The 72,089-nt window shown below is 45.3% G+C and overlaps 4 protein-coding genes across 4 annotated transcripts; 2 read left to right on the forward strand and 2 right to left on the reverse strand.

The window, feature by feature from the left end:
* Window positions 1-17,312: 17,312 nt before the first annotated feature.
* LOC136463038 (allene oxide synthase 3-like) lies at window positions 17,313-19,161 on the forward strand. Its single transcript, XM_066462082.1, has one exon. It carries the CDS (start codon window positions 17,402-17,404, stop codon window positions 18,935-18,937), a length of 1,536 nt encoding a protein of 511 aa, XP_066318179.1. The 5' UTR covers window positions 17,313-17,401; the 3' UTR covers window positions 18,938-19,161.
* Window positions 19,162-24,716: 5,555 nt separating this feature from the next.
* Window positions 24,717-25,600, reverse strand: LOC136465347 (uncharacterized). Its single transcript, XM_066464115.1, has 3 exons — window positions 25,596-25,600; window positions 25,097-25,476; window positions 24,717-24,769 (listed from the first exon to the last, which is right to left on the reverse strand). Exons 1-3 carry the CDS (start codon window positions 25,598-25,600, stop codon window positions 24,717-24,719), a joined length of 438 nt encoding a protein of 145 aa, XP_066320212.1.
* A 10,527-nt stretch (window positions 25,601-36,127) lies between these two features.
* Window positions 36,128-38,314, forward strand: LOC136463039 (allene oxide synthase 3-like). The gene has a single exon (XM_066462083.1). It carries the CDS (start codon window positions 36,209-36,211, stop codon window positions 37,742-37,744), a length of 1,536 nt encoding a protein of 511 aa, XP_066318180.1. The 5' UTR covers window positions 36,128-36,208; the 3' UTR covers window positions 37,745-38,314.
* A 17,365-nt stretch (window positions 38,315-55,679) lies between these two features.
* Window positions 55,680-57,838, reverse strand: LOC136463040 (uncharacterized). Its single transcript, XM_066462084.1, has one exon. It carries the CDS (start codon window positions 57,101-57,103, stop codon window positions 55,775-55,777), a length of 1,329 nt encoding a protein of 442 aa, XP_066318181.1. The 5' UTR covers window positions 57,104-57,838; the 3' UTR covers window positions 55,680-55,774.
* Between the last annotated feature and the right edge of the window lie 14,251 nt (window positions 57,839-72,089).

The raw sequence follows: 72,089 nt of genomic DNA on the forward strand, positions 1-72,089 counted from the left end.
CTCTCCCCCTTATCTTTGTTTTTCTCCTCCTTTGTCATCAATGACCACAAAGGTTCTAAATATAGATAATATTACTTGTAGGGTCGAGATTATCAATGTCAATCAATAGGGTGATGATCATTTTCCTAAATTTAGTCTAGTCTAGATCATTTACTAAAGATATTTAACTTGGTTTGATCCAAGGACAAGCTTCTTCACACCTCCAAATAAGGATTATCTTATACCATGTTGAGTTAAACACTTATAGCTCATTTTTTAGATTAAACACTAGGTTTACAAGCCCATAACAAGTCATATGCTATCACTAGATCAAATCAAGCATAGAAGCAATAGTGATATCATATAAACATCAAAATCATTTGATTTTCATGAATGAGCCTAATAAAATAGAACCATTTGAAAGGTCCTAATAAGATTGAAAATATGACTAGATGCACTAAACATGTCCTTAGCAAGGATGTATGCCATGCCAATCAACTTTTACCTTGGATTGCTCGAAGGAGAGGCATGTCATGTAAATGGGGGTGCATCAACACATATTTGAGAAATCCAATATGTTCAACTCATTCCTTAGCTTGCAAAACCTTTTCTTATCCAATGGCTTAGTGAATATATCAGCAAGTTGATCTTTGGTGCCTATACTCTCAATGCAAATGTCCCCTTTTTGTTGATGATCTCTTATGAAATTGTGGCGGACATCAATGTGCTTTGTTCTTGCACGTTGAACCGGATTGTTGGTTAGCTTGATTGCACTCTCATTGTCACATAGCAATGGCACTTTCTTGAACTTGATTCCAAAGTCACTCAAAGTGGCCTTCATCCAAAGTACTTGTGCACAACAACTACCGGCGGATATGTATTCGGCTTCGGCAGTTGATAATACAACACTATTTTGCTTCTTTGATGACCATGAAACAAGTGATCTTCCCAACAATTGACATGTGCCCGAGGTGCTCTTCCTTTCAACCTTGCATCCCGCATAATCCGAGTCGGAGTAACCAACTAGCTCAAACTTTGCTCCTTTGGGATACCACAAACCAACATTTGGTGTATGCTTCAAGTACCTCAATATCCTTTTTGTAGCCTTCAAATGACTTTCTCTTGGTGAGGCTTGAAATCTTGCACACATGCATACACTAAACATGACATCCGGCCTTGATGCGGTCACATAGAGTAGGCTTCCAATCATAGACCGATACAACTTTTGATCCACCATGTTTCCACTTGCATCACTATCCAAGTTGCCATTGGTTCCCATTGGTGTGCTAATGACTTTGCTATCAATCATTCTAAACTTTTTGATCATGTCCTTGATGTACTTGCCTTGACTCACAAATGTATCATTCTTCAATTGCTTGATTTGAAGACCAAGGAAGTAACTCAACTCTCCAATCATGGACATCTCAAATTCATTAGCCATCATCTTTCCAAATTCATCACAAAAATCTTGATTTATTGATCCAAATATGATGTCATCTACATAGATTTGCAATACAAATAGATCTTTTCCAATCTTCTTGATGAAAAGAGTGGTGTCAACCTTGCCCATTGTGAACCCTTTAGAGAGGAGGAAGTCCCTTAATCTCTCATACCATGCTCTAGGTGCTTGCTTCAAGCCATACAATGCCTTCTTCAACTTGTACACATGGTTGGGCTTCTTATCATCTTCAAAACCGGAAGGTTGCTCAACATATACTTCTTCATTGATATAACCATTGAGAAATGCACTCTTAACATCCATTTAATAGAGCTTAATGTTGTGGGCACAAGCATAGGCTAGCAAGATTCTAATTGCTTCTAATCTAGCAACCGAGGCATATGTTTCTCCAAAGTCAAGACCTTCAACTTGTGTATAGCCTTGTGCTACCAATCTTGCTTTGTTCCTTACTAATATCCCATCTTGATCTTGCTTGTTTCTAAAGACCCATATGGTTCCAATCACATTGTGTCCCTTTGGTCTCTCTACTAATTCCCATACTTGATTTCTTGTGAAGTTATTCAATTCTTCATGCATAGCATTCACCCAATCAACATCCATCAAAGCTTCATCTATCTTCTTTGGTTCAATGGATGACACAAATGAGAAGTGTTCACAAAATGATGCCAATCTTGATCTTGTTTGTACACCTCTACAAATATCACCAATGATAGTGTCCAATGGATGATCTCTTGCAATGCTTGTTGGTTGGAGCAATGGAACTTGATTGCTTGCACTAACTTGATCATTGGGTTGAGATGATGTACTAGCCACTTGATCTTGTTCATTGTCATGAGAGTCACTTGTACTAGCTTGATTTGTATCATCTTGCACATTTGAGTTGGAGAGCACTTGCACTTGATCATCTTCATCATCAATCACTTGCCTAGGCCTCAATTCACCAATATCCATGTTCTTCATGGCATTTGAAAGTTGAATGCCTCTAACATCTTTCAAGTTCTCATTCTCTACTTGTGAACCCTTGGTTTCATCAAATTTAACATCATGAACTTCCTCAAGAGTACCACTATCCAAATTCCAAACTCTATATGCTTTGCTTGTAGTGGAGTAACCAAGTAGGAATCCTTCATCACATTTCTTGTCAAACTTGCCCAATCTTGTGCCTTTCTTCAAGATATAGCATTTGCAACCAAAGACCCGAAAATATGCAATGTTGGGCTTTCTACCATTCAAGAGCTCATATGGTGTCTTCTCTTTCAATCGGTGACAATAGAGGCGGTTGCTACAATAGCAAGCCGTGTTGATAGCTTTGGCCCAAAAGGATTGACTCACATTGTACTCACTAAGCATAGACCTTGCCATATTAATAAGTGTTCTATTATTCCTCTCAACAAGGCCATTTGATTGGGGTGTGTACTTGACCAAGAATTGATGCCTAATTCCAAATTCAACACATAACTCATCAATTCTAGTATTCTTGAACTCACTACCATTGTCACTTCTAACTCTCTTGATGGTTGTTTCAAACTCATTATGAATGCCTTTGACAAATGATTTTAATGTTGCAAATACATCACTTTTGTCCACTAGAAAGAATACCTATGTGTATCTAGTGTAGTCATCCACTATCACAAATCCATATTTGTTTCCACCGATACTAGTGTATTGTGTTGGCCCAAACAAATCCATGTGCAATAACTCAAATGCTTTACTAGTGCTCATCATGCTTTTCTTAGGATGAGTGTTTCCAACTTGTTTGCCGGCTTGACAAGAGCTACAAAGCTTATCCTTTTCAAACACAACATCTTTCAGGCCTTTAACTAAGTCATGCTTAATCAATCTATTCAATTGTTTCATTCCAACATGACCAAGCCTTCTATGCCATAACCAACCCATGCTAGACTTTGTGAACAAGCATGTAGACAATCTAGCTTCACTAGCATTGAAATCAACCAAGTATAGATTCTCATATCTAAAGCCTTTGAAGATCAAATTAGAGCCATCTACACTTATGATTTCTACATCATCTACTCCAAATATGCATTTGAATCTAAGATCACACAATTGAGCCACGGATAGTAAAATTAAGTTTAAGCTCTCTACTAGCAACACATTGGATATGCTCAAGTCATTGGATATTGCAATCTTACCAAGCCCTTTGACCTTGCCTTTGCCATTGTCACCAAATGTGATACTATCATAGCCATCATTGTCATTGGTGTTGATTGAGTTGAACATTCTTGCATCACCGGTCATGTGTTGAGTGCACCCACTATCAAGAACCTAATGCCTTTCTTCGGCTTTGTAGTTGACCTACAAAAGAAGATCAATTCTTTTTAGGTACCCAAACTTGCTTGGGTCCTTGAAGGTTAGTCACTAGGCTCTTTGGTACCCAAATGACTTTCTTCTTTGAGCCCATCCATGGTTTACCAATAAACTTAGCCTTTACATCATTTGTACCCTTAGTAAGCATATAGCATGAATCAAGCTTAATGAAGGATACATTAGCATTTTTACTCTTGTTTTTGCATTCTTGCTCTTTGTGACCAACTTGCTTGTAACTAGTGCAAATCCGACCATTGTTCTTCACAAAACTAGTCTTATGAGGAGCAAAGGCCATCTTGCCTTTCTTGGGGGTATAGCCCAATCCCTCTTTGTAGAGAGAAGCTCTTTGGCTACCCAAGCACATAAGCAAGCGGTCCTCACCACCATAAGCCTTAGCTAAGGTGTGAGTGAGCTTAGTGACCTCCTTCTTGAGGTTCTCATTCTCAACCACTAGTGAGGTGTCACAAGTGAGACCATCACTACTAGATGAGGTAGAAGTGGAAGTGCTACAAGAAGGGTTAGTAGGAGCAACAATGATAGGCATAGATAGTGATTCATCTATTATATCACAAGTTAAACCTACATTGCAAGTTTCAACATGCTTCTTTTTATTTTGTTCATTAAGCAAAGTGGAATGAACTTTTTCAAGCTTTTTGTGAGCCTTGCCAAGCTTCTCATGGGCTTCCTCTAGCTTCTCATGACTTGCTTTGAGCTCATCAAGGGCTTGCTTAAGGGCTTTTACCTCCTTATTCAAGCTCTTGCATTCCCTTCTCTTAATGTCAAAGTGTTCTTTAGCATCTTCTAGCATGTCAAATAATTCGTCCTTAGTAGGTTCATCATCATCACTATCACTATCATTTTCATTTTCATGTTCATTATCATCAACATGTTCTTCATCACTTTCATCATCACAAGATTGTACCTTAGTGGCCTTAGCCATGAAGCATGATGAAGATTCGAAGAGAGAAGGCTTCTCATTGATGGCAATACTTGCAAGAACCTTCTTCTTGGTGGTCTTGTGATCATCACTATCATCATCATCACTTGAGGAAGCATCACTATCCCAAGTGACTACATATGAACCACCCTTCTTCTTCTTGAAGGCCATCTTATCCTTTTTCTCTTTCTTTTCCTTCTTGTCCTTCTTCTTGTTCTTCTTGTTGTCATCATCATTGTCACTATTGTATGGGCATTGAGCAACAAGATGATCTTTGCTTCCACATTTGAAGCACCTTCTTGACTCTTCTTTGTTCTTGGATGAAGACTTCTTTCTTCTAGCATGGTAGCCCTTCTTCACCATGAACTTGCCAAATCTCTTGACAAATAGAGCCATCTTCTCATCATCATCATCATCCCATGATTCATCTTCTTCACTTGATGTTTCTTGCTTTGCTTTGCCCTTGGATGATGTGGCTTTGAATGCCACGTTCTTCTTCTTCTCATCCTTCTTGTCATCTTTCTTCTCCCTCTTTTCTTCCTTCTCATCATTATCTCTATAAGCATCATCGGTCATGATATCTCCCAAGATTTGGTTTGGTGTCATTGTGTTCAAACCGCTCCTCACTAGTAAGGTGACCAACATGCCAAATCTTGCGGGTAAACATCTCAAGAACTTATTAGAAAAGTCCTTGTCCTCTATCTTCTCACCAAGTGCCTTGAGATCATTGACAATCACTTCCATCCGATGGAACATGTCCGACACACTCTCATCTTCCTTCATCTTGAAGCTTGCAAACTTCTCTTTGAGAATATATGCCTTTGCACCCTTCACGGCTTGAGTGCCCTCAAAAGATTCTTCCAATTTCTTCTAAGCTTCATGAGCCATCTCAATATTCTTGATTTGCTCAAATGTTCTCACATCAATTGCATCATGAATGGCACTTAGAGCAATGTCATTATTTTGGAGAAGCACTTCTTCGACGACGGTGGGATTCTCTGGATCACCAATCTCAATTTTGGTTTCTACCACCTTCCACACCTTTCTATTGATTGACTTGATATGTGTGGTCATTTTTGACTTCCAATAAGAATAATTTGAGCCATCAAATTGGGGTGGCTTCTTGGTGTTGTTGATTTGAGCTATTTTAACACCGAAGGTTGTTAAGCCTCAAATAACGGTGACCTCGGCTCTGATACCACTTGAAAGGTCCAAATGGCTAGGGGGTGAATAGCCTAATAAAAATTTCTACAACAACACTTAACAAAAGGTTAGACAATTATGAGGCGAAGCAAGTGTTGCGCTAGCCTACTCAAAATGTAAGCCACCTACCACAATTCAAGTTTAGATAGTGTCAATTCACGCAAGAGGTATGACACTACCCTATGTTAGTGTGCTCTCAAAGGCTAACTAAAGAGCCACACCAAGCAAGCAAGCAAGCTCTCACAACTAGTCACACTAAAGAGCTTGTCAACTAGTTTACGATAATGTAAAGAGAGTGATCAAGATAGTTATACTGCCGTGTAGAGGAGTGAACCAATCAATCACAAGGATGAATAACAATGAAGACCAATCACCTCGGAATCAAAGGATGAACACAATGATTTTTATCGAGGTTCACTTGCTTACCGGCAAGCTACTCCTCGTTGTGGCGATTCACTCACTTGGAGGTTCACGCGCTAATTGGCTTCACACGCCAAACCCTCAATAGGGTGCCACACAACCAACACAAGATGAGGATCACACAAGCCACGAGCAATTCACTAGAGTACCTTTTGGCGCTCCGCCGGGGAAAGGTCAAGAACCCCTCACAATCACCACGATCGGAGTCGGAGACAATCACCACCCTCCGCACAACGATCCTCGCTGCTCCAAGCCATCTAGGTGGCGGCAACCACCAAGAGTAACAAGCGAAATCCGTAGCGAAACACGAACACCAAGTGCCTCTAGATGCAATCACTTAAGCAATGCACTTGGATCACTCCCAATCTCACTATGATGATGAATCAATGATGGAGATGAGTGGGAGGACTTTGGCTAGGCTCACAAGGTTGCTATGTCAATGAAAATGGCCAAAGATATGAGCCATAGCCGGCCATGGGGCTTAAATAGAAGCCCCCATGAAATAGAGTCGTTATGCCCCTTCACTGGGCATAACATGGGACGACCGGACGCTCCGGTCGAACTGACCGGACGCCAGCCCTCAGCGTCCGGTCGCCCGATGGACGACACGCGTCACTGGCTTCAAACATTGTTCGTCAGATGTCAATGGCTACGAGGCTGACTAGACGCACCGGCACAACTGACCGGACGCTGAAGCCCCAGCGTCCGGTCGTTTCCAGTAAGCTCCCCGAGGCGTATTTCTTCGATCGGACGTGTCCGGTCCACCTTGACTGGACATAGATCAGCGTCCGGTGCAATACCCTAGGTACTGTACTGACCGACCAGTTCGATCGGACGCAAGCTGCCAGCATCTGGTGCTTTCAAACCCAGCGTCCGATCAGTTGACCGATGCCAGCGTCTTCGCGACCAACTCGTTTTCACTTCTAACTTCTTCACCCTTGCTCCAATGTGCCAACCACCAAGTGTATCACCTTGTGCACATGTGTTAGCATATTTCCACAAACATTTTCAAGGGTGTTAGCACTCCACTAGATCCTAAATGCATATGCAATGAGTTAGAGCATCTAGTGGCACTTTGATAACAGTATTCTAATACGAGTTTCACCCCTCTTAATAGTACGGCTATCAAACCTAAATGTGATCACACTCTCTAAGTGTCTTGATCACCAAAACAAAATAGCTCCTACAAATTATACATTTGTCTTGAGCTTTTTATTTTTCTTTTTCTCCTTTTTAAGCTTGAGCCCTTGATCATCGCCATGCCATCACTATTTTCATGTTATGATCTTCATTAGCTTCTCCACTTGAAGTGTGCTATCTATCTCATGATCACTTGATAAACTAGGTTAGCACTTAGGGTTTCATCAATTCACCAAAACCAAACTAGAGCTTTCACCTGGCAGCTGGCACTCGGCAAAGAGCATGTTTGCCGAGTGTCAAAAGATGACACTCGGCAAACGAATTTTTTTTATTTTGACCTCCAAAGTTTTTCTGTAGTCCTCTTATAGTACTTGGTACTCCATGTCGAAATTTGGTACATTTCCTGAACTGTTTGCTATATTTAGTTAATTTATTTTATTTCATTGATTTTTTTCGGAAAATGTAAATTTGAACTGCACGTGCATTTATCACATGTGGAGATGTCCTGGTTTATAAGGATCGTACATGATAACGTGCACCAAACCTTCTCAAATTTTTATCACATCCTCCACATACGATATCATGACATCTCGACAAGTTTTATGATTTTTGGACTTCGTTTGCATTTTATAGAATTTAAAAACAATTCGTTCGCAAGTTCGTGGTCATGTTTCGTGAACAAGATGTTCAAATTTCGGGTCCGTTCCTGGATACGGCCTCACACTACACTCAATACCATGAATATCATTTTTTAAATCATTAAATTCCATTATTCGATGCACGTGCAGTTCAAATTTGCATTTTCCGAAAAATTTTAATTAAATGAAATAAATTAACTAAATATAGCAAACAGTTCGGGAAATGTACCAAATTTTAACATGGAGTCTCATGTACTGTAGGAGGACTCGAGAACAATTTTGGAGTTCAAAAGTGGGGAAAAAATAGTTTGTCGTTATTCTTTGCCGAGTGTCAGGGTCTGGCACTCGGCAAAGAAGTGGTTTGCCGAGTGCCTACCCGCTGGCACTCGGTAAACCTGGACGACAGGCGGCGGCCGTTACCTGACGTCACTTTTTGCCGAACGCCAGGGTTTGCCGAGGGCCTGACACTCGGCAAAAAGAGCCTTTGCCGAGTGTCTGGCTTTGCCGATTGCCTGACACTCGGCAAAGCCTTCTTTGCCGAGTGTATATCGTTGCCGAGTGCAGCACTCGGCAAAATAGCTCTTTGCCGAGTGTCCGACTTTTAGCCCTCGGCAAAGAAAGTTGCACTCGGCAAAGGCCCTGTTTCCCGTAGTGCATATGCATGCGAGTCCGCGACGGTGGACCAAAAACCATAATAATGTCTAGCAATATTATTTCCGAGCAACACATTATGAATTACGATGCCAATCACTGATTAATGTGAAAGTTTTCTTATACGCATGCATGGATCATGCAACTCCGAACTTTTAACTTAAAAAAAATGGGACCGGTCTTAATCTACCCTACTAATGCACCAAGTTTTCTTCGCTTGGTCCACCCAGAAAAACATCCCCCGCTGAGATGGCCATCCTAAATGCACCCCAAAAATTGTACACACAAAACCAGCCACATCCGAATCAACCGCCCAGATCTGTCCTCAATATTCTCTCATTACTCACGCACGATCCAACGATCAGCATATTTTGTATGGTATTCCTCCTCCCCTCCATGCGTCGCGGAAAAAGGAATATCGACGCGAGAAAAATTGACGCACGAGAAATCCGCGGCTCTTTCCACGCGGAGTCCACCTCCGCTCGATCTCCTGCCTCCGCACCTTCCTCGTCTCGCCGCAGCACGTACGTTGCCTCTGCAGCGGCGATCGTCAGGATCTCATCACCCCATCGAGGACGCGGCGTCGGCCAGATCTGAGGACGCCCTAGCCTAGATGATGACGGCAGACGAGGTCGTGGCACCGACCTAGGCGTCGGCCAAGATGAGTTTCGTCCACTGAGTCCGAGTGGGAGGAGCTGCGGCAGGAGGCGCGCAAGCTAGAGGGCGACGTCGATGTGAAGCTCTCCTCCTACGCGCGCATCACCCGCGATGAGCTGGACGCCCTGGTAAGCGGGATAGGCTTCGGGGTAGCCCGCCGGCTCACGCCCCATGGCCTCCACATCGTTCTATCCTCCCGCGACGCCGCCAAGGGCCAGGACGCGGCAGGGAGGATCCTGGCGGAGGCTCCTGATGACGTGGCCGTCATCGTGGAGTCCCGGCAGCGCCGACGTGATGACGGCGCATCGGTGGAGGCCTTCGCGGCCTGGGCGGTGGAAAACAATGGATGACGTGCCGTCCTCGCCGCTTCCACCATGGTATGTGTCTGAACCCGCCCGCTCAAGAATCTCCAATCCATTCGCCAGTTTTTTCTCGAACCTAGATTTCCTCTTCCAGCAGCCACCGCACGGACCATGGTGGTGACCATGCGGCCGATGCAGCATGCTGGACGCCACCATGAAGCAACGTGATGCAGTTCAGAGCTGCCAGCAGGAGTGAATTTAAGTTGTAGGGCTGTCGCAAGCACACAAGGATCGGACTTTGCCATGGTAGTCACTGGTAAGCAAAGCGGGCTGCTTGACCAGCCAATAGCGCACACCACTTGCTCGACAAAAGTCCTCAACGCCAGCAGTTGGGTGGGAAATTGTCTCTGAGTTTCAATGGTTCTTTTCTTTATTTCACTTTGTTAGTTTCGAATACTTTGACTTTGTGTTGATCTGTTATATATTTTTTCCTTAACGATTATATTTGAACTACTTACTTATTTAGCTTCTTGGTGAAGATGGAATCTTGGAAGAGCAGATTTTAAATGTTCTGGGGGTCCAGTAAGACTTGCTTGTCCTCCTTCCCCAACAGAAACACACATACACCAGTCAGTTCCATCTGATGCTACTCTTACCAGTTCTTTTCGATCTTCAAATGAACTCAGGTAGTGTGATTATATTGATAGATTATATTGACTGTATCTTAGCTAAGTTCTCATATGAGCTATATCACTGCACATATATCATAGGGAAGAGGAAATAGTGGCAGATCACCACCGATAGAGCATTGTCGCATCCATTGCAATGGAACAACGGAACTCTTTCGCATTTACAGACCAGGTATTTGTTTTACCGGCTGTCATTATTTTAAATCCATAAATAGAATTGGTTACTCTGTTGCTGAACCCATCATCATATGTTTCAAATTGTGAGTTTAATAAGTGCAGTTGTGTACTTGTGGTTGGTGTCCCTTATGCTCTGAAATGACTTACACGAGAAAACCAAATGGTGGTCGTCCCCCATTGATGACTTCCACGAAAAAACAAAGCTGTCCTAATTGTTCAATTGCAACCTTGTAATTTTTCTTTCACATGAAAAAAATTGGTGCTTTACTCAGCTTCCTACCACTTTGGTTGTTTCTTGGAAAAAAATATAGTTATTTGGTTGTTGTCGTGTGCATCGCTGTCGTTGCATTAGCACGGGTATTATACTAGTCGAGTTAGGAAATCGACCAGTCACTCATTTTAGGGAGATGGTCGTCATCTCTTTCTATATTCCAGCTGGTAGGTGAGCAGATATAGTGTATTTCATGTAGTCAAAGAACTCAGTATTTGGGAATTAGCTCATTTTAGATGAAAAAAAGTCAACTTACCCCCCTCAACTATATATTGGCGGTAGTCTACTACACTCCTTCACCTATAAAACTAGTTATTCTACCTCTTAAACTATTAAATCATCTAAATAACCCCATAAAATGGTTTTAAAGGTGGTTTCGCTGCCATGACATATTAAAAAATCTATATAACCTCCTGACATATCAGTTTCACTGCATAGCCCTTTAATTATAAAATGTGATATTATAGCCCTTAAAGTATCTAATAATGTTCAAATAACCTCTTGGATGGTCTGTTTCGACACCATATCCCCTACATTAGCCTAAGTACCTATGTTTGCATGCACGCCAATTTGTTGCCTCTGCTTCCCGACATAGGTTGTTTTAGGCTAATCCATCACCCTACGATTGACAAGCGACATCTTGTCTCTTGCTCAACCTCCCAACACTCGTCGATGGCATTGAGCTCAAACACCATGCCTGCACCCGCGTCATCCGGCTGTCCTTCCCGAATTTTTTATTTTTTAGTCATTTTTTTGAAAAAAAATCATAAATATGCTCCTGGAGGTAATATTTTAAAATCTGTACTCTTAGCTCGGCGCAATCGTTGCTGACACCGAGCTCTTGAGTTTGACGTAGACGTGGCGGTAACATGGCAGGCAACTCAGCGCCATAGATCTTAGCGCCGAGCTCGACGCCGTTCTTACCGGCGCCAAGCCTGTCCTACTGGCGCCAAGACTCGACGTCCGATGCCGATGCGGCAATGCTCGGAACTTCCTGCACTTGTACGTGTAGATGTACGTATTGCCCGTTCGCCTCAAAACCGCAGCAAAAAAGACACGAAGAATCTGTCGAGTCGGGCTCGAGATGGATGAGAGAGCATCCAAGAACACTGGACACTGGACTCCGCCTCGCCGCGCGGAGCGCAGGGGTTGCAGTTGCAGGATGGATCATAGATTCATTCATAAAGTCGTCCTCCAACAACACTGGACACCCAACTGGCAATCAACGTTTAAAATGTTACGCTCCGCTGGAGGAGACCGGAGTAGTACGCTACTGCATTTTGTGTCCTGGGTTCTGATTCTGACACCCCGGGGTTAGTTTAAGCAGACAGAAGAGGTTCACGAGCCCATTTGCCCATCTCTGCTCCGCACACTACCCTAGTACAGCACCCTGCTGCAGTTCGGTGCGCTGCAGTAGCCAGGGTGAGCTGGCAATCAGGGCGCTGCAGTAGCCAGGGCAGCTGGTTTGCCGTCGTCGGGGCCTTACCCATATTCAACTTGTTTTCAGTGTTTTTCTTTCACAACAATTCAGTCAGAACAGTATTTTTCGACCAATTTCAGCTAAGATTCAGTGAGCCGAACGAGACCCTTGCCTCCGGCAGCGTTGCCCCTGTGGTGTCGGCCCGTGCGCGAGCAGCGACGCGCTGGCGCTAGATTCTGCCTGCGCGCACCCAACAGCCGGAACCATTCTTCTGAATGTTTCAGTCGGGACGTGGTGGATTAGGGATAGTTTAATCATCATATGAAGAGACAAATGAGGGTGTTTGCGATAATCTAATGGGGGGTCTCGTCTGACCGCAAGCCTGGCACGGGCTCGGGAGATGCATGTCTGGTCACCGATCGGGTGCAGCGCACTGAGCTGCAGCAGGGTGCTGTACTAGGGTAGTGTGCGGCTGATTGATTTATTCCGTTTGGAGCGAGAGATGGGCAAATGGGCTCGTGAACCTCTTCTGTCTGCTTAAACTAACCCCGGGGTGTCAGAATCAGAACCCAGGACACAAAATGCAGTAGCGTACTACTCCGGTCTCCTCCAGCGGAGCGTAACATTTTAAACGTTGATTGCCAGTTGGGTGTCCAGTGTTGTTGGAGGACGATTTTACTATGAATGAATCTATGATCCATCCTGCAACTGCAACCCCTGCGCTCCGCGCGGCGAGGCGGAGTCCAGTGTCCAGTGTTCTTGGATGCTCTCTCATCCATCTCGAGCCCGACTCGACGGATTCTTCGTGTCTTTTTTGCTGTGGTTTTGAGGTGAACGGGCAATACGTACAACTACATACACGTACAAGTGCAGGAAGTTGGAGCATTGCCGCATCGGCATCGGACGTCGAGCCTTGGCGCCAGTAAGAACGGCATCGAGCTCGACGTCAAGATCTGCGGCGTTAAGCTTGGCGCCAAGATCTATGGCGTCGAGCTCGGCGTCAAGATCCACGACATCGAGCTGTCTGTCATGTCACCGCTACGTCTGTGTCGAGTTCAAGAGCTCGGCGCCAACAACGATGGCGCCGAGACCGAGCTAAGGATAGGCGTAGTACATAATTATGCCTTCTAGGAGTGTTGTGAGGTGGAGTAGGAGACAGTGTGGTGTTCATCGGGCGGTGGCACAAACCTAGAAAGAGTAGAGAGAGGGAGGCAGCTAATGGGCTTGCGTGCAAGCATGGGTGCTTAGGCAAGTGTGGTAAGAACGGTGTCCACATGACCCTACAAATATCATCGATCCAGGGGGTCATTTGAATATTATTATATGGTTTAAGAGTGTTACAATATCAGATTCTATAGTTGAGGGTGTTATATAGTCAATTTTGATATGTTAGGAGGTTATATAGACTTAATATGTCACATGAGTGAAACCACTTTCAAAAACGCATTAGGGGATCACTTAGACGGTTTTAAATAGTTTAAGGGGTAGAATATAAGGTTTTATAGGTGAGGGGTGAAGTCGTAGACAATCAGCAATAGTTTGGAGGGTTAAATAGACTTTTTTTCCTTTTAAATGGGATGATGTATCATGAATGAACTCCTCAAATTTAGTGGAATAATCTCATTCCTCGTACTAGTACTAATTATTAGTTTACGAGGAATGAGAGTAAAATGACGGCCGATGATTTCTGCGGCTGATAAGCCGTATTAAGCTGATTTGTTACGAGAAAAACATGGTTCCATAGCTGATCTCACGTGTATGTCATGTTATACCTCTATATTCTTTTCTTAGAGCAACTCCAACAGAGTAAGAGTTGGTAAAAATAGATGGCTAAACTCATGATTTAGCCGACCTCTAAAATAGAAAACCCAGCAAAAAAAAAAATTAACTCCAACAGCCTTTCCATTAGAGTGAGGCGAATGACTAGTGGCATATGCAAGCTATATCTAGCATACCAAAATTCCTTGATAGATGACTTGTTATTTTAGAAAGCGAGATATAAGAAATATCATATGCGACGTCTAGAACCAAGAAAAGCAGGAACCAAATTAATTTTGGGAATTTGGGGGTGGTGCACGCTGCCGATGAACCTGCGCGGGCTCTTCCACGCTGCCGGCATGGGGCCTTCCATGCGGACGGCATCCTGTTCCACAACGTCAACATGGCCTGGCGTTGCGCGCGCCCATATGGCTCCTAGCTCCTGCACCAACCCTTGTCGGTCACTTGGCGCCTCACTGGTGCCAGATCTGCACGACACCACCAATAATCGTCGCAGAGATCACGAGGTGTGCTGGAACCAAGCCGAGGCATGAGGGGTGATAGGACGCGCTTGAATCGACTGCTGACGACGAGTGGCCCGACTCGAGGCGGTAGCAACGAGCGCGACATCAAGGGAAGTGCCCCTCTCCCCGCTTCATTCCCTCCCTCCGCAACAGAGTTAGCTAAAAATAGATGGCTAAACTTATGATTTAGCCAACCTCTAAACTAGAAAACTCAGTAAAAAAACTACAACAGTCTTTCCATTAAGGTAAGGCGAATGGCTAGTGGCATATGCAAGCTATATGTAGCATGCAAGAATTCCTTGATAGATGACTTGCTATTTTAGAAAGCGAGATACAATAGCTATTGGACTCTTCTTTTTTTCCTAAAATATTCAAATATAGATTACACAATATGTATAGCTCTTTTGTTGGAGTTGCTCTTAAGCGCAATAGATAGAATGTCATACTGAAGTGTCTTTCCATGACTTGCTTTCATGCATCAGGGTCAGGGTCTCAGGGATCGCTCAATTTCCCTCTGCATGCATGCACCACGATTGCTTACGCTGATTAAACACGCGCCGTCCACTTTAGGTAAATTTATGCATTGTAATATCTATGATATATAATTTCTATAGATTATTACTTTAAATAAATTTATCTATTGTAACTGAAGCATTTTACATATTTATATCGATAGTATAATTATAAGAACTTTTTTTAATAAAGCAAACTACTGTAGATATATCTTTGATAAGACAACATCTTGAGAAGTGGGGAGGCTACTGCAAACCAAAGATGACTATGACATTTCTAGTCTTTGAGATTCATTTATAGTAAATAGTAATTGTAAATTAAGGTTAATATCATCTTGACGGTAGCACCGCTATCTCATGCTAGCTAGATCTCACTTCAAACTCGTAATCGATCTTGAACAACAGTTTGTAGGTTTACTAGCAGAGTAGTCAGCACGGAAAAATAAACCACCGAAGGGTAAATCCCGAACTAGATGCACAGCTTGTTTCGTAAGAGAGATCACCTTCCCATCAATTACAGTACCACAAGATTTGTAATGAACGATATGTGCAACCCATTTCACAAATTTATCAGGCACAAATAAAGCACTTGTCAAACAATAGAAGAGAACCAAATTCATAATGCTTAGTCACGTCTTTATGATCTTCGGCGAGAGAGCTAATCACATTTGAAAAAATGGAGACATAGAACCTGGTAAAGGCAACTTTAGCTCTACTAAAGAAAATAAAAAAAGTAGAGTCACATTCGGACATTAATAACCTTTTCTTCAACTTCTTCATTTTTGAGTACTGAAAAACATAAATGAACAACTAAAAAATCCAACAAACATTGAAAACCACAAGATTAAATTAAATTCAGAAAAGCATACATCTCTCAGATTCTGACAGAATGGTTGCCATCAGGCAAAGAATCCTGAAAATAGAATAAACAGAATGTAGACACTCCACATCCGAGTGACCCATCACCCCACATGCAAAGCAGTAGAAAACGGAAGTTTTTCATACTGTGCTTAAAACCACCTCGGCTCTTCCATCCTACTCATACGGAGAAGCACCCCCGATGCAAGGGTTTATCAATCTCAATGGCCACTCGAGCGCGCAGAAATGCCCCGCTAGCCTTCCCTTTCGAATCCACATCCATCTTTATAACTTGGTCGGTCAGACTCATGGCACGACTTCCCCTCTGTTGATTCATCCATCCGAGGGGCAAGTCCAGAATCCACACCCAAATCCCCATCCGATCGAAGACATTCTCCGACGCACTAAGCTTCTCATCATATTTGTTTTAGGATAATCGCATATCTCCCCACTATCCATAGAGTTCCAGCCGAAGCCCTCTCCATATCCACACTACTCCCAAATTCTGCAATGAACAAGTTGTCTCCCTTCTCTCCGATGGCCTGAAACTTGAGACCAACAGGGTTACCCCAAGCTGGCTTCATAGCTGTGCGGACCGTACTTAGATGGACCGCCATCATGGATAGAACCTTCCCTACAGTCGCCCATTCCACCAACGGTGGTTCCGCTTCTCCTTCGTCATCACTGAAGTCTACCACTGACTTCTTCCTCCTCAGTTAGGTTAAGCCTCAGCAAAAGATCAGCCACATTAGGGTTAGGGCTATCATCCCCACGCCCCTTCCGTTTGGAGTCGTCATATACGATCTGGTATGGAGGGGAAAACAAGATAGTGATCTGCAATGGAGATTGGAGCATACACAAAACGCAATCCTGACACTAAACCTAAGCGCCGCTTAGACCCTAGTGGGGAAATAGGGTTTTGGAAAATATGTAGTCGCGGTGCCAGGATCGGCTAACCGGCGATTTACGGTGGACGCCATGACCGGGATGGTCAATGGCAGAGCAAATCTAGTGTCACCGGCGAGGTGAACTATATCGAGGTCGGGAACGAGATCGCCTTGGCGTCGCCGGGGAAGGGGCTCCATAAATTACGGCCCATCATTTCAAATTTGAAAAGAGTTAACACAAGAATGATCACCTCTGACCAGATTTTTGTCAACTGCCGAGAACTGGATCGGCCAACGATCGAGCAGCTAGCATTGCTACTAGTTGAGGAAACTCGGGATGACATTGGACATTGATCAGCACAAAACCTAACTAATCCGTCGCTGTCATGAACGGTGAACATGCATGTGGATAATTGTATTCTTGTGTGTAGAGCTACTAGAGAGTACATTGTTGTGCTCTATAGACTATATAGCAGTACTAGCACAAGCTCAAGTGGCGGCTTGGTTTATTGAGCACGCGCCGTACGTGGATCGGAGGACTATTCGACACACTAAACGCTAGCTGTCCTGTCCTACTGCTCTCTCTTCCCAGCCATGGCATCTAAACGAGCCAACGCCGGCGACGAGCAGCAGAAGCTGTCGCCCTCTGGCCTCCGGGTCCGCGAGATCCCGGGAAGCTACGGCGTGCCCTTCTTCTCGCCGCTGCGCGACCGCCTGGACTACTTCTACTTCCAGGGCGCGGAGGAGTACTTCCGCTCTCGCATCGCCAAGCACGGCGGCGCCACCGTGCTGCGCGTCAACATGCCGCCGGGCCCGTTCCTCTCCGGAGACTCCCGCGTCATCGCCGTCCTCGACGCGCGCAGCTTCCGCGTCCTGCTCGACGACTCCCGCGTCGACAAAGACGGCACGCTCGACGGCACCTACATGCCCTCGCTCGCGCTCTTCGGCGGCCACCGGCCGCTTGCGTTCCTCGACGGCGCCGACCCGCGCCACGCCGCGCTCAAGCGCGTCGTGATCCGCCTAGCGGCCGCGCGGATGCACCACGTCGCGCCGGCGTTCGGCGCTGCCTTCACCGCCACGTTCGACGCCGTCGAAGCCGAACTCGCGGCGGGCGCCGCCGCGGGCGTGGAGTTCAACAAGCACAACATGCGCCACATGCTGGACTTCACCTGCGCCGCGCTGTTCGGCGGCAAGCTGCCGAGCAAGGCCATCGGCGACGGCGCGGCGGCGAAGGCGTACAAGTGGCTCGCCTTCCAGCTCCACCCGCTCGCCAGCAGGGCCATCAGGCCGTGGCTGCTGGAGGACCTGCTCCTCCACACATTCCGCCTCCCGCCCTTCCTGGTGCGCCGCGAGTACGCCGACCTGACGGCCTACTTCGCCGACGTCGCGGCGGGCATCCTCGACGACGCCGAGAAGGAGGCCGACCCGGGCGGCGCTGCCATCCCGCGCGACGAGCTCCTCCACAACCTCATCTTCCTCGCCATCTTCAACGCCTACGGCGGGTACAAGATCTTCCTGCCGCACGTCGTCAAGTGGCTCGCGCGCTGCGGGCCGGAGCTGCACGCCAGGCTCGCCGCCGAGGTCCGCGCCGTCGTCCCCACGCCGGGCGGCGAGATCACCCTGTCGGACGTGGAGAAGATGCCGCTGGTGAAGTCGTTCGTGTGGGAGACGCTGCGCATGAACCCGCCGGTGGAGTTCCAGTACGGGCGCGCGCGGCGGGACACGGTGGTGGAGAGCCACGACGCGGCGTACGAGGTGAAGAAGGGCGAGATGGTGTTCGGGTACCAGCCGCTAGCGACGCGCGACGAGCGAGTGTTCCGGCGCGGCCGCGAGTTCGTCCCCGACCGGTTCGCTGTATGTTCTGACGACGGCGAGCGGCGGCGGCTGCTGGAGCACGTGGTGTGGTCGAACGGGCCGGAGACTGGCGCGGCCGCGGAGCGGAACAAGCAGTGCCCCGGGAAAGACGTGGTGGTGGCGGTGGGGCGGCTGATGGTGGCGGAGCTGTTCCGTCGGTACGACACGTTCGTCGCCAGCGTCGAGGAGAGCCCCGTGGAGCCCGTGGTCACGTTCACTTCGCTGACGAGGGCGGCTTCCTCCGCCGCGGGCCATGGCAGCGTCGTCAAGCCCTGATCGATCATGCACAGTGCGCGCTGTGTGATACGTACTGCACGTAGTGCCGTCACGTGCTTTGCTTGCCTGTGAGGATGTCGACTTTGCTTTGCTTATGGTTTTCGATGGCATTAGATCAATGCTGGACCACGACAAAATGTGTGTAACTGTGTATCATGCTTTTTGTGAGCTATATAATGGCAGATGGAGGAATGATAATAGACTTTGTTTCATTTGATTTTCATTCTTCAAGTTGCAGTTCCATCTTTTGATCGGTTGTTTAGCTGAATTAACTTTGTCCAAGAAAAACAAACAAGGTTGCATGGAGAGGCTGGAGATAATTCCCTTTTTTTCTTTTTTGAGCTACATTCCACAAGTCACAAGTGTTCACATGAGTAGTGAGCATGTGAGTAGTTGTTCCCAAATCCCAACTTCCCAAGTCCCAACCACACTTGCCCTAAGCTAGACTAGAATTCGGACACCACATTCCATATATTGAAGCACACCAATTGAAGAAACCGAAATGCTATACAACAACCAGGTGTTTTATCACCCGGTGGCACACGAATTTTTTTGGCCGCGGAACCGCACGTCCGCCGCGCCCGCGTCGCTGCAGCGCCTGCGCCGCCGCCGCCACCAAATTTGTCTCTGTCCTTTCATAGGAAAAAAATTGTTACTTGTGATTTGTGATTTGTTACTCGTGATTTGTGATTTGTGCCAAGGAGGAAGAGAAGAGAGGAGGAGGATGAACAGTATCTATGGGGAAAAAATTCTGGTGTTACCGGGTGCTAAAACACCCGGGTGTTAGATAGACAAGCTCTCGAAGAAAAGTTGTTTTATTACCTTGTTGGGCCATTACATCATCAGGATCGCCAATTCACCGTTAATCATGTGTGCGCAAGTGTGTGAATGTGTATGTTCAAACTGTGAACTAAGGCCTCGTTTGGTTGGCTCCGCAGGGTTCCAGCTCCGCATGCGCATGTCCTGTGCATCACTGTGCAATCCTGTAGCAGCCATTGTAGCAGCTCCGGCTCTGGCAGTTTTTAACTAGGAATGGGAAGGAGCTGGAGGAGCCACATTCCATATATTGAAGCACACCAATTAAAGGAAAGTTGTTTTATTACCTTGTTGGGCCATTACATCATCGGGATCGCCGATTCACCGTTAATCATTTGTGCGCAAGTGTGTGAATGTGTATGTTTAAACTGTGAACTAAGTCAGAAACTAGTACCTGTGAAACAAAGGAACCCCAACAAAGTTAACACAGAACACAATTCTTAGGAGAAAATCTTGTAATAAATTATTACTAGTACATGCACTAGTACAGAAATACTTTTTTCAGACGTCTTCTATATTTTTCAAGCGCAATTTACTTAGCGAACCGTTTATAACTAGTTCCGGGAGCATTGTACCTTACAAATCACCTCTAAAAATACGTTTTCATGGACGGTTCTGTTAAGTAAACCATCGTTGTCTATTTCCAGGGCCAAGGGTAACCGCTTCTGAAAATATAATTTTCAGAGATGATTGCTTATGTCAACCGTCTTTAAAAACGAGTGAAGTCAACCGTTCCTACAAAACGATTTTCAAAGGCAGTTGACTCAGCCAAGCGCCCTTAAAAATATCTGCAATACAAATAAAATCATAACATTTTCAAATGAAGTCGGGTGAAGACAAAATTTATGTCATTTTTCATAATAGAATTTGCTTTACTTAATTTTCAATCTTCAATTTGCAGTTCCACGGTTTGATCGGTTGTTTAGCTTAATTAACTCTGTCATAAAAACCCAAACAAGGTTGCATGTAGAGGCTGGAGATAGCTCCTTTTTCCAAAGAAATATTTTGTGTGAGCTATCTTACAAAACAGAATATTGCTCAAATGCTCACTACTAAGCGTGGTTGTTCCTCAATTGAAACTAGCACAATACAAGACAGCCACCCCAAGCAAAGCCTGGGCTTACCACTGGCGAGCAAGACACGGAACAAGTATCACCCAAAAAAAAACATAGTACCTACCAGGCCATGTTCGGATCCCTCCAGTTTTCGCAAGTTTTTAAGAATCTGGCTTTTGAAAACCGGGTGGGATCCAAACAGGCCAATTATTGCTATCAGTTTTTGCCACATTCTTAAAAGGCAATATATCAGGTGTAAACCAGGGAACCTACGCAAACTTGGAAACTACGAAACCAGGAAGCTGTTGATACTAGCTTTTGCCAGTTTTTTTTTTATCCATAGAGAAATAAATGAAGGCAGATTTTTAAAAATTAGAGGATCCAAACACTCCCACTAATTTTTGCTCAAATTCCAGATTTTAAAAATTAAAGGCAAAAACTGGTTTTTAACCATCCGAAATTCATCGTCGAAGAAAACAACAACATCACCGGTCACAGACGTACACAGCTCTGCAACTAGAAGCTCTACTCGAAAGCAAACTGATCAAAGCAACAAGGTCTCAGCGACTGCAGCTTCCTGAATCCTGCAGTGCGGCCGTGCACCAGAGTGGTTAGCGGTTAGCCTCAGAGGCGATAGAGTCCATCAACTGTGCCAATAAGGACGTGCCACCAATAATGAAGGTTCTGTTATTTCGCTCTTTCCAAATTGTCCATCAAATCAACAGGACCACACTTGACACTTCGCAGGAATTGACGAGACATCAGCTTTGGGGTCTGCAAGTCTGCAACCACCGTTCGACAAGAACTGGAGCTGAGTGCGTTTAGTTCGTGAATGAAAATTTTTGATGTCATGTATGTTTCACGGACGTTGAAAGAGGTTTTTGATACTCATAAAAAAACTAATTACATAGCTCGTCTGGAAACTACAAGATAAATTTATTAAGCCTAATTAATTCGTTATTAGCGCATGTTAGTCACTGTAGCACTTATGAATAATCATGGACTAATTAGTCTTAAAACATTGGTCTCGCGATTTTCAACCAAACTGTGCAATTAGTTTTTTTCGTCTATATTTAATACTCCATGCATGTGCCGTAAAATTCGATGTGATAATTTAGGGTGAAAATTTTTGGAACTAAACCAGACCTAAATAACCAAGGTTCAAATGCCCCTGCACCATCAACCACACTTGGCCGAAGACTCAACCAATCACTCGATCAGGATGTGGTCCATCATTTCCGATATTTGATCACAGAGTGCACACACTGATCATCCGCACTGTTCACATCTGTCAGCCAAAAGAAAAGCACATCCCAATCGAAGAAAGGTTGTATTAGCTTGTTAGGGAATTTACATGCATCAAGATCACCCATTCACCGTTAATCATTTGTGCGCAAGTGTGTGAATGTGTATGTTCAAACTGTGAACTAAGTCAGAAACTCGTACCTGTGAAAGAAAGGAACCCCAACAAAGTTAACACAGAACACAATTCTTAGGAGAAAATCTTGTAATAAATTATTACTAGTACATGCACTAGTACAAAAATACTTTTTTCTTTCCCTATAATTTTCAAGGGCAATTTATGTAGCGAACCGTGTATAACTAGTTTCCCGAGCATTGTAACTTATAAATCACCTCTAAAAATACATTTTTTAGGGATGGTTCTGTTAAGTAAACCATCACCGTCTATTTTCAGAGCCAAGGGTAACCGCTTCCGAAAATATAATTTTCAGAGATGGTTGCTTATGTCAACCGTCTTTAAAATGAGTGAAGTCAACCGTCCCTACAAAGCGATTTTCAAAGGCAGTTGACTCAGTCAAGCGTCCTTAAAAACATCTGCAATACAAATAAATTCATAACATTTTCAAATGAAGTCGGGTGAAGAAAAAAATTATGTCATTTTTCAAAATAGAATTTGCTTTACTTAAGTTTCATTCTTCAATTTGCAGTTCCACGGTTTGATCGGTTGTTTAGGGCAGTCCCAATGAAAGAAACTAGTAGTTTCTATAACATAGGATATCGCACCAAAAAATATTGTTTTCCAACCCATGGTTTCTATGAGTAATAATTATTTTCTCTTTCTCTCTCCCAACTCTATCTTTTTCCTCCAATGGGAGTGCGACACGAGCTCCCTAGAAACTGATGGTTTCTCCTTAATGGCGATTTCATGGTTTCTTGGTGCATTGGGTCAAGAGTAGACCTGATTTCTTCATGAAGAAATCATTTCTATGATTTTTGCTCTCTTTCTTCATTAATTACGTTGCCATGTCAGCGTTTTACCTACGTGGCAAGTCATTTAATGAGGATAGAAACCATCATCAATGCACCATTGGGACTGCCCTTAGCTTAATTAACTCTGTCATAAAAACCCAAACAAGGTTGCATGTAGAGGCTGGACATAGCTCCTTTTCCAAAGAAATATTTTGTGTGATCTATCTTACAAAACAGAATATTGCTCAAATGCTCACTACTAAGCGTGGTTGTTCCTCAATTGAAACTAGCACAATACAAGACAGCCACCCCAAGCAAAGCCTGGGCTTACCACTGGCGGGCAAGACACAGAACAAGTATCACCAAAAAAAAACATAGTACCTACAAGGCCATGTTTGGATCCTTCCAGTTTTCACCAGTTTTTAAGAATCTGGCTTTTAAAAACCGGGTGGAATCCAAACAGGCCAATTATCGTTATCAGTTTTTGCCACATTCTTAAAAGGCAATATATCAGGTGTAAACCAGGGAACCTACGCAAACTTGGAAACTACGAATCAGATCCACAAGATGCCAAACCAATGGATGGGGTGAGAGGTGGGACTATTTTGCGCTTAAACCCTCCCACCTGCCAACCAGTTTTCCAAAAAAAAACCAGGCGCTGTTCCGCGAGCGAGCGCCGCCAGGTGGTTTGTTTCCGTGATCAGACCGTTCCGTGAGCGAGCGCCGCCAGGTCCCCGGCGCCCCTGCCCTCGTCGGCCTGGTTCCTGTCACCCCCGCCCGCTTTCTGGCCCCTACCCTCGGCGGCCTCCTGGTTAGATGAAATTTGCCAAGAAAAGAGGTGAATCTTGATACAATATGCTCGGTGTGTAGTCACTTAGATGAAGATTGTGGCCAGTTTTTTCTTTCCTTTACTGATTGATGCTGGCCGGTTACAATATTGCTGCTGCTCCTACATAAAACTTGTTTTTTTATAATATCGATCTAGTACAAAAACTTGTCGATGGAGTAGTTTTAGTTCACAAAGCCTCTGTTCTCTACTTCCGTTGTTACTCGGAGTAGTGTTAATAATGTAGAATCTCTACTTACAATTCTGAAATTTAATTAGCCTGTGGCATCAGTTGAGGATGAATGTCCTATAATGAGTCATAACTTACTCTATGTTCCACCATGCAGGCTTGCTAAACTCGTTGTGAAAGAAGCAGACAACAAGGATATGGTGAGCCATGATGAAGGGAAGAATAACAGCGTCCCTGGTCAGAATTGTTACCAGAACTGCTCTCCATGATATGCCATGGACTCCGCCCAATCGACGTCCCTCGCTTTCGAGCAGTTTGCAAGCACTGGAATTCTTATGGATTCACCGTCTACCCTTTTTTCAATGTTAGGTGTGTAGTCACTTGTCCATGCAGAAGTTCAGTAGCAATATGGTTGAGAAATGCCTGAAAGTGTTCAAGGAGGCTGACAAGGCGAAGATCATAATCCACTTGTCCATGCAGAAGTTCAGTAGCAATGTGGTTGAGAAATGCCTGAAAGTGTTCAAGGAGGCTGACAAGTGCTAAAGAAGTGATGAACTGATGATAGTTTGTCAGCATGTAACAAGAGCAATTTGTTGTCTTGTGTTATTTTTGGATTTCAAAAGGCATAAAGAAGATCACAAAATAGATGTGTATAAATTAGTATTCTTTGGTCATGTACTTCTACCTGTACCGGTACTTCACACATTGCTTCTGCCTGGTGTTGCGTAAGCCATCTGTGATGGAATAAGTTCAATTGAACAAGCTTTTGCCACAAACTATCTTATCTCTGATGTTTTGTTCTCCACACATGGGAAGATGTTGTTGTTGGTTCAGTTCATTATTTGTTTTAACTCCATTGAAAGCATTTGGAAAAGATTCTTTGCATCCAATCTTTTCTACAACTAACGCATCTACTGGAAAAGGTTTTTATGCAAATGCACTGATCAATAAGTGTTTACAAGCAGCACTCCAAAAGGTATTAAAAGGTTACACGAACTTGAAATATCAGCCAACAATATTGTTTGGGCAAGTGCGTGCATCATGATCCCCTACTTGCTTACATTTTCCACACGGCCGTTTACTTTTACCCTTGCTTGCAGTCTTCATCTCCTTGCTCTTCTTAATTCTTTTGCATCTCCCTTTCGACTTGATATCATTTGGTGCATGTATATCGACTTGATTTGGAATTTTACTACCAAGGAAAGATTCATACTCATCCTGTTTATTAACTCTCGTAGTAGGTGTGATCTTTTGAAGAGGTTCTACTAGGTTGGATAAACTAGAAAATAAAAAGTCTATCCCTTGTTCAGAGTTCTTGGCCATCTGGATAAGATCTTCAAACTGGTTCCGTGAATCTGAAATCTTTTTCCGTATTGTCACCTCCATAGGATCTTCAGGATTTTCATCTAGCAGGTTACCTTCTTCATCAAAGAATAGTTCCCTGTAAAATTGAATATCTGATCAAGACTATTGTACAAAATAGCCATTGAAAAAAAAATCATACAATACAAACATTTTACATCTTTTCTCCCATCTCTTCGTAATATAAATCGATGGTACCTCATTTTGCTTCTCGGCTCTAAGCACTTGTATGATATGACGGCACGGGATGCCATAGGACTCATATAATTTACAGGATCACCTACCAAACATATCTAACTTGTTCAACTGAACCACTCGCTCTTTTCTAGATAGACTGCTGATGGTGACAATTTTTATATCTTCGCACTCTGTAATGCCTTGAATAATGCAATGGTCTCTTGCGGCTACGATTTGTTCCTGAAATTTACTGAAAACTTCATGTGTATATATCACACTACATTGCTTCTCCATGGCCCATGGTGTCATCAATTTAGGAGTGGTGTGAAAACTTGCATTGTCGGCCTTTAACTCCTCTTGGCGCTGGCACTCCAAAGCTGTGTCAAATCTCAGCCAAAACTCAACAAAGGTCAATTTTCGATGAATGAAATGATTAAAAAAAAGAATTTGCACTCTTGGATCGTGACGTAGTCCTAGAATTTTTTTTAATTTTAATCTTTTTTTAAATGTAATTTTAAATCTAACACCTTCGATTTTTTTAAAAAAAACTAACACTTTTGGCCGCGCCTATTGCCCTGGCGCGGCCAAATGCCTGTGCCGCGCCATGCATGGTGGCGCGGCACAGGGCTGACGTGGCGGTGACCAGGAGCGCTGACCGCTGACGGGGCAGGGCCTGCCACGCCAGCGATCTTGGCGCGGCAGTGCCGCGCCAGGGGTCATGGCGCGTCTGGGCCAAATAAAACCCCGCGGCCAGTCATGCCAGCCCGAGCAGCAAGCCTGCCCGCCGCGCCCGCCACGAACCCGGCGGTACCTTGACGGTTTAATCGGAACGCGTCGCGCCGATGGTGGGAGTTATTGTAAGTATTGTTTAACGTAAAATAAATAGTGAATTTATTTCTATATTTTATTAAATTTTTTCAAGGCCGAATAGAGAAATTGATAAGGCAATTGATATTTTTTCCGACGAGGGACTCCAACGAGGACTAAAGGGAAGCTTGCGCGTTTTTTGATACCTCGGTAAAAATACCAGAGTCGTCGATGGAAGTTTGCATATCTCTACCTTACTCTTTAGCTTCCGCATTTATATTGTTTGCATAACTCCTTTTGCGGTAGAGATAGCAACACACTAGTAAAATCGTAGTTGCGCATTTAGATAGTTTATCTTTTGCATGTGTTTTGCTAAGAATAGAAAAAGATGCCATAGTTTTGAGTTAGAGTTTTAAGTTGTCTAATTCACCCCATCCTCTTAGGCGTCACGGTCCCTTACAGGGTGCACGGGCGGCGGCACTCAGCTCGCGACTCGTTCGCGATGGTGATCGTGATGCACGCAGACCGACAGGGCTTCCTCGTCTCCTAGAGTTCAGCGGCAGGGCCTCCTCGTCTCCTCGAGTTCAGCGGCAGGGATCGCTGGCGTCGGGCGAACCAGGGGCGCACATGCGTGGCGGCAGCCTAGGGGCTGGGGCGACTCGCTGGCGTCTGGCGGATACGGACTCGCTGGCTTGTGAATTCCCTGGCCGATGAATTCCCTAGAGCCGGGCGATGAATTCCTGGCGGCGCAGTCCTTGCTCGCTTGCGGAAAGCCGTCACGCGAAAATGAACCGGTCGCGATGGGAACGGATGATCGGTGCAGCGGAATCCCTGGGGGCAGGTTTGCACAGGAAGGGCCAGGGTTTTTTTTTGGAAAACTAGCTGGCAGGTGGGAGGGTTTGAGTGCAAAATAGTCCCACCTCTCACCCCCATCCATTGGATTGGCATCCTGTGGATCTGATTCGTAGTTTTCAAGTTTACACATGTTCCCTGGTTTGCACCTGATATGTTGCCTTCTTAAAAACCAGAAAGTTGTTGATACCAACTTTTGGCTGTTTTTTTTTTACCCATAGAGCAATAAATGAAGTCAGATTCTTAAAAACTAAGGGATTCAAACACTCCTACCAATTTTTGCTCAAAATCCAGATTTTAAAAATTAAAGGCAAAAACTGGTTTTTAACCATCCGAAACTCATCCAACAACATCACCGGTCACAGACATACACAGCTCTGCGACTAGAAGCTCTACTCGAAAGCAAACTGATCAAAGCAACAAGGTCTCGGCAACTGCAGCTTCCTGAATCCTGCAGTGCGGCCGTGCACCAGAGAGGTTAGCGGTTAGCCTCAGAGGCGATAGAGTCCATCAACTGTGCCAATAAGGACGTGCCACCAATAATGAAGGTTCTGTTATTTCGCTCTTTCCAAATTGTCCATGAAATCAACAGGACCACACTTGACACTTCGCAGGAATTGACGAGACATCAGCTTGGGGGTCTGCAAGGCTGCAACCACCGGTCGACAAGAACTGGGGCTGAGAACCAAGGCCATGTTTAGTTCGCCCAATTTAGCGCCGCCAGAATCACTGTAGCGCCCGTATGTAGGCTTTCGTTTGTATTTGGTAATAATTGTCTAAGCATTGACTAATTAGGCTCAAAACGTTCGTTTCGCAAAGTACAACTAAACTATGCAATTAGTTTTTGATTTCGTCAACATTTAGTACTCCATGCATGTACCACAAGTTTGATGTGACGGAAAATCTTCTTTTTTATAGTGCCAAAGTTTCGATTTTGGTGGAACTAAACATGACCCAAGGTTCAAATGCCCCAGCACCATCAACCACACTTGGCCGAAGACTCAACCAATCACTCGATCAGGATGTGGTCCATCATTTTCGATATTTGATCACAGAGTGCACGCACTGATCATCCGCACTGTTCACATCTGTCAGCCAAAAGAAAAGCAAATCCCAATCGAAGAAAAGTTGTTTTAGGGGGTGTTTGGTTCCTACAGGAAAATTTTAGTCCCTGTCCCATCGGATGTTTGACACATGTATAAAGTATTAAATATAGACGAAAAAAATAACTAATTGCACAGATTGTGGCTAATTTACGAGACGAATTTTTTAAGCCTAATTAGTCCATGATTTGACAATGTGGTGCTACAGTAAATATGTGCTAATGGCGGATTAATTAGGCTTAATAAATTTGTCTCGTAAATTAGTCTACATCTATGTAATTAATTTTATAATTAACTCATATTTAGTTCTCCTAAATAGCATCCGAATGTCCGACGTTCGTCGCCAGCGTCGAGGAGAGCCCCGTGGAGCCCGTGGTCACGTTCACTTCGCTGACGAGGGCGGCTTCCTCCGCCGCGGGCCATGGCAGCATCGTCAAGCCCTGATCGATCATGCACAGTGCGCGCTGTGTGATACGTACTGCACGTAGTGCCGTCATGTGCTTTGCTTGCCTGTGAGGATGTCGACTTTGCTTTGCTTATGGTTTTCGATGGCATTAGATCAATGCTGGACCACGACAAAATGTGTGTAACTGTGTATCATGCTTTTTGTGAGCTATATAATGGCAGATGGAGGAATGATAATAGACTTTGTTTCATTTGATTTTCATTCTTCAAGTTGCAGTTCCATGTTTTGATCGGTTGTTTAGCTGAATTAACTTTGTCCAAGAAAAACAAACAAGGTTGCATGGAGAGGCTGGAGATAATTCCCTTTTTTTCTTTTTTGAGCTACATTCCACAAGTCACAAGTGTTCACATGAGTAGTGAGCATGTGAGTAGTTGTTCCCAAATCCCAACTTCCCAAGTCCCAACCACACTTGCCCTAAGCTAGACTAGAATTCGGACACCACATTCCATATATTGAAGCACACCAATTGAAGAAACCGAAATGCTATACAACAACCAGGTGTTTTATCACCCGGTGGCACACGAATTTTTTTGGCCGCGGAACCGCACGTCCGCCGCGCCCGCGTCGCTGCAGCGCCTGCGCCGCCGCCGCCACCAAATTTGTCTCTGTCCTTTCATAGGAAAAAAATTGTTACTTGTGATTTGTGATTTGTTACTTGTGATTTGTGATTTGTGCCAAGGAGGAAGAGAAGAGAGGAGGAGGATGAACATTATCTATGGGGAAAAAATTCTGGTGTTACCGGGTGCTAAAACACCCGGGTGTTAGATAGACAAGCTCTCGAAGAAAAGTTGTTTTATTACCTTGTTGGGCCATTACATAATCAGGATCGCCAATTCACCGTTAATCATGTGTGCGCAAGTGTGTGAATGTGTATGTTCAAACTGTGAACTAAGGCCTCGTCTGGTTGGCTCCGCAGGGTTCCAGCTCCGCATGCGCATGTCCTGTGCATCACTGTGCAATCCTGTAGCAGCCATTGTAGCAGCTCCGGCTCTGGCAGTTTTTAACTAGGAATGGGAAGGAGCTGGAGGAGCCACATTCCATATATTGAAGCACACCAATTAAAGGAAAGTTGTTTTATTACCTTGTTGGGCCATTACATCATCGGGATCGCCGATTCACCGTTAATCATTTGTGCGCAAGTGTGTGAATGTGTATGTTTAAACTGTGAACTAAGTCAGAAACTAGTACCTATGAAAGAAAGGAACCCCAACAAAGTTAACACAGAACACAATTCTTAGGAGAAAATCTTGTAATAAATTATTACTAGTACATGCACTAGTACATAAATACTTTTTCAGACGTCTTCTATATTTTTCAAGGGCAATTTACTTAGCGAACCGTTTATAACTAGTTCCGGGAGCATTGGACCTTACAAATCACCTCTAAAAATACATTTTCATGAATGGTTCTGTTAAGTAAACCATCGTTGTCTATTTCCAGGGCCAAGGGTAACCGCTTCTGAAAATATAATTTTCAGAGATGGTTGCTTATGTCAACCGTCTTTAAAAACGAGTGAAGTCAACCGTTCCTACAAAACGATTTTCAAAAGCAGTTGACTCAGTCAAGCGCCCTTAAAAATATCTGCAATACAAATAAAATCATAACATTTTCAAATGAAGTCGGGTGAAGACAAAATTTATGTCATTTTTCATAATAGAATTTGCTTTACTTAATTTTCATTCTTCAATTTGCAGTTCCATGGTTTGATCGGTTGTTTAGCTTAATTAACTCTGTCATAAAAACCCAAACAAGGTTGCATGTAGAGGCTGGAGATAGCTCCTTTTTCCAAAGAAATATTTTGTGTGAGCTATCTTACAAAACAGAATATTGCTCAAATGCTCACTACTAAGCGTGGCTGTTCCTCAATTGAAACTAGCACAATACAAGACAGCCACCCCAAGCAAAGCCAGGGCTTACCACTGGCGAGCAAGACACGGAACAAGTATCACCAAAAAAAAAACATAGTACCTACAAGGCCATGTTCGGATCCCTCCAGTTTTCGCTAGTTTTGAAGAATCTGACTTTTAAAAACCGGGTGGGATCCAAACAGGTCAATTATTGCTATCAGTTTTTGCCACATTCTTAAAAACCAGGAAGCTGTTGATACCAGCTTTTGCCAAAAAAAATTTATCCATAGAAAAATAAATGAAGTCAGATTCTTAAAAACTAGAGGATCCAAACGCCCCCCACCAATTTTTGCTCAAAATCCAGATTTTAAAAATTAAAAGCAAAAACTGGTTTTTAACCATCCGAAACTCATCGTCGAAGAAAACAACAACATCACCGGTCACAGACGTACACAGCTCTGCGACTAGAAGCTCTACTCGAAAGCAAACTGATCAAAGCAACAAGGTCTCAGCGACTGCAGCTTCCTGAATCCTGCAGTGCGGCCGTGCACCAGAGTGGTTAGCGGTTAGCCTCAGAGGCGATAGAGTCCATCAACTGTGCCAATAAGGACGTGCCACCAATAATGAAGGTTCTGTTATTTCGCTCTTTCCAAATTGTCCATGAAATCAACAGGACCACACTTGACACTTCGCAGGAATTGACGAGACATCAGCTTGGGGGTCTGCAAGTCTGCAACCACCGTTCGACAAGAACTGGAGCTGAGTGGATAAATAACCAAGGTTCAAATGCCCCTGCACCATCAACCACACTTGGCCGAAGACTCAACCAATCACTCGATCAGGATGTGGTCCATCATTTCCGATATTTGATCACAGAGTGCACACACTGATCATCCGCACTGTTCACATCTGTCAGCCAAAAGAAAAACACATCCCAATCGAAGAAAAGTTGTTTTAGCTTGTTAGGGAATTTGCATGCATCAAGATCACCCATTCACCGTTAATCATTTGTGCGCAGTTGTGTGAATGTATGTGAATTCAAATTGTGAAGCAAGTCAGAAACTACCTGTGAAATGAAGGAACCCCCAAAAAACTCAGGACACAATTCTTTTCAGTAGTAGTTAGTACTACTCTATATTTGGTCAAGTATAATTAGTACTAGTATGAACCTTTCTTTTCAGTGTATATTACCGGAATTTTTGGATCAATCTCCGTGTTGCATCGACAGCACAATGCCGGATGCATGATAGCTGTTGCATCGGACACTTCGAACTGGAATAGGAAGTGGCCATGTGGCGAGGCCAAGAGATCCGTCAAGTGAAGTGATACCATACTCTAGGGACGTTGAAGAGTTATCTAATTAACGGAATTATGAATGCTTAGTGATCTTCGCTTGCATAGTGTTTAGTGATTAGTGTAGGTGCTTTTTGCGAAGTGCTTAGCTTAGTTAGACCACTGCTTATGCGCTTGCTCTAGGTTTAGGCCTAGTATTTAGTGAGGTTTGCACACCTCTTACCACTCGGTGCCTACGCGCACCATTGTTGTACATCGGAGGGGCTTATAGTCTTGCGAGATCACACCAACCATGTTTGTGGTGTGGCCGCCATCATGTACTGAAGGGAACAAGGCCCGCGGCGGTTCGGCGGAAAGCTTGATAGTGAAGACGGCGGGGAGCGGTCCGGGAGAGGCTTGCCGGAAGGCACACAAGAGACCCACTTGCGCGTGGGGAAGGTCCGGGGCTATCCACGGAGTTACCTGACCGGGAGCTTGGCCCTTGCGAGGGATTCCTAGCGAGGGGCTCCAACGAGGACTAAGGGGAAGTTTGCGCGCTTCTCGATACCTCAGTAAAAATACCAAAGTCGTCGATGGAAGTTTGCATATCACTACCTTACTATTTAGCTTTCGCATTTACATTGCAATCTTGGTTTGTGCTTTACTTTCCTATCTTAGTGATATGCTAGTTGATAGGTTTGGAACATAGGTTGTATAACTCTTTTTTGCGGTAGAGATAGCAACACACTAGCAAAACCGTAGTTGCACATTTAGATTACTTTCTTGCATAGGTTTTGACTAGGTAGAAAAAGAGACCATAGTTTAGAGTTAAAGTTTTAAGTTGTCTAATTCACCCCTCTCTTAGACGTCACGGTCCCTAACACTTTCATGCATCAGAGATCCCACGTATGTCATGTTATACCTCTATATTCTTTTCTTATAGCAACTCTAACAGAGTTGATAAAAATAGATAGCTAAACTCATAATTTAGCCGACCTCTAAAATAGAAAACCCAGCAAAAAAAAAAAAACTCCAACAACCTTTCCATTAGAGTGAGGTGAATGGCTAATGGCTAGCCTACGAGAATTTCTTGATACATGACTGTTTTAGAAAGCTGAGATACAAGAAATATCATAGGCGACACCTAGAACCAAGAAAAGCAGGAACCAAATTAATTTTGGCAATTTGGGGGTGGTGCACGCTGCCGATGGACCTGCGCGGGCTCTTCCACGCTGCCGGCATGGGGCCTTCGATGCGGACGGCATCCTGTTCCACAACGTCAACATGGCCTGGCGTTGCGCGCGCCCATATGGCTCCTAGCTCCTGCACCAACCCTTGTCGGTCACTTGGCGCCTCACTGGTGCCAGATCTGCACGACACCACCAATAATCGTCGCAGAGATCACGAGGTGTGCTGGAACCAAGCCCAGGCATGAGGGGTGACAGGACGCGCTTGAATCGATTGCTGACGACAAGTGGCCCGACTCGAGGCGGTCAGCAACGAGCGCGACATCAAGGGAAGTGCCCCTCTCCCCGCTTCATTCCCTCCCTCCGCGAGTGCCCCTCTCCCCGCTTCATTCCCTCCCTCCGCGACAGAGTTAGGTAAAAACAGATGGTTAAACTTATGATTTAGCAGATCTCTAAAATAAAAAACTCAGAAAAAAAAACACTCCAACAACCTTTTTATTAGGGTGGGACGAATGGCTAGTGCCACATACAAGCTATATCTAGCATGCAAGAATTCTTTGATAGATGACTTGCTATTTTAGAAAATGAGATACAATAGCTGTTGAACTCTTCTTTTCCCCCCCAAAATACTTAAATATAGTTTACACAACCTGAATAGCTTTTCTGTTGGAGTTGCTCTAACGCGCAATAGAGAGAATGTCATACTGAAGTGTCTTTCCATGACTTGCTTTCATGCATCAGGGTCAGGGATCGCTCAATTTCCCTCTGCATGCATGCACCACGATTGGTTACGCTGATTAAACACGCGCCGTCCACTTTAGGTAAATTTATGCATTGTAATATCTATGATATATAATTTCTATAGATTATTACTTTAAATAAATTTATCTATTGTAACGGAAGCATTTTACATATTTATATCGATAGTATAATTATAAGAACTTTTTTTAATAAAGCAAACTACTGTAGATATATCTTTGATAAGACAACATCTTGAGAAGTGGGGAGGCTAATGCAAACCAAAGATGACTATGACATTTCTAGTCTTTGAGATTCATTTATAGTAAATAGTAATTGTAAATTAAGCTTAATATCATCTTGACGGTAGCACCGCTATCTCATGCTAGCTAGATCTCACTTCAAACTCGTAATCGATCTTGAACAACAGTTTGTAGGTTTACTAGCAGAGTAGTCAGCACGGAAAAATAAACCGCCGAAGGGTAAATCCCGAACTAGATGCACAGCTTGCTTCGTAAGAGAGATCACCTTCCCATCAATTACAATACCACAAGATTTGTAATGAACGATATGTGCAACCCATTTCACAAATTTATCAGGCACAAATAAAGCACTTGTCAAACAATAGAAGAGAACCAAATTCATAATGCTTAGTCACGTCTTTATGATCTTCGGCGAGAGTGCTAATCACATTTGAAAAAATGGAGACAGAGAACCTGGTAAAGGCAACTTTAGCTCTACTAAAGAAAATAAAAAAGTAGAGTCACATACGGACATTAATAACCTTTTCTTCAACTTCTTCATTTTTTAGTACTGAAAAACATAAATGAACAACTAAAAAATCCAACAAACATTGAAAACCACAAGATTAAATTAAATTCAGAAAAACATACATCTCTCAGATTCTGACGGAATGGTTGCCATCAGGCAAAGAATCCTGAAAATAGAATAAACAGGATGTAGACACTCCACATATGAGTGACCCATCACCCCACATGCAAAGCCGTAGAAAACAGAAGTTTTTCATACTGTGCTTGAAACTACCTCGACTCTTCCATCCTACTCATACGGAGAAGCACCCCCGATGCAAGGGTTTATCAATCTCAATGGCCACTCGAGCGCGCAGAAATGCCCCGCTAGCCTTCCCTTTCGAATCCACATCCATCTTTATAACTTGGTTGGTCAGACTCATGGCACGACTTCCCCTCTGTTGATTCATCCATCCGAGGGGCAAGTCCAGAATCCGCACCCAAATCTCCATCCGATCGAAGACAACCTCCGACGCACTAAGCTTCTCATCATATTTGTTTTAGGATAATCGCATATCTCCCCACTATCCATAGAGTTCCAGCCGAAGCCCTCTCCATATCCACACTACTCCCAAATTCTGCAATGAACAAGTTGTCTCCCTTCTCTCCGATGGCCCGAAACTTGAGACCAACAGGGTTACCCCAAGCCGGCTTCATAGCTGTGCGGACCGTACTTAGATGGACCGCCATCATGGATAGAACCTTCCCTACAGTCGCCCATTCCACCAACGGTGGTTCCGCTTCTCCTTCGTCATCGCTGAAGTCTGCCACTGACTTCTTCCTCCTCAGTTAGGTTAAGCCTCAGCAAAAGATCGGTCACATTAGGGTTAGGGCTATCATCCCCATGCCCCTTCCGTCCACCTCTTGGAGTCGTCAAATACGATCTGGTATGGAGGGGAAAACAAGATAGTGATCTGCAACGGAGATTGGAGCAGACACAAAACACAATCCTGACACTAAACCTAAGTGCCGCTTAGACCCTAGTGGGGAAATAGGGTTTTGGAAAATATGTAGTCGCGGTGCCAGGATCGGCTAACCGGCGATTTACGGTGGATGTCGTGACCGGGATGGTCAATAGCAGAGCAAATCTAGTTTCACCGGCGAGGTGAACTAGATCGAGGTCGGGAACGAGATCGCCTTGGCGTCGCCGGGGAAGGGGCTCCATAAATTACGGTCCATCATTTCAAATTTGAAAAGAGTTAACACAAGAATGATCACCTCTGACCAGATTTTTGTCAACTGCCGAGAACTGGATCGGCCAACAATCGAGCAGCTAGCATTGCTACTAGTTGAGGAAACTCGGGATGACATTGGACATTGATCAGCACAAAACCTAACTAATCCGTCGCTGTCATGAACGGTGAACATGCATGAGGATAATTGTATTATTGTGTGTAGAGCTACTAGAGAGTACATTGTTGTGCTCTATAGGCCTATATAGCAGTACTAGAACAAGCTCAAGTGGCTGGTTTATTGAGCACGCGCCGTACGTGGATCGGAGGACTATTCGACACGCTAAACGCTAGCTGTCCTACTGCTCTCTCTTCCCAGCCATGGCATCTAAACGAGCCAACGCCGGCGACGAGCAGCAGAAGCTGTCGCCCTCTGGCCTCCGAGTCCGCGAGATCCCGGGAAGCTACGGCGTGCCCTTCTTCTCGCCGCTGCGCGACCGCCTGGACTACTTCTACTTCCAGGGCGCGGAGGAGTACTTCCGCTCTCGCATCGCCAAGCACGGCGGCGCCACCGTGCTGCGCGTCAACATGCCGCCGGGCCCGTTCCTCTCCGGAGACTCCCGCGTCATCGCCGTCCTCGACGCGCGCAGCTTCCGCGTCCTGCTCGACGACTCCCGCGTCGACAAAGACGGCACGCTCGACGGCACCTACATGCCCTCGCTCGCGCTCTTCGGCGGCCACCGGCCGCTTGCGTTCCTCGACGGCGCCGACCCGCGCCACGCCGCGCTCAAGCGCGTCGTGATCCGCCTAGCGGCCGCGCGGATGCACCACGTCGCGCCGGCGTTCGGCGCTGCCTTCACCTCCACGTTCGACGCCGTCGAAGCCGAACTCGCGGCGGGCGCCGCCGCGGGCGTGGAGTTCAACAAGCACAACATGCGCCACATGCTGGACTTCACCTGCGCCGCGCTGTTCGGCGGCAAGCTGCCGAGCAAGGCCATCGGCGACGGCGCGGCGGCGAAGGCGTACAAGTGGCTCGCCTTCCAGCTCCACCCGCTCGCCAGCAGGGCCATCAGGCCGTGGCTGCTGGAGGACCTGCTCCTCCACACATTCCGCCTCCCGCCCTTCCTGGTGCGCCGCGAGTACGCCGACCTGACGGCCTACTTCGCCGACGTCGCGGCGGGCATCCTCGACGACGCCGAGAAGGAGGCCGACCCGGGCGGCGCTGCCATCCCGCGCGACGAGCTCCTCCACAACCTCATCTTCCTCGCCATCTTCAACGCCTACGGCGGGTACAAGATCTTCCTGCCGCACGTCGTCAAGTGGCTCGCGCGCTGCGGGCCGGAGCTGCACGCCAGGCTCGCCGCCGAGGTCCGCGCCGTCGTCCCCACGCCGGGCGGCGAGATCACCCTGTCGGACGTGGAGAAGATGCCGCTGGTGAAGTCGTTCGTGTGGGAGACGCTGCGCATGAACCCGCCGGTGGAGTTCCAGTACGGGCGCGCGCGGCGGGACACGGTGGTGGAGAGCCACGACGCGGCGTACGAGGTGAAGAAGGGCGAGATGGTGTTCGGGTACCAGCCGCTGGCGACGCGCGACGAGCGCGTGTTCCGGCGCGGCCGCGAGTTCGTCCCCGACCGGTTCGCTGTATGTTCTGACGACGGCGAGCGGCGGCGGCTGCTGGAGCACGTGGTGTGGTCGAACGGGTCGGAGACTGGCGCGGCCGCGGAGCGGAACAAGCAGTGCCCCGGGAAAGACGCGGTGGTGGCGGTGGGGCGGCTGATGGTGGCGGAGCTGTTCCGTCGGTACGACACGTTCGTCGCCAGCGTCGAGGAGAGCCCCGTGGAGCCCGTGGTCACGTTCACTTCGCTGACGAGGGCGGCTTCCTCCGCCGCGGGCCATGGCAGCGTCGTCAAGCCCTGATCGATCATGCACAGTGCGCGCTGTGTGATACGCAAGGTTTTCATTATCGGAAATAAAAATTTATCGGAGGTCACGGATAAATAGGATAAGCAAGATATATCGGAAATATCGGACCAAATTCAAAAAAAATTCAAATTGTTTTGAAAAAATTCCGTAGAATTTGACTTGAAACTATTCCTAAGCTATTAAACATCACTTGTTCACAGATAAAAACAAGAATAAAACATTATAGTGTGGGATTGTCGCACAGCTGAATTTGGGTTGTCTGTGTGGAAACAGGAAAAAAGGGAAAAATTTGGCCGATGTCAAATTTTATCGGACCCTGTGGATAGAAAGGAAATTTCGGAAATTTCCGTGAATTTCGGCCGATAAAAAAAACCTTGGTGATACGTACTGCACGTAGTTCCGTCATGTGCTTTGCTTGCCTGTGAGGATGTCGACTTTGCTTTGCTTATGGTTTTCGATGGCATTAGATCAATGCTGGACCACGACAAAATGTGTGTAACTGTGTATCATGCTTTTTGTGAGCTATATAATGGCAGATGGAGGAATGATAATAGACTTTGTTTCATTTTATTTTCATTCTTCAAGTTGCAGTTCCATGTTTTGATCGGTTGTTTAGCTGAATTAACTTTGTCCAAGAAAAACAAACAAGGTTGCATGGAGAGGCTGGAGATAATTCCCTTTTTTTTTTCTTTTTTGAGCTACATTCCACAAGTCACAAGTGTTCACATGAGTAGTGAGCATGTGAGTAGTTGTTCCCAAATCCCAACTTCCAGCTAGACTAGAATTCGGACACCACATTCCATATATTGAAGCACACCAATTGAAGAAAAGTTGTTTTATTACCTTGTTGGGCCATTCATCAGGATCGCCGATTCACCGTTAATCATTTGTGCGCAAGTGTGTGAATGTGTATGTTCAAACTGTGAACTAAGTCAGAAACTAGTACCTGTGAAAGAAAGGAACCGTTTATAACTAGTTCCGGGAGCATTGTAACTTACAAATCACCTCTAAAAATATATTTTCATGGACGATTCTGTTAAGTAAACCATCACTGTCTATTTTCAGGGCCAAGGGTAACCGCTTCTGAAAATATAATTTTCAGAGATGGTTACTTATGTCAACCGTCTTTAAAAATGAGTGAAGTCAACCGTCCCTACAAAGCGATTTTCAAAGGCAGTTGACTCAGTCAAGCTCCCTTAAAAATATCTGCAATACAAATAAATTCATAACATTTTCAAATGAAGTCGGGTGAAGACAAAATTTATGTCATTTTTCATAATAGAATTTGCTTTACTTAATTTTCATTCTTCAATTTGCAGTTCCATGGTTTGATCGGTTGTTTAGCTTAATTAACTCTGTTATAAAAACCCAAACTGTAACACCCCAGGTGTTGTCACTAGTTAAGCTATGGGTTTGAGCTCAAACATGACAGATTGAGTGACGATGAAGGTCAAACCTTTGTAAATGAGCCCCAACCTAAACTCGTATATTGCACCCTTGCTTTACACGTAGGCCCTTTTCAGGATATATGCTTGACTAGTGTTATTGGAATATCTTCATGTGTCTCACATCAATATCTATCTATATTGATTACTGGAAAAGTTTCATGAAGTTTGGAATCAAAAAGTCACATGAAATGATAAGTTATATCCTTATTGGAATGATTTTACTAAGTGCTTGAATTGCACTATTAAGTGAATGGAAATGTAGGTCATCAATCAAACCTTGCAACCTTGCCCAAATGACTCTAGATGAACTCTACAACAAAAGTCATGAAAGGTTCATGTTGAGAAGAAGTCAAGAAAATGCCTCAATCGGTCAATAACTCTAAGTTAAGCTTTATCATGACGCTACTTTGACTTAGTTTGAACTGTGGCTTATAGTGCTTACATGGCAGTGGAACCTAAACAAAAGTTGAAGTTTGAGTGGAGTAGAACAAACTTTGTTTTTGTACCAAGAGCCAGATCAGCTTGTAAGAATGTCAAACCGAGGCTCAAACTTTGAATCTGCTGCTGTTTTCATAGTCCAAAAATATTCTAAGTCGAGTTAACTGAAACCTGAAATATCAGTTTCGTGTACCCTGCTTTGGAGCCTTGTATCTCTTCAACCAGGCTGAATCAGACTTTTACTCTTTAAGCAAAGTTGTAGATATCGCGTAGCTCTACAACTTTGATTACTACGGATTGTGCCAAAACTAAGTGGTTTAGGATATTTAGAGGGATGAACATCGGATGTCAGTGGTAGTTTTGAGGTAGAATTAGAAAATTTGAACTGTGCTGCTGCGTGGCTTCACGGCGAACTCTGCTGGAACCGAACGCCGCGTGGCTGGCCTCGCTTGTCGCATGAGCGCCACCTCGCCTTGCTCTCCTCGTCTTGGACAACCGAGGCTGAGCCTGCCCACTGCCCTCTCCATTCACCCTCTCACCAGCTCTCGTCGTCACAGTGCGCCGCCGCCATGGCTGACAAGCAGAGCTCCTTTGCCGCTGCCATTCCTCCTCCGTCCACCACCTATGCAGCTCCCATTCGCCTCCACCTTAGCCGCTCCCTGCTCCACTGCCCTCTCGCGTCCTCATCCTCCACCTTGGCTCGCCGCTGCTGCTCCTCTCCGCCGGGCTGCCGCCATGCGAGCCTATCGGCGCTTGCGGTTGCCGTGGCCACGAGTTGCTACTAACCGAGCCAGGGCCTGGAACGGGTGCGGACAGTCACTTCCAAGCTGGCACGGTGCAGCCCTCATCGTCGACGCCCTCCGCACCACCTCTGTTGGCTTCAGGCCGTCGGTGAGGCCGCCGGCGCCGCCTGTGCGCGTGGCTAGGAGGCCACGGGCCGGCTCCGGTCGAGCCGAAGCCACCTTCGGGTGCGTCCAGGTGCCTCGAACCTCGCCGGCCCATCCCCCTCCGCCGACGAGCCTCCTTCGGCCGGCAACAGCAAGTCCGGCATGCTCCTCTGCTTTTAATTCCGACCAGGGGCCTCGGGCTCAAATTTGACAAAATGGAAGGGTCTAACTGCGAAGTCTGTGATTCAAATGAATAGTGTCGATAAGGACCCATTTGCAGTAAATTTGCTGAATCTTTGGAAATTCATAGTAATTCATAGGAAATTCGTAAAATATCAAATGAGGACTTTTTGGAATCCTTGTGAAATTCTCTATGCATTAGATCTATAATATGGTATGTTTTAGTTTCAATATTTTGCGATAAAAATAGATTTGTGAAGTAAGGTTGTAATGCTAGTTGAATTTGTTATTTTCCATAACTGCAGATCTAGGGCTCCAAATGAAGTGAAATTTTTGTGGCATGCTACTCATGTGATAGTTGATGTGTGGTAAAAATTTCATGAGTATTGGATGAAGTATGAGTGAGTTATTGGTTTATCTTGCTCTCACATGATTTCTTGTTTTAGCAACTTGTCTTTTTCATAGAGGTTGCTATACATATTCAAATGGAGTAAAATTTGTACAGTAGACTATTGAGAGGATATGTGAGCCACTGTAATTTTTGTAGAATTTATTGTATACTTTTGGTATATGTTCATTAAGTCACCTTGTTATCTAAAATAAATTAAGAAATGCATTAAAAGAATTTATTTGGTCATGGACACTAGGTTTTCTGGTGTTCTTTAGTCATGTGTGAAATGTTGGTAAAGTTGGTTTTGCCCAATTATGAATTTGCAACATAAGTTAATAATTATTTTCTTGCCGATGTGGTTTATGGACAGATCTGGGAACTTAGCAAAGTTCTTCGTGATAAGGTGCTTTTTTGTGAAACTTGTTTATATAAAAGTTGTAGATAATTTATGTATCTAGCTGCTGTTAAAATTTGGTGTCATTTGGCCAAGTAGTGTTTGAGTTACAACTGTTTAAAGTTAGAATACAGGATTTATTGCTCTCTGTTTTGTATGAACCAGTTTCTGTAAAGGTATAATTTCGACCTACTTAACTTGGGAATCATGCTGTGATGGTTATAGATGAAATGTAGATAATTTCATAAGCTTTCCAAAATGTCTTCTTTCAAGTCATTTGGATTTGTGTAACTCCAGTTATAGCTAAATCTTGTAGCTGCTGTTTGCATGTCTAGAAATTGGCAGATTCCAATTATATGGTTTGCTTGTATATTATTAAGTGTGACTTATGCCTTGAATGATGACTGAGTTAGAGCACCTGAGATCTTGAGAAACTTGTGTCATGCTTGGTGTTGTCGTCTTCTTTGCCATCTTAGCATGATAGATTGTGTGATGTTTAAGTTAAGCATCGCAAAGTACTTAAGTGTGTTAGTGTAAACTATGCTTGTCTTGCTTGCTATTTTGTGATGCGTCTCATGGTACTATTCTTTATATTTATGCACTTGCATATTGCATCTCATCTAGGTACGCTAGATGCACCACGTGAAGGACGGGATGTTGGAGCCAAACCCGAAGACAACGTTTGATGGATCTATCCCGAAGATGGAAGGACTAAGCAAGTGCTAGGACCTGAGATGTCACCAGGACAGTGCAACCTAACTGAACTGACTTGTGTCGGATCCCAGACAAGCCCCGAAGCATATTAAGCCTCCTCATTTCCAAAATGCAGTTAAAGTATTATTGTTACATATATATATTGTTGCATTAAGTTTAGGTGTTGGATGCAAACACTTGCTGCATTGGTTATCCAATCCTTGTCTAGATATTGTTACCCTGAATCCTATGTAGCTCAGGCTCGTGTAGTGCTTAGCCCTGCTTAAACACGGTAGAAGTCAGGTGATTTCCTGTCACCTGCGAGATATAGGAAGATACATATGGCATGGTTGACTATATTTGCTATCGTGGAAAAGAACCAGTCTTAATTTGAAATGAAGACCGAACGGAGGCTTGCCGGTTTGCAGTGACTCCGTCTGTGTCGATTAAGTACTGAATCTTGGAGCCTTTCCTGTTCATGTTGAACGCATGCCTCTCTCTTAGTTGGTCGTGTCTGAAGACCGACCGCGAAGCCGAGTAGCTCACCTCAGGCCGGGAGTCGATAAGTATAAAGTGCGCCTCGGAAGGGAGCCGTAGGCGTGAGTCCAAGGGCAGGTGATTTAAAAGTCCTGATCGTCCTGGCAGAAGGGTAATCCCTGAGAGTGCTGGCACTGATCGAACCCACGAATTTGGTTCCTGAGTTGTTCCAAAGGTGACCCACGGCTACCCTTGCTAAGTATGCCAGGGTGAGAGTTATGAATACCCCCTCAGCTGAGTCGTAATTCGATTCGAGTCGCCGTCTCTCCCGGTTAGTGAGAACTTGACGGACTTATCTCCAAAGTAGATACACTAAATAACATAATTGTTCAGAAATGATGATTTGATGACGACAGCCTTATTATACCTGCTATGGTTAATATTGTTTGCTCCTAATAAGTGAGTGCTCTAGTACAGGTGCTAATCTAGTGGACAGGTAAATGATGATAAACTTGATGCTAAGTTTAAATTGGTCACTATATTCATAAGCTCTTTTATGCAACTATGTCAAGCTAGCCCACCTCATAAGCCTTGCATGACCCTTGGTGTCCTTTATTTCTGGTTTTGACGGGTAAGTCTAGCTGAGTATCTTCTCGTACTCAGGGTTTATCCCACCTTGTTGCAGGTGCAGTTCTCGACCTGTTGAAGATGGTGGCTAACCGCCGGTGGGCTCGGTGATTCTATAGTTACTTCTCGTCTATATACTTTTGTCGGATGATGTCACTTATGCTAGCAATATATTTGGAACTTATATTAATGTAATTATTTGAAATCTATGTTGTTTTCACTAAGCGGGTTTGAAACCCAAACTCGTACTTTTATTTGTGAACCCATTTGTAATATTATTTTCGCTGCAACCCTGTGTATGTGATGTGTATTTGCTTAATCACGCGATCTTGGTTGTGATGTTGATTTACCGAGGTCTTTCGGGACACTCGGCGGACTACCGGGTTTATATGAGTGAAAGTATGTGTGTGTCAACGTGTTAGCGGGGATAGCCGTACTTGATCTTATATAAATTGGGTGGTTCTGTTACACAAACAAGGTTGCATGTAGAGGCTGGAGATGGCTCCTTTTTCCAAAGAAATCTTTTGTGTGAGCTATCTTACAAAACAGAATATTGCTCAAATGCTCACTACTAAGCGTGGTTGTTCCTCAATTGAAACTAGCACAATACAAGACAGCCACCCCAAGCAAAGTCTGGGCTTACCACTGGCGGGCAAGACACAGAACAAGTATCACCAAAAAAAAAACATAGTACCTACAAGGCCATGTCAGGATCCCTCCAGTTTTCACTAGTTCTTAGGAATCTGGCTTTTGAAAACCGGGTGGGATCCAAACAGGCCAATTATTGCTATCAGTTTTTGCCACATTCTTAAAAACCGGGAAGCTGTTGATACCAGCTTTTGCCAGTTTGTTTTTATCCATAGAGAAATAAATGAAGTCAGATTCTTAAAAACTAGAGGATCCAAACACTCCCACCAATTTTTGCTCAAAATCGAGATTTTAAAAATTAAAGGCAAAAACTGGTTTTTAACCATCCGAAACTCATCGTCGAAGAAAACAACAACATCACCGGTCACAGACGTACACAGCTCTGCGACTAGAAGCTCTACTCGAAAGCAAACTGATCAAAGCAACAAGGTCTCAGCAACTGCAGCTTCCTGAATCCTTCAGTGCGGCCGTGCACCAGAGAGGTTAGCAGTTAGCCTCAGAGGCGATAGAGTCCATCAACTGTGCCAATAAGGACGTGCCACCAATAATGAAGGTTCTGTTATTTCGCTCTTTCCAAATTGTCCATGAAATCAACAGGACCACACTTGACACTTCGCAGGAATTGACGAGACATCAGCTTGGGGGTCTGCAAGTCTGCAACCACCGTTCGACAAGAACTGGAGCTGAGTGGATAAATAACCAAGGTTCAAATGCCCCAGCACCATCAACCACACTTGGCCGAAGACTCAACCAATCACTCGATCAGGATGTGGTCCATCATTTCCGATATTTGATCACAGAGTGCACACACTGATCATCCGCACTGTTCACATCTGTCAGCCAAAAGAAAAGCACATCCCAATCGAAGAAAGGTTGTTTTAGCTTGTTAGGGAATTTACATGCATCAAGATCACCCATTCACCGTTAGGCTCCGTTCGTTTTATCAGGAATGAGTGCCAGGAAGAGTTCCCCTTCAGAATTGCTATTTAATTTGTATAAGCTTTCAGTAGCCAGAATAATTCCTGGTGTGGTTTTGCCTTAACCGAACGAGCCCTTAATCATTTGTGCGCAAGTGTGTGAATGTGTATGTTCAAACTGTGAACTAAGTCAGAAACTCGTACCTGTGAAAGAAAGGAACCCCAACAAAGTTAACACAGAACACAATTCTTAGGAGAAAATCTTGTAATAAATTATTACTAGTACATGCACTAGTACAGAAATACTTTTTTCAGACGTCTTCTATAATTTTCAAGGGCAATTTACTTAGCAAACCGTTTATAACTAGTTTCCCAAGCATTGTAACTTATAAATCACCTCTAAAAATACATTTTTAGGGACGGTTCTGTTAAGTAAACCATCACCGTCTATTTTCAGGGCCAAAGGTAACCACTTCTGAAAATATAATTTTCAGAGATGGTTGCTTATGTCAACCGTCTTTAAAGTGAGTGAAGTCAACTGTCCCTACAAAGCGATTTTCAAAGGCAGTTGACTCAGTCAAGCGTCCTTAAAAATATCTGCAATACAAATAAATTCATAACATTTTCAAATGAAGTCGGGTGAAGACAAAATTTATGTCATTTTCCAAAATAGAATTTGCTTTACTTAAGTTTCATTCTTCAATTTGCAGTTCGACGGTTTGATCGGTGGTTTAGCTTAATTAACTCTGTCATAAAAACCCAAACAAGGTTGCATGTAGAGGCTGGACATAGCTCCTTTTCCAAAGAAATATTTTGTGTGAGCTATCTTACAAAACAGAATATTGCTCAAATGCTCACTACTAAGCGTGGTTGTTCCTCAATTGAAACTAGCACAATACAAGACAGCCACCCCAAGCAAAGCCTGGGCTTACCACTGGCGGGCAAGACACAGAACAAGTATCACCAAAAAAAAACATAGTACCTACAAGGCCGTGTTTGGATCCCTCCAGTTTTCGCCAGTTTTTAAGAATCTGGCTTTTAAAAATCGGGTGAGATCCAAACAGGCCAATTATTGTTCTCAGTTTTTGCCACATTCTTAAAAGGCAACATATCAGGTGCAAACCAGAGAACCTGCGCAAACTTGGAAACTACGAATCAGATCCATAGGATGCCAAACCAATGGATGGGGTGAGAGGTGGGACTATTTTGCGCTTAAACCCTCCCACCTGCCAACCAGTTTTCCAAAAAAAAACCTGGCGCTGTTCCACGAGCGAGCGCCGCCAGGCAGTTTGTTTCCGCGACCAGACCGTTCCGCGAGCGAGCGCCGCCAGGCGATTCCGGCGCCAGGTCCCCGTCGCCCCTGCCCTCGCCGGCCTGGTTCCCGTCACCCCCGCCCGCTTTCTGGCCCCTACCCTCGGCGGCCTCCTGGTCAGATGAAATTTGCCAAGAAAAGAGGTGAATCTTGATACAATATGCTCGGTGTGTAGTCACTGAGATGAAGATTGTGGCCAGTTTTTTCTTTCCTTTACTGATTGATGCTGGCCGGTTACAATATTGCTGTTGCTCCTACATAAAACTTGTTTTTTTATAATATCGATCTAGTACAAAAACTTGTCGATGGAGTAGTTTTAGTTCACAAAGCCTCTGTTCTCTACTTCCGTTGTTACTCGGAGTAGTGTTAATAATGTAGAATCTCTACTTACAATTCTGAAATTTAATTAGCCTGTGGCATCAGTTGAGGATTAATGTCCTATAATGAGTCATAACTTACTCTATGTTCCACCATGCAGGCTTGCTAAACTCGTTGTGAAAGAAGCAGACAACAAGGATATGGCGAGCCATGATGAAGGGAAGAATAACAGCGTCCCTGGTCAGAATTATTACCAGAACTGCTCTCCAAGATATGCCATGGACTCCGCCCAATCGACGTCCCTCGCTTTCGAGCAGTTTGCAAGCACTGGAATTCTTGTGGATTCACCGTCTACCCTTTTTTCAATGTTAGGTGTGTAGTCACTTGTCCATGCAGAAGTTCAGTAGCAATATGGTTGAGAAATGCCTGAAAGTGTTCAAGGAGACTGACAAGGCGAAGATCATACATCCACTTGTCCATGCAGAAGTTCAGTAGCAATGTGGTTGAGAAATGCCTGAAAGTGTTCAAGGAGGCTGACAAGTGCTAAAGAAGTGATGAACTGATGACAGTTTGTCAGCATGTAACAAGAGCAATTTGTTGTCTTATGTTATTTTTGGATTTCAAAAGGCATAAAGAAGATCACAAAATAGATGTGTATAAATTAGTATTCTTTGGTCATGTACTTCTACCTGTATCGGTACTTCACACATTGCTTCTGCCTAGTGTTGCGTAAGCCATCTGTGATGGAATAAGTTCAATTGAACAAGCCTTTGCCACAAACTATCTTATCTCTGATGTTTTGTTCTCCACACATGGGAAGATGTTGTTGTTGGTTCAGTTCATTATTTGTTTTAACTCCATTGAAAGCATTTGGAAAAGATTCTTAGCATCCAATCTTTTCTACAACTAACGCATCTACTAAAAAAAGGTTCTTATGCAAATGCACTGATCAATAAGTGTTTACAAGCAGCATTCCAAAAGGTATTAAAAGGTTACACGAACTTGAAATATCAGCCAACAATATTGTTTGGGCAAGTGCGTGCATCATGATCCCCTACTTACTTACATTTTCCACACGGCCGTTTACTTTTACCCTTGCTTGTAGCCTTCATCTCCTTGCTCTTCTTAATTCTTTTGCATCTCCCTTTCGACTTGATATCATTTGGTGGATGTATATCGACTTGATTTGGAATTTTACTACCAAGGAAAGATTCATACTCATCCTGTTTATTAACTCTCGTAGCAGGCGTGATCTTTTGAAGAGGTTCTACTAGGTTGGATAAACTAGAAAATAAAAAGTCTATCCCTTGTTCAGAGTTCTTGGCCATCTGGATAAGATCTTCAAACTGGTTCCGTGAATATGAAATCTTTTTCCGTATTGCCACCTCCATAGGATCTTCAGGATTTTCATCTAGCAGGTTACCTTCTTCATCAAAGAATAGTTCTCTGTAAAATTGAATATCTAATCAAGACTATTGTACAAAATAGCCATTGAAAAAAAATCATACAATACAAACCTTTTACATCTTTTCTCCCATCTCTTCGTAATATAAATTGATGGTACCTCATTTTGCTTCTCGGCTCTAAGCACTTGTATGATATGACGGCAGGGGATGCCATAGGACTCATATAATTTACAGGAGCACCTACCAAACATGTCTGACTTGTTCAACTAAACCACTCGCTCTTTTCCAGATAGACCGCTGATGGTGACAATTTTTATATCTTCGCACTCTGTAATGCCTTGAATAATGCAATGGTCTCTTGCGGCTACGATTTGTTTCTGAAATTTACTGAAAACTTCATGTGTATATATCACACTACATTGCTTCTCCATGGCCCATGGTGTCATCAATTTAGGAGTGGTGTGAAGACTTGCATTGTCGGCCTTTAACTCCTCTTGGCGCTGGCACTCCAAAGCTGTGTCAAATCTCAGCCAAAACTCAACAAAGGTTAATTTCCGATGAATGAAATGATTAAAAAAAAGAATTTGCACTCTCCGATCATGACGTAGTCCTAAGGATTCCTGCTAGAGGTATGTCCATAAAGTATGACGGAATTCATGATTGACGCATGGCAAACTTTGTGGAAAACCAATCATTTCCCATGAGTGCAAAATCTGTTATGATAGAATTCCACTGTGACTCAAAATCATCTCAAGTCTCGGAGCCCCAAACACGCGTGTGTAGTCTATCACAGAACTGTTCATCCTCTCTTATAGAGGGCTCGACCTTCTTAGGTACCTTTTCCATAATATGCCACATGCAAAGTCTGTGAGTTGTATCCGGTAGAATCTGAGCAATAGTAGCCTTCATGCTCGCATCTTCATCTGTTATGATTAGATGAGGTGCTACTCCACGCATAGCCTTCAGAAAGGTGTTAAACAACCATTCATATGACTCAATCTTTTCATTTGCCAGGAATGCTGCCCCTAGGAAAACACTTTGCAAGTGATGATTGACTCTAGTAAATGGCACAAAAATCATGTTGTACTGGTTAGTGCTGTATGTTGAATCTACAGAAACCACATCACCAAAAACACTATAGTTTTTCTTGCATAAGGTATCTGCCCAAAACACACGAACAAGTTGTCCTTGTTCATCCACCATAAAGTCATAAAAGGAGGTAGGATTTACTTCCTTCTTTCGCTCAAGTTGTGCCACAAACATTTGTGCATCTGCATCCTTGATTTTGCTCCTGAGGTCACGGTAATAGTTTTGCAAATCCCTCAGCGTGCACCCAACATTTTGAAACCCACCCTCACTGACATGGAGAAGTCTATATGCATGTGAGGTGCCAGTGCTAGCCTTATGACAACTGAACAAAGTAATCTTTGTCCCCTCACTAACATTATGGTTGGATCTTAGCAAATGCCTCTTATCTGGTGACACAAAACCATGACTGTGCTCCTCAACCATTGAAGCTATTCGATACTTCTTGTCATTGCCAAGCTTCACAACAATATGTGCCTCACGACCATATCTGGTTTCCATCACATTATGTGTCTTTCTCTTTTTTCCAGATTCATCAATAACATTTTTTACGTTCTCCTTTCTGTACCCTTCCCTTGAACAATAATACCACTTGAATAATATTTCATCATTTTGCTTCTTGTGCTGACCAACACGAACAGAGAAACCAGCTTCATGTGCATATGATTTGTAAATTTTCTCCACATCTGTAAGTGTGTCAAACATCATTCCAACCACAGGCTTCAAATGATCCATGGCGGTGGCCTCAAAACTTGTTCTTGTAAGTCCCGCGATGGCGGGATCAACGGCGATGGCTTTAGAGAGGGCGTCGTTCTCTGTCCATGGCTGCTATAGCTCTTGTTGCTGTTGGTTGTCGCCATCGTTCTGCATCATCGCGCCGTCCAAGTACATTCTCTGGCAATCAGATTGACATAACTTGCAATCAAACGAAAACGAAATCAGGCCACGAAAACAAAAACAAAAATGAAAAAGAAAAGAAAGGTCACGATAAGGAACTCACACATGTCGGAGCCGCGCAGGACCTCGCAGATGGCAGGGCGCACGCAAAAACAAACTCGCCAAGCACACTAGGCCGGGCGTGTAAGGAAAATGAACCCTAGGCCCATTTACTTTGGATTTTGGTGTTTGATGACCAAGACAACCAAATTAGACTAATGAATTTGCAAGTAATTGTTTTGTAGTTCAATAGGATGCAAGACGTGACTTGGACGAAGGTGACATGATGATCCGATGATAACACTATAAGCAAGACCCTAGAAGCACAAGAGAAGACCCAAGATATCAAGCAAAGTCCAAGCACAAAGATAGGAACCAAGCTGGACGTAAGATCGCGAAGAAACGAGCTCCACAGAGGTGACCGAACGTGGCCCTATGAGGACCGGACGCGTCCGATCAGTTGCTCAGCAACAGCAGGCGTCAACAGCTGTGACCGGACGCTGAGCTAAGCAGTGACCGGACGCTGAGCGAGGTAGTGACCGGACGCACATATTTCACTGTTCATCGTCGCGACAACAACTTAGTGAGGACCGGACGCTGCGGCACTGGATGACCGAACGGACAAAGTGCAGTGTCCGATCATGTCCATAGAGGTTCCAGAGCGACGTAAATGCGACCAGACGCGTCCGGTCGATGATGACTGGACTCAACAGTGCGTCTGATCTCTACGTGCGCGCTCAATGGTGAGGACGACCGGACACGTCCGGTCAAGACGACAGCAACATCCGGTCAGTAGCAGAAAGTTGGGTTTCGCCCCCAACGGCTACTTTCTCTACGAGGCTTATAAATAGACCCCCCAACCGGCCATTTGAGAGTGGAGAGCTGAGGAAACATACCAAGGGTATTGATACACCATTTTAGTGATCTCCACTTGCATAGTGCTTAGTGATTCATTAGGTGATTAGCGTAGATGCTTTGCGAAGTGCTTAGGTTGATTAGACCACCGCTTATGCGCTTGCTCTAGGTTTAGGCCTAGTGTTTAGTGAGGTTTGCACACCTCTTACCACTCGGTGCTTGCGCGCACCATTGTTGTACATCAGAGGGGCTTTGTAGTCTTGCGAGATCACAATAACCGTGTTTGTGGTGTGGCCGCCATCGTGTACCGAAGGGAACAAGGCCCGTGGCGGTTCGGCCGAAAGCTTGATAGTGAAGACGGCGGGGAGCGGTCTGGGAGAGGCTTGCCGAAAGGCACACCGGAGACCCACTTGCGCATGGGGAAGGCCCGGGACTATCCACGGAGTTACCCGATCGGGAGCTTGGCCCTTGCGAGGGACTCCAACGAGGACTAGGGGGAAGCTTGCGCGCTTCTCGATACCTCGGTGAAAATACTGGAGTCGTCGACGAGAGTTTGCATATCTCTACCTTACTCTTTAGCTTCCGCATTTATATTGTTTGCATAACTCCTTTTGCGGTAGAGATAGCAACACACTAGTAAAACCGTAGTTGCACATTTAGATAGTTTATTTTTTGCATAGGTTTTGCTAAGAATAGAAAAAGATGCCATAGTTTTGAGTTAGAGTTTTAAGTTGTCTAATTCACCCCCCTCCTCTTAGGCGTCACGGTCCCTTACAGGGCGCACGGGCGGCGACACTCAGCTCGCGACTCGTTCGCGATGGTGACCGTGATGCACGCAGACCGACAGGGCCTCCTCGTCTCCTAGAGTTCAGCGGCAGGGCCTCCTCGTCTCCTCGAGTTCAGTGGCAGGGATCGCTGGTGTCGGGCGAACCAGGGGCACACATGCGTGGCGGCAGCCTGGGGGCTGGGTGAAAGCTCTAGTTTGGTTTTGGTTAATTGATGAAACTCTAAGTGCTAATCTAATTTATCAAAGTAATTATGAGATAGGTAGCACTACTCCAAGTGATGAAGCAATGACAAAGATCATGACAATGGTGATGGCATGGTGATGGTCAAATGCTTAAACTTGGAAAAGAAGAAAGAGAAAAACAAAAGGCTCAAGGCAAAGGTAAAATTGTAGGAGCCACTTTGTTTCGGTGATCAAGACACTTAGCGAGTGTGATCACATTTAGGATAGATAGCCGTACTATTAAGAGGAGTGAAACTCATATCGAAATGCGGTTATCAAAGTGCCACTAGATGCTCTAATTCATTACATATGCATTTATGATCTAGTGGAGTACTAACACCCTTGAAAACTTTTGTGAAAATATGCTAACACATGTGCATAAGGTGATACACTTGGTGGTTGGCACCTTTGAGCAAGGGTGAAGGAGATAGAGTCGAAAAGGAGTTAGTCGCGCTGGTTACAGAGTGACCGGACGTGTCCGGTATGATGACCGGACACGTTCGATATTCGGCGACAAACTCAGCGACCGGACGCGTCCGGTGTGAATCAGAAAACGCAGTGCTCGGCAGTTCAGTTGATCGGACGCTGGCAGCGTCCGGTCCGGTGTGACCGGGCGCGTCCGGTCGTCCATGGGTGCTTACTGTACTCGACCGGACGCTGAGGCTCAGCGTCCGGTCAGTTTTTAACTGACGCGTCCGATCGGCCCCGGAGGCTTACTGGACTCGACCGGATGCAGCGGCTCAGCGTCCGGTCATTCATGTTTGTGCGTCCGGTCATCGGCGAATGGGCAGCAACGGCTAGGCTGGTTTGAACTGGACACGAGGCAGTCTGGGAGCTACCGAACACGTCCGGTAGGCTGACCAGACACGTCCGGTATTCACGACCGGAGCGTCCGGTGCTGCGTCCGGTGCTGCGTCCGATGCATTGTGACAGGAGCGTCCGGTCGATGCGCAGTCAGCCAAATATTTGAGCCAACGGCTCTATTTCGTGGTGGCTTCTATTTAAGCCCCATGGCTGGCTCAAGCTCACTCTCTTGTACATTTTCATTGACATAGCAACCTTGTGAGCTTAGCCAAAGCCCTCCCACTCATCTCTATCATTGATCCATCATCTTTGTGAGATTGGGAGAGAATCCAAGTGCATTGCTTGAGTGATTGCATCTAGAGGCACTTGGTATTCGTGTTGCGCTATGGATTTCGCTTGTTACTCTTGGTGGTTGCCACCACCTAGACGGCTCGGTGCAGCGGTGGAGGATCAGCATGAGTTGGTGATTGTTCGTGGCCGTCTCCGGTGATTGTGAGGGAAGTTGTACCTTCCCCGACGGAGTGCCGAAAGGTAACTCTAGTAAATTGCTCGTGTCATTGAGTTACCTCACTTGTGGGTAAGTTCTTACGGTGTCCAATTGTGTGGACGAGGTTTGTGAAACACCTCTTAGCCGCTGAACCACCAAGTGTTGGTCGACACAACGGGGACTAGCATGTTGGCAAGCTCGTGAACCTCGGGAGAAAAATCGGTTGTCTCTTGCCATTTGATATTCTCCCGGTGATTGGTTTCATATTCATCTTGTGATTGGTTCATTCCTCTACACGGCGGTATAACCATCCTACTCACTCGTTTATATTCTTGCAAACTAGTTGTAGCAAGCTCTTTAATGTAATTAGATTTGAGAGCTTGCTTTGCTTTTAAGTTTGCTTAGTGGAGCGATTTAGAGTAGAAAGATTGAGAGCTCTTAGTGAGTAGTATCATAGCAAGTTATGTGTCTAGCTATCATTGCAACTAGAATTGTTGGATAGGTGGCTTGCAACCCTTGTAGAGCTAGAGCAAGTTTGCATTTCGCTATTTGTCATACTAATCAAATTGCTCTAGCTCATTTGTAGTTTTTTAAATAGGCTATTCACCCCTCCTCTAGCCATATTAGGACCTTTCACTAGGGCGACTCGCTGCCGTCTGGCGGATACGGGCTCGCTGGCTTGTGAATTCCCTGGCCGATGAATTCCCTGGAGCCGGGCGATGAATTCCTGGCGGCGCAGTCCCTGCTCGCTCGTGGAAAGCCGTCACGCGAAAACGAACCGGTCGCGATAGGAACGGACGATCGGTGCAGCGGAATCCCTGGGGGCAGGTTTGCACAGGAGGGGCCAGGGTTTTTTTTGGAAAACTAGCTGGCAGGTGGGAGGGTTTGAGTGCAAAATAGTCCCACCTCTTACCCCATCCATTGGATTGGCATCCTGTGGATCTGATTCGTAGTTTTCAAGTTTGCACATGTTCCTTGGTTTGCACCTGATACGTTGTTTTCTTAAAACCAGTAAGCTGTTGATACCAACTTTTGCTAGTTTTTTTTACCTATAGAGCCATAAATGAAGTTAGATTCTTAAAAACTAGGGGATTCAAACACCCCCATCAATTTTTGCTCAAAATCTAGATTTTAGAAATTAAAGGCAAAAACTGGTTTTTAACCATCCGAAACTCATCCAACAACATCACCGGTCACAGACATACACAGCTCTGCGACTAGAAGCTCTACTCGAAAGCAAACTGATCAAAGCAACAAGGTCTCAGCGACTGCATCTTCCTGAATCCTGCAGTGCGGCCGTGCACCAGAGAGGTTAGCGGTTAGCCTCAGACGCGATAGAGTCCATCAACTGTGCCAATAAGGACGTGCCACCAACAATGAAGGTTCTGTTATTTCGCTCTTTCCAAATTGTCCATGAAATCAACAGGACCGCACTTGACACTTCGCATGAATTGACGAGACATCAGCTTGGGGGTCTGCAAGTCTGCAACCACCGTTCGACAAGAACTGGGGCTGAGTGGATAAATAACCAAGGTTCAAATGCCCCAGCACCATCAACCACACTTGGCCGAAGACTCAACCAATCACTCGATCAGGATGTGGTCCATCATTTCCGATATTTGATCACAGAGTGCACGCACTGATCATCCGCACTGTTCACATCTGTCAGCCAAAAGAAAAGCAAATCCCAATCGAAGAAAAGTTGTTTTAGCTTGTTAGGGAATTTGCATGCATCAAGATCACCCATTCACTGTTAATCATTTGTGCGCAGTTGTGTGAATGTATGTGGATTCAAATTGTGAAGCAAGTCAGAAACTACCTGTGAAATGAAGGAACCCCAAAAAAAAACTCTATATTCGGCTTCTTTTTTTCAGCCGAAAACAGTGTTTTTCTCTCACAACAATTCAGCCACAGTGTTTTCCAGCCAGTTTCAGCCAAGTTTCAGACCAGCGAACGGGGCCTATATTTGGTCAAGTATAATTAGTACTAGTATGAACCTTTCTTTTCAGTGTATATTACCGGAATTTTTGGATCAATCTCGGTGTTGCATGGACAGCACAATGCCGGATGGATGATAGCTGTTGCATAGAATTGGAAGTGGCCATGTGGCGAGGCCAAGAGATCCGTCAAGTGAAGTGATACCATATTCTAGGGACGTTGAAGAGTTATCTAATTAACGGAATCATGAGTCCGTAACTTTTTTTTTCCTTAATCTCCATAAGGGCAGTCCTAATGCTAGTAAAGTTTCTATATTTATTAATTTTTGTGGACACTACACGTAAAAACTAGATTCCGAATGGATTTAACCTCGTTTGATAATTTTAACCTTCCACGGGACTTTTTCCCTTCTTTTTTTTTTTGAAACAAACGGGACTTTTTCCTTGTTATAGAACTTGGAAGGCATCATAGGTAGGTCCATAGCCAGAGTCCGGGCTGTGACAAGGAACGTTGTGGTCTCGTAGCCGAGTCGAGCTAGGCCGGAAATGTTTTCGAAAACCAGAATCCTTTCATAAAAACCGTTTTGATCAGGAGAAGAAAAAGGCTTTAGAAACTGCAGACCGATAGACCGTTTTCATCAGGAGTAATGATGACTTGTGCTTAGTACGGAGTACGGAGTAACTACTAATATGAATTGTTTATTAGCTTGGTAATAATGACAATGCACGTCGTACATTTTCGAATACTCATCGATCAAATCAAATAGAAGTGAACTAGTGCCAGCCAAGTTTGAGAAGCTGTTCCGGTCTGTTGCTCTCCGGCGGCCCTCCTTGAGGAATGCAGAAAACGTTCTTGGCCGCCCACGCCTGCTCGCGGTTCATCTTCATCACCTTGTCCTTGGTCTTCATGCTGAGCTTCCTCTTGGCGATCGACAGCGTGCTCTTCTCGCCGGCGCCAGCGTCGAAGGACTCCTTGAACAGCTTGTTGCCCTTCACGTGGCTCAGGAACCCGGCGGCGAGGAACCGCCGCAGGAAGTTGAGCTGCACCATCTTGGCCCACGTCGACACCTTGATCGACTTGCGCCGGTCCGACGACGTCTGCAGCGCCTTCGTCGGCCGCTCGCCGCGCTCCATGTACGCCGAGACCTGCCGGAACAGCTCCTTCTGCTCCACGAGCAGCGCTTTGTCCACGCCCTTGCCGCCGGCCTCAGCGGCCAGGTCCCACACCCGGGCCTTGATCGCCTCCATGTCCTTCCGCGGGGTGTGCTGCGTCAGGTTCAGCTCCACGCACACGGCCAGCGCCTCGCCGGCGGCCATCCGGACGGCGCGGTCGTCGGCCTGGAGGAGCCCCGCGAGGGACGCGACGGTCGCGTTCCAGGCGGCTCGATCCGCCTTCCGCTGCGCGTCCGTGATGGTGGCGGTGGTGAGGAGGAACGTCCACGTGGAGAGCGCCGCGGCCGCTCTCACCACCTGGGCGGCGCTCGCCTTGCCCGAGACCGCCACCTTGGGGTTGGGGGACCTCGAGCTCGGGTTCGGGCAGACCACGCCCCAGATGGCCTTGAGCGACCGCTCCGCGTCCTCCGTGCCCAGCGCGCCGGCGAAGGTGACGGCCGCGAGGCAGTCGAGCACGTAGACCACCGTCGTCGGGTCCATGGACGACGGCTGCTGCAGCGTCCGGGCCAGCATCGGGAACGACTCGGCCTGGATCTCCGTGGCGCCGCCGTTCTGGAGGGTGAGCGCGAGGAGGCCGACGGCGCGGTACGCGAGGCGGGCCTCCTTGGCGAACGCCGCCGGGGCGGCGCTCCCCTTCTTGATGGAGACGCCGCAGACGGCGAAGATGACGAGGGGCCTGCCGTCGGTGGCCTCGTCGAGCGGCACGACGCAGCCCTCGAGCGCGCCGACGAGCGACGCCAGCGCCGCCTCCCGCGTGGCCGCGGAGGTGGACTTGTCGTGGAGCGCCGCCACGCACATGTCCAGGAGCTCCAACGGGTCCGTCACGTCCTTGGGGTTGAAGTTGACGGACGGTGCTGGCAGCGGGGCCTTCGCCGACGCCGACGCCTCGCCGCCTGCCTTCCTGCCGCCTTCCTTGTTCTTGTGACCCATTGCCGACCGTAGCGGGATCGAGCTGCAGATGCGCGAGTGCGAGGTGCAGGTGCTTCCGGCCGGAGATTGGTCGGGTGGCGCGCTGGCAATTGCGGCGAGCAACGTGCGGCTTCGGCTGGCAACGACGATGCGATGGGGGTGCAGAGGATGGCACGTACGGGGATTTGTAGTGCGAGGGTGGGACGGGAGGCGGAGGCGGAGACGGTGTCGGACTCGGAGTCGGAGAGGCTTGCGTGCGGAGTACGGAGAGCGTGGAGGTGGAGGTGGTGGAAAGAATTGGTGCCGTGCGCGGCGCCCCGCCACCGCCGCCGGAACCAGACTCCAGACGACCCGTTTGGAGTTCGGAGTTTGGAGGTCGGACTTGGGGCTCGGCGCGTGCAGTGATGGGCTGAGGGACACGTTTTCGACAAGGGCTCAAGGCCAGTCCAGGAAGGCGTGCAGTTGGGCCTCACAGGATTGTTGTTACTTGTTACGGATAGTCAGGCTTCGGAACAGGCTAAATGGGCTTAGTAAGCCCAACAGAGAATGCTGGGCGTTACCAGCTTCATCATGTTCCACTAAAAAAAAGGTAATGTTCAGGAGCAGGCGTCCATCAGATCGGACGTCGTCTTTCTGACCTGCGTGGCCCCTTGTCTAATCCTCTTTACGCGTCTCTCTTTCAAAAATATCTACCCACTTACTCGTCCATCGTACGCTTCACAATGCTGTGCGGCTGTTAGTCTGTCCCACTGCGCATTTGCCACCACAACCATCTTCCCGCACGCGCCCCCATCCTGTGATGTTCGCTTCTCGCTCCTACCCGTCCCGCACTCCCACCCACACGCTCTCACTCCTTGCTCTTGCAGTCCCACCCGCCGCGCGCCCACCAGTGCCGCTCGCTCCCGAGCCGTCAGGCACACCGCCCGCCTCTACTAGTGCTCGTGGTGCCGTGGCGCGCCTCTGGTCGGTTCCCGGCCGAGCCAAGCGCACCCATGAGAGCAGCCCGTGTTGGTGGTGCTCGCGCCCCGAAGCCGGAATCAACCTGCTCCGACCTCCCATCTCATATGTTGTAAATATATGTTTCAAGAGTTTTAAATATTTTACATGTATGTTATAGGTGTTTTCGTATGGATGTTGCAAAAGTAGATCGGGATGTTGCATATGTTGCAAATATTTCAGAGACATGTAGCAATCGTTTGTTCAAAAATGTTTCATCTGTTTTAGACGTATGTTGCAAGCGTTTTTTATGAGATGTTGCACATGTTTTCACACCTATGTTGCAAGAGTATGTTCGAAATGTTTCAGCTATTTCAGTCTTATGTCGCAAATAAGTGTTTTTATGTTGCAATTTGCAAGTGTTTTATCTGGATGTTGCATGTGTTTCACACACATGTTGTAATTTTCCAACTGTATGTTCCAAATGGTTCATCTGCTTCGGTTGTATGTTGCATCCAAGTGTTTCATGTTTCAGAGGTAGAGAGTCATGGGGGCCATGGCCTGGGCATCAGGGGATGGGACGCGACGAGCCATGGGTCGGCCGGTGGGGCGCGCAGCGCACCTAGGATCCTGCGGATAGGGCATGCTCGTCCTTATGCCGGCTCTCGGGTCCCGCCCGTCCAGAGATAGAGGAGGAGGTCAGCGGGGAAGGAGCGGTGGGCGGGCGGGCGTCCGATCTCATGGTCGCAGAGAGAGGAGGGAGCCAAGGGGGAGGAGCAGCAGGCATGGCCTTTTCCACGGGCGCACGTGATGATGGTGGCACGGGCATCTAGACACACGCTTTTGTCCGAACGTTTGAGCACTAGTATCTCAAAAAAAAACAGCTTCGTCATGTGCAAAAGAAGATAGGTACACTTTTCTAAGAAGAAGAAGATAGGGCCACTCCTACAACTGGATAACTAGCACCAAAAACCGTCTTTACATTAATGGTTCGGTGTTTTGATGATCCCAGCCAATTCGTAACTATGAGAATGAGAAGCAATTTCAAGCCCAGGCAATTCCAATAATTACTGGTCCTATCGAAGCAGCTACTTCATCGATTTCACCGTGGTGTGCATTGGTAGCTTCAAGACGAAGGCATTTTCCATATGTAAGCCACAATTTCAGTATCTTATTCTTCTGAACCAGGAAAAGCGTTCTAGTACGGAGTATGAAAGAAGATTCCTCATCTATTTCTGTTATAGGGGGGTGGAAAACTGTTTGAACGATGCTTCACGCCCAATTCACCATAACTTCCGTATTTATTATCGCCTTCATCGCTGCTCCTCCGGTAGATATTGATGGTATTTGTGAGCCCGTTTCTGGTTTATTCCTACTTCTGCGGCGATCAGATTGCATTTTTACTCAATTTGGGAAGCGACATTTGTTGATGAATGGTTATACAATAGCGGTCCTTACGAGCAACACTCATGATGTGATTTTTTTTGTCAATACTTTGCAGATCGATTGTGTAGGATTAAAAATCATGTATTCCCACTGTCCCTTTTAAGGGTAACTATGGTATTTGTGTTGATCAAACTTTTTAAAGTTTGATTAGATTTGTAGAAAATATGAGTAGCATTTATATCTTCAAACAAGTTGATTATGAAAGCATATTCGACGATTTATCTATCTAATGATATTAATTATGTATCTAAATATTAATATTTTATTATATATATTTGGTCGAAGTTGAGTTTGTTAGACTTTCCGAGAAATGACACTTAAAAATGGAAGGAGGAATATTTTCTTATATATATTTGGTCTAAGTTGAGTGTTTAACTTCTAAAAAAGTGAGAATGACAGTTAAAAAAGGACAGAGGAAGTATGTTCTACCAACCCTTGAAAACAAGGAATTTTAAATTATTTTTTGCATTTTTTTGAGTGAAACAGGATGGGAAGCCCCCTACTAGTCTTTTATTATAATTGAGCAAAAGTTTTACAAAGTCAAATCATAAAACAAAAAAAAGATAGAAAAAAGATTATACTAATTACGCATAAGCCTCTAGCCATTGAACAACATAAGGATGATAACTTGCTTTTGCTCGAACAATAATCCAAGCAAATTCCCTTTGAAAGATCCTCTTGCAGCTTGCTATTGAGGGTGCAATGTTTCTGAAAATGGCATCATTCCTGTCTTCCCAAATCGACCAAAGTATGGTAATTATGATTTCCATAAAGAAGGGCACATTCAACATTGTTTTGGCATGATCTAGAAAAGCAAGGCAGTCCCCATAATGTGGACAAATGAGACCTAGAGTATGCCAACAAGCTGTCAGCTTATGAGAGCCGAAGTATGGCCCAGGGAGACCATGACTTCCGGATCGGCGATTTCCTGGAGATCGTGAGTGCGACACCGACCCGACCTCGATCTAGATTACCAACGCCGGTGATCTTGATCTGTTGCGCCAACGACCGCTCCGGCCATGGCGTCCATGCCCCGCCACTGACCTACAGTTGGTGCCAGACACCGCAAATCGACGGTTAGCCGTTCCGGCGCCGTCGACCACATATTCCCCTAGGTCTACCGTTTAGGAACCCTAGGTTCGGAAAGTGTTTGTGGCTGCGCTGATCTACGTGCAGTTCCACCAATTTTGCCCTCAACTCAGTTCGTATGGCGGCGGTGCGATGTGGCAGTTCGGGTGGAGGGGATGATGTCCCTAACCCTAACGTGACGGACCTTCTATGGCGGCTTAACTTAACGTCGGAAGAAGAGGTCGTGGCGGATTTCACTGATGATGAAGAACTGGAGGAGCCGACGCTAGTGGAGTGGGTGGTTGTCGGGAAGGTACTCTCACCAAAGTCGGTCCATGTGAACATTGTGCGATCAGCGATGAAGCCCGCGTGGGGAAACCGACTTGCACTCAAACTCCGAGCGATCGGAGAGAAACGCGATAATCTATTCGTGACAGAGTTTGGCTGTAGCATCAACATCGAGCGGGTGCTAGCTGGAATGCCATGGATAGTGGGGAGGTATGCAGTGATTCTGCAACCCTACGATGAGAAACTCAGCGCATCGGAGATTGTCTTCGACAAGATGGAAATTGTTGGATATAATATGGGCTTGGCCCATATAATATTTAATATTTAAATAAAACTCTATGGTGCGTAACATTAAGTGTTGTATGGTTTAATACCATACGGGATTTTGATTGAACGTTGACTCAGCTTATATGGTTGGAAATTATTCATCTAAATTGAGAAGCTGAGAAAAGGTTAAAGGCGTGCCACACGCGCGCGCGCGCCGCCGCCGCCGCCGCCGGCAAGGTCGTGGGCATGGCGAGGCGGGCGGGCGGGCGTGGGTAGTCTTTTGCCACTTAAATCCACATTATCACAGGAGTTTCGCTCTTTGATGGTGGAGGCGAACTGATTGCGTCAGTTACCGTCCCTTCCGCTTCCGCTTCCCGTCTCCCGGGATTCTTCGCTACTTTCGTCTTCTCTTCCCAACAGCAGCCATATATCCTGTCTTCCGTCAGTCCAGACCCCATATTCTTCCGTAACCACTCTGAGAGAACCACAGATCAGCAGCCTTCTGATTTCCCCGTCCTATACCTCTGCGCGCACGGAGGAGTAGGAGCAGGTGCCTCCGGAACCCTCGTCTGCCTGAGAATCCTGCACGGGGTGAGCGGCGATTAGGTTTTTGGGGAGCGATCAGCGACTGCTCGTTCATCTTCTTCCTAGAGATCGCTCTTGGATCCGTCCTCTCTCTGGAACGTCAAGGCGTCTTCTTCTTCTTTCTGGTGATCTGTTCGTGGGACTGCACTGCGAACATCTTCCTGCATCGACTGTGGTCTATGACTTCGAGCAACGCACTATGTCGACTAGTGCGAATGGAGCCTCCGATGCCCTCGGCATAGGACCCTCCGCTGGGTACAGTCTAATCTCTGTGATTACTGTATTTTGTATTCTTACTGTATCAATAAGTATGTCATCTATGCATGCTGTAGCGTTGATAAGAAATATACACATGCACATATGTGCTGTCACAAACCTGCTGATGTTATATTTCTGGATTAAACTGATAATGAAAATGCCTAAATTCCTAACAATCTAAAAACCTAATGTTAGACAATTTTCTATCAGTGGTTTTGCTGCCGCTTTGAAGCCGAATAATTTTGATGGCAAGAATTTTTATGATATGGCGTGCAAAGATGGTATTGTGGTTGACTGTGATGAAATGCTATCACGCCGCACAGGGGAAGCCTGAACAGTTTACTCCTAAGGAGGAGCAAAAGTTCTTGGCTGCCGATAACCTGTTTCGAGGCGCCGTGATTAGTGCACTTCATCCCAAGTATGAGAAAAACTACATATCTTGCACATCAGGCAAAGAATTATGGGATGCTCTTGAGGCAAAGTTTGGGGTTTTTGATGCTAACAGTGAGCTATACCTTATGGAGCAGCTGTATGACTACAAAATGGTTGAAAACCGTTCTGTGGTCGAACAGGCTCATGAGATACAAGCGCTAGCGAAGGAACTAGAACATTTCCCGTGTCTATTGCCCGACAAGTTTATGGCCGACGGTATAATCGCTAAGCTGCCACCTTCTTGAAGGGATTTTGCTACTTCTCTAAAACACAAGAGACAAGAGTTTAGCGTGGCTAAGCTTATTGGATCTCTTGATGTTGAGAAGAGGGCGAGAGCAAAAGACAACCGTGGAAAAGAAGTTGAGTCTTCTGCCGCCAATATGGTGCAGAAGAAAAACTCATTTGCATCTCACAATAAAAAGAAGAAGAACATGCAAGAAAATAACAATGCAAAGCCTAAGCAGACTGCACAGTTTAAGAAGAAAAAAACAAGAGAGGTGGAGGATGCTTTGTTTGCGGGAGTGATGAGCATTGGGTAAGTGCGTGCCCAGACCGCAAATACAAGCAAGAAAAGAAATCAGCAAATGTGGTCATTAGCGAGACTGGAGGAGGAACATCTGGGTACGGTAATTCTTTACCCTTTGTTCTTTCAGTTTGTCTTTCACCTAAGTGGTGGATGGACAGTGGTGCTAATATTCATGTGTGTGCTGATGTTTCTTTATTTATTTCCTATTAGGACGACAGAAGTGGAGCCTTGCTGATGGAAAACGGTTCGCATGCGCGTGTTCTTGGTGCTGGTACGGTCGTTCTGAAGTTTACTTCGAGAAAGACGGTGCTATTAAAGAACGTGCAGCATGTCCCCTCCATTAAGAAGAATCTTGTTAGCGCTTCTCAGATGTGTCGCGGTGGCTTTAAAATTATGCTTGAGTCCAATAAATGTGTTGTGTCGAGACATGGAACATTTGTTGGAAAAATGTTATGATTACGGAGGCTTGTTCCGCTTATCTTTGCTTGATGATGTGTGTAATAAAGTAGTGAACAATGTTATTGTTTCGGATGAGTCAAATATATGGCATTCATGACTTTGTCACATTAATTTTGGTTGTCTCACGTGGCTTGTAAATCTGAAATTAATCCCAAAACTTAACTTAGTCAAAGATTCTAAGTGCCAGGTGTGTGTGCAATCAAAGCAACCGCGCAAGCCTCACAAGGCTGCTGAGGCGAGGAACTTGGCACCATTAGAACTCGTTCATTCTGATTTATGTGAAATGAATGGCGAATTGACTAAAGGCGGTAGATGATACTTCATGATATTTATAGATGATTGCACTAGATTTTGCTACGTGTATTTATTAAAAACAAAAGGTGAAGCATTGCATTATTTTAAGGTCTATAAAGCTAAGGTAGAAAATCAACTTGAGAAGAAAATTAAGCGTTTGCGGTCCGATCGTGGGGGAGAATATTTCTCAAATGAATTTTCTGAGTTTTGTGCGGTGCATGGAATTATTCATGAGAGGATGCCACCATACTCACCATAGTCCAATGGGATTGCAGAGAGAAAGAACCACACTCTAACTGATTTGGTTAATGCCATGTTGGAGACTATGGGACTATCTAAGGAATGGTGGGGTGAGGCTATATTGACAACATGTCATGTCCTAAACAGAGTGCCCACAAAGAACAAAGAAATCACACCATTCGAGGAATGGGAGAAGAAGAGATTAAATCTCTCTTATCTGCGAACTTGGGGTTGTTTGGCAAAGGTTAATGTGCCAATAAATAAAAAGTGAAAGCTTGGACCAATGACTGTTGATGGTGTCTTTCTTGGTTATGCTATTCACAGCGTGGGTTATAGATTTTTAATTATAAACTCTAGTGTTCCTGAGATGGCTGTTGATACAATCATGGAATCTAGAGACGCTACATTTTTTTAGAATGAGTTTCCCATGAAAAATGCACCTAGCACAACTAGTCATGAATTTATAATTCCTCATGAGCATGAAAATTTTACTCTGATAGAACAAATTGAGGAACCCTATGTGCAAAATCCTGAGGAGGATGATACTATAGTCACCAGGAAAAGCAAGAGACATAGGACTGCAAAGTCTTTTGGTGATGACTATATTGTGTATCTTGTGGATGACACACCAACGACTATTGAAGAGGCATATTCCTCTCCTGATGCTGACTTATGGAAGGAAGCAGTACGGAGTGAGATGGATTCTGTTATGTCCAATGGAACTTGGGAAATTGTTGATCGTCCCTATGGGTGCAAGCCTATAGGGTGCAAATGGGTGTTCAAGAAAAAGCTTAGGCCTGATGGTACTATTAAGAGGTACAAGGCAAGGCTTGTGGCCAAGGGTTATACTCAAAAGGAAGGTGATGATTTCTTTGATACTTATTCACCGGTTGCCCGATTGACCACAATTCGAGTTTTGCTTTCCCTGGCAGCCTCTTATGGTCTTATCGTTCATCAAATGGATGTTAAGACAGCTTTCCTAAATGGAGAGTTGGAGGAGGAGATCTATATGGATCAGCCTGATGGGTTTGTAGCAAATGGTCAAGAAGGCAAGGTGTGTAAATTATTAAAGTCATTATACGGCCTAAAACAAGCTCCTAAGCAATGGCATGAGAAGTTCGACAGAACTTTAACATTTGCTGGCTTTGTTGTGAATGAAGCTGACAAATGTGTGTACTATCGGTATGGTGGGGGTGATGGAGTCATTTTGTGCTTATATGTTGATGACATACTGATCTTTGGATCTAGCCTCAAAGTGATCGAGGAGGTGAAAGAATTTCTATCTAAAAATTTTGAGATGAAAGATTTGGGAGAGGCTGATGTTATTCTGAATATCAAGTTTCTAAGAGAAGGTGATGGTGGGGTAACTCTATTACAAACCCACTATGTGGAAAAGGTGCTGAGTCGCTTTGGGTTCAGTGACCGTGCACCTGCTCCTACACCTTGTGACCCTAGTGTGCTATTAAGGAAAAATCGAAGAATAGCAAGGGATCAGTTGAGATATTCCTAGATCATTGGTTCGCTCATGTATCTTGCTAGTGCAACAAGGCCTGACATCTCATTTGCTGTGTGCAAGCTGAGCCAGTTTGTGTCAAACCCAGGAGATGATCACTGGTGTGCTCTTGAGAGAGTGATGCACTACCAAAAAGGGACCATGAGCTATGGTATTTGTTATACCGGACATCCGAAAGTGCTGGAAGGCTATTGTGATGCCAACTAGATTTCTGATGTTGATGAGCTTTATGCCACAAGTGGATATGTGTTTTCACTTGGAGGTGGTGCTGTTTCCTAGAAGTCTTGCAAGCAGACTATCTTAACGAAGTCTACAATAGAAGCAGAACTCACAGCATTAGACACTGCTGCATCTAAGGCTGAGTGGCTTCGTGATCTCCTTATGGATTTACCGGTTGTTGAAAAACCCATACCGGCTATTTCTATGAACTGTGATAACCAAACTATGATTACGAAGGTTAACAGTTCTAAGGATAACATGAAGTCCACAAGGCATGTTAAAAGATGACTAAAATCTGTCAAAAATTTGAGAAACTCCGGAGTAATAGCGTTGGACTATGTCCACACGTCTAACAATCTGGTAGATCAGTTCACTAAGGGTCTGTCACGCAATGTGATAGAAAGTGCATCGAGAGAGATGGGTTTGAGACCCACTTGAAATTTACTATAGTGGTAACCTGTTCTATGTGATCAGAGATCCTATGAAGTAGGACGGTGAAACAAGCTAGTAGTAAATTATGAGGAAAGATCCTTAGTAAGACTCATTTCTGATGCATATCTTTCCTTTCTATAAGGCAGGCTGGCTTTTGCCTTAATATGTTCCAAGTTGGCTTGTCAAAGTAATGATGTTGTCCTATAGAACATCTTTTGAGGAATACACCTATATGAGTCAGATAGCTGGTCACAGTCTATGAGATTTGGGTGATCTCTAAATACTCATGAAAGGCACTGAAGTATGACTTATATGCTTCAAATAGAGGGGATGTCTTTTGCTGCCCAGTATCAGCTAAGGACTTTAGTGACATTCACTTCACACAAAACTGTCAATTCAAGGCTTAGTCCATTGTTCAGTTGTGACTGAGTGAAACTATTGTTCTAGATGGATATTCAACTTAACAGTCTCCATCAAAACACTGGTATATAAAATAAATGTGGTTCTAAGACTACTTTGTTACAAACCCTAGAGTTTGGTGGGGATTGTTGGATATAATATGGGCTTGGCCCATATAATATTTAATATTTAAATAAAACTCTATGGTGCATAACATTAAGTGTTGTATAGTTTAATACCATACGGGATTTTGATTGAACGCTGACTCGGCTTATATGGTTGGAAATTATTCATCTACATTTAGAAGCTGAGAAAAGGATAAAGGCATGCCACACGCGCACGTGCACCGCCGCCGTCGGCCGGGCCGGGCCGAGGCCGAGGCCGAGGCCGTGGGTGTGGCAGGCAAGCAGGCAGGTGGGAGGTGAGCGGGCGGGCGTGGGTAGTCTTTTGCCACTTAAATCCACATTATCACGGGAGTTTCGCTCTTTAATGGTGGAGGTGAACTGATTGCGTCAGTTACCGTCCCTTCCGCTTCCGCTTCCCATCTCCTGGGATTCTCTTCTGCCTTCATCTTCTCTTCCCATCAGCAACCATATATCCTGTCTTCCGTCAGTCTAGACCTCATATTCTACTATAACCACTCCAAGAGAACCACAGATCAGCAGCCTTCTGATTTCCCTGTCCCATACCTCTGCGCGCACGGAGGAGCGGGAGAGCAGGTGCCTCCAGAACCCTCATATGCCTGAGAATCCTGCACGGGGTGAGCGACGATTAGGTTTTTGAGGAGCGGTCAGCAACTGCTCGTTCATCTTCTTCCTAGAGATCACTCTTGGATCCGTCCTCTCTCTGGAATGTCAAGGCGTCTTCTTCTTCTTCCTGGTGATCCGTTCGTGGGACTGCACTGCGAACATCTTCCTGTATCAATTGTGGTCCATGACTTTGAGCAATGCACTATGTCGACTAGTGCGAATGGAGCCTCCGATGCCCTCGGCATGGGACCCTCCACTGGGTACAGTCTAATCTCTATGATTACTGTATTTTGTATTCTTACTGTATCAATAAGTATGTCATCTATGCATGCTGTAGCGTTCATAAGAAATATACACATGCACATATATGCTGTCACAAACCTGCTGATGTTATATTTCTGGATTAAACTGATAATGAAAATGCCTAAATTCCTAATAGAAATTTCAGTGTGCATTTTGAATTTGCCACTCGGTTGGATGAACCAAACTAGAGGATTCCGTGCTGAGTCCGATTGAGCGAGTGGTGAAGTTGGACATGGATGCAGATGACAAGGCTAGTGGGGCTTTCCAACATGCTCATGTTGCCATTGACATTAACAAGCTGGTGCGGTGTGGGGTACTTTTGCGCATGAATAAGATGGAAGACCCACGTTGGTTCCAGGCTTAGTATGAAAAACTTCCATATTATTGCTTTGGATGCAGAGTGATCGGACACTTGGAGGTGGAGTGCTTGCATCCAGCTGCCCATGATGCGCACAGCAAGCTGCCATATGATGTTCAGCTCTGAGCACCAAAGGAGAGAAGGAGGCACGTGTAGTCCTTCGCTGGTGCTACAGCTGACTCCTATGGCAATGGCTCTTTCTTGGCGTCTAGGCCTCCTAGGGCAACGCACAGCAGGTCTGGGGATGGCCGATCATCTTTGGGTGATGAGGGATCACGCTACTCATCTAGCTTTGAGGAGACAAAAGAAGACCAGGAAGAGAAAGAAGTGCAATCCCCACTTAAGCGGTCAGGGAGAGCTAATAAAGAGAAGGTGAAAGCTGGTTCTAGGGCTAGCAGGTAGTTTGATATGCAGCTTGTTAAACCCAGCCGACAGAAGCAAAGGAAGAGGAAGTCAAAGGGGATAAACCTGGGAACACAAACACTAGATCTCAATGTCCCACTGGAGGGGTCGAACGCCATTGTTCCTATTGGCCTGATGAACTCTCGAGTGAGCCAGCTAGATGTGAGTGCAGAAATACTAGTGATGGGAGTTTGATCGAGACACTTAAGAAGCAAAGGAGAGGTAGTACCCAAAATGCACGATCGGTGATGGCTGTGAGCGACAGCCCCCACTAGGCACAATGAAAATCCTATGTTTGAACTACTAGGGACTTGGGCGGCCCGAGGCAGTTCAAGAACTTCGTAGCTTGTGTGAGCTACATCGCTCATGGGTGGTCTTTCTATTGGAAACACGCTACTTTGATGATAGGGTGGATAGTTTGGTGAGATCTCTCGGTATGGAGGGAGGTGTTGGTGTTGGCAGCCTCGGCAAAGGGGGAGGGCTAGCCCTTCTTTGGAGCCAAGAGGTTGTAATTAAGCTTGAGAGCTATGATAAACTCAACATCGACGTGACAGTTCAGTTGGCCACAAACACATCGATGCCTTGGAGATTTACTAGTTTCTACGAGGAGTAGAGGCGGGAACTCAGGTATAGGAGCTGGGAGCTACTAAAATTACTAAAATCCTAGAGCACACTGCCATGGTTGTGTGTCGGTGATTTTAATGAGTGCTTGGTAGCAAGTGAGCAGATAGGGGGACAGGAGAGGCCAGAGAGGTAGATGGATGGGTTCCGTGTTGCGGTGTCTATCTGTGGCTTCACGGATCTAGGTTATATTGGCCTCCCCTACACTTGGGACAACCGACAGCCGGAGGGGCGCAATGTGAAGGTCTAGCTGGATAAGGGTTTAGCTAACGCTAACTTCCTAAATCTTTTTAACACTATCAATGTGTGGCATGTGCAAACGACAGAGTCAGATCATTGTTGTTTGATTCTAGAGTGATCACATGTGGTACAGAGAAGAAACAGGAAAAAGCGTTTGTTCTGCTCTGAGAATATGTGGAGGCAGGACTCCTCATATGTGCAGATGGTGGACTCAGCTTAGGGTGGTCACGATACCTTGGCATGTCTAAACTAGTTTGTCGTGAATATTGGCCATGTGTTGAAGGTGATGCAGGAGTGGGAAAGATCCTCCTTGGGATCAGTTCGGCAAGAGCTAGCAAGAATGCGCAGCGAGCTAGAGAATGTGTGGCATCAATCGTTGCATTCTAGGCCATCGAGGCAAGAAAGGCAACTGATGGTGAAAATGTATGAACTTTTGTCAAGAGAAGAATGCATGGAGAAACAACAGTCCCAAATTGAATGGCTCAAGGAGGGCGATCGTAACACAACTTTTTTCCAAGCAAAATCAAAGGAGAGAGCAAAGAGTAATTGAATTACGGCTCTAAAAAGAGAAGATGGTTCGGTGGTGTCTACTCAGGAGGAGCTAGACGTGATGGCCATGGAATTTTATACACAGCTATTTACTCAGCAAGAGGTGCTTGACTCGGGCCCGATCCTTAGTTGTGTTCCTACAAAAGTCACTATAGATATGAATGACTTTCTGTTGAGACCATTCACAGCAGAGGAGGTGAAGGAGGCGTTGTTCATGATGGGTGCTGTCAACATAGAATTTCGTCCCGTGTCGAGGACACATGCAGCAAGCCGGAAGGGTCCGCTCGATGGAGCAGATCTGCCTAGCTTCAGCGCAGGGGTAGTCGATCCTGCGTAATCCTCCCGAGGCATGCCAGTCAATTTGACCCTGCAATTGACAAGGAGAGAAAGTTCATCAGTAATTAAGGGCGGAACTTGCCGGTGTTGCCAAATAGTTCCAAAAGTACGGCTGTGAGAGCCGATATAGAAGGAAATTGGCTAAATAGCTGATCCCAGTATAATCATAAGAATAAGTCAGTTAGAGCTCATGGGGTTGTGTAAGAAGAATCGGTTATCATTCAGAATAAATATCATTTAAGCAAACATTAATCAATGGCAATAAGATATCAACGATGATCGGTCCATACTGAGCCAATGATTACGAATAACCGTACTCCTTTTTATATAAAGAAACAATTCAACATCACTTAACCATTTAATAAAGATAAATCTAATGAACATGTTAGATCTCATCTATCGCCATGACTAGTGGGGCATGAGGCAGAATCATGCAGGCCATAGAAACAACAATAGACTCGACGACCCTAACTCATTACTAATATCAGTGGGGCATGAGGCAGAATCATGCAGGCCATAATACAAGAACAAGATCATGGGGCTAACACATCTTTCAACTTATCTCTACTTCAACGATCTCGTGATGTGAGCTGTTTGTGAAAGCATTCGATATCGGCTAAACAGCCGATTCAGGCATAGCACACAGTTAAGGTCATGCCTTCTCAGGAATGGATCTATCAACTAACGATCCCCACTCCATGGTGCTAATAGTGGGGTGAGAGGTAGAATCCCATAGGCTATGATAACGGGCCATGGAACGGTTCTCGCTAACCAATAGATCTACTCAAGATCGGACATGCCTTAACCGCACACTATGCACGATTAAGATTGATATAAAACAGCCAATAAAAATATAACTCATCATTTAAGATGTAAATTAGATCAGTTTAAGATTAGCAAATGATGGGTTAAATAAGATATAAGGCCGATCCAGATCAATCTCAATCGGGCAGAGTGATATTGCTGTAATTAGATAAACAATGAAAGCAATAAGCAATATCGGTAACTTAATGAATCTACCAAAGACTGCCATTCAAAGGTAGAGCCGATAACTTGACCTTGATCTAGTTCAAACAATGGGGTGTGAGGCAGAATCACACAGGCCATACTTGAACTAGGCAAGAATCGATAACTAGCCTATACCAGAGTCGCAGTGGGGGTCGACCGGATCGATGTAGCCATACGAACTGAGGTATAAACCATGACGGTACTCACAAACAAGCAGTGGAGGTCGACCGGATCGATGTAGTCGTACTCGCTGAAGAACTCACCGAGATCTACTCTACTCCTACTCCTAAGGGGTGGCCGGAGCCAAAAAAAAGTAATTGACTTGTATTTGATTGATTGATTCCACAATAGCTGGGGTTTGGTATTTATACCCGGAGCCTAAAACGAACCCTATTCGAGTACGACTTAATACAATCTTTGGCATAATGAAAACATTCCTAATTTAAGATAACTTGGGCTCTAATCTTTCCCCTTTTGTAGAGTCCGTCACATTCCATCCTGGCGCTGATTGTAGCCTTTGTCCTTATCTACTGGCGCTATCTAAAGAAAGCCGATTATAATTCTTGCATCCGAATCGGCTAGTTCCGATCTGCATGTAATTGATTCCTTGACAACATGATCTTGGGAGCTTGAGTCACCGCGGCCTTCTTTCCAAATTTCTATGTAAACACATGCCCCCCCAATTTTGGGATAAAAGAAATTTTATCCCAAAATTACCATGCCTGTGTTTCCAATAGGTCCGTCATCATGGGTGAAGAATCTTTGATCAGGGGTCTACTGTCTACCGCCGCCTATGCCAGCTCATGATCCCACACTTCATAAACTTTTACGGAGCCTCACGAGCCTTCGGATTTACCTTCCTAGGCCGGTTATAAAACGCCCATCTGACTCTGGTGAGAGCAACTCAACAACTCAGCCATGCTTTGTTTCCATCTACTCTCTCGAGTGCCTCTAGTTCCGCCAGACCCTCCATGGTCTGCCCTCTTGTTATGAAGATCTTGAGTGGCTAGAAGAATTCTTGTGCATAGGGTGATTGCGTCACTTATCTTAGCGCATCGTTGAGCAAGAAGACCAGTCAT

The sequence above is a fragment of the Miscanthus floridulus genome, chromosome 7, assembly GCF_019320115.1.
Source record: "Miscanthus floridulus cultivar M001 chromosome 7, ASM1932011v1, whole genome shotgun sequence".
In the NCBI taxonomy this organism is placed as follows: Eukaryota; Viridiplantae; Streptophyta; class Magnoliopsida; order Poales; family Poaceae; genus Miscanthus; species Miscanthus floridulus.

Coding starts and splice junctions, on each gene's coding strand:
- LOC136463038 (XM_066462082.1), top strand. CDS start 17,402: ATGGCATCTAAACGAGCCAACGCCGGCGACGAGCAGCAGAAGCTGTCG.
- LOC136465347 (XM_066464115.1), bottom strand. Junction 24,770..25,096: donor TAAACGGCCGTGTGGAAAAT/GTAAGCAAGTAG, acceptor ATTCCATCACAG/ATGGCTTACGCAACACCAGG.
- LOC136463039 (XM_066462083.1), top strand. CDS start 36,209: ATGGCATCTAAACGAGCCAACGCCGGCGACGAGCAGCAGAAGCTGTCG.
- LOC136463040 (XM_066462084.1), bottom strand. CDS start 57,103: ATGGGTCACAAGAACAAGGAAGGCGGCAGGAAGGCAGGCGGCGAGGCG.